The sequence below is a fragment of the Melospiza melodia genome, chromosome 3 (genome assembly GCF_035770615.1).
Source record: "Melospiza melodia melodia isolate bMelMel2 chromosome 3, bMelMel2.pri, whole genome shotgun sequence".
Classification (NCBI taxonomy): Eukaryota; Metazoa; Chordata; class Aves; order Passeriformes; family Passerellidae; genus Melospiza; species Melospiza melodia.
The window spans coordinates 49,159,749-49,225,890 of NC_086196.1; the positions used below are offsets into that span (position 1 = coordinate 49,159,749).

Sequence of the window (66,142 nt, forward strand, 5' to 3'; positions counted from 1 at the left end):
CCCTGAACACCAACAGCCAGAGCTGCCTCCGAGCTGCAGCTTTATTTTCAGAGCGTGGCCTTGAGCAGCCGAGACACGACGGGGCTTGGCCGTGGGCCCTGCAAGCACACAGGGTGAGCTGCCAGAGCCACCACAGCCAGCAAGGGGGTTTGAGCACTGCTGGCCCCACATCTGCACTGGGCAGGGTAGTTTAAGGCTGACAGGGTGTCCTGGAGGGGGAAATTAAAGATTTCCCCAACATCTGTTCATCCCCATCACACACACCCCGCAGCCCGAGTGGGAGCCAGCCACGCTCCAGCTTCCCCTGCCACAGAGCAATCAGCAACTGCTTAATTTTCACATCCTGGACGAATGAAAAACAGTCTTAGTGTGCTGCAAATACAGATACTTCCCCAAGCCTGCAGCCAGAACATTTTGGTCCCTCCAAAATATGTTCTACCCATGAGGATCTGAAGAGGATCCCCAAAGCCACCAGCAATTCCCAGGGAAGCACTCAAGGCTGGGGGACATTTCCAATGGTCCTGTTGCTAAAGCAGCCCACACTGAGTGGCATCTGCCCCACATGGGAGCCCTGCACACCAGCACTGCCTGCAGCTATCCACTGCCTCATCAATAGGTTACAGTCACCCTTGTGCACTCCATTTTCCAGCCCCAGGAGATCAGCCATGAAAATCCATACAATTGCATAGCTCTTTTTTTTTTTTTTTTTTTTTTTTTTTTTTTTTTTTTTTAAGAAAAAATGCCTATTTGGTTCAAAATAAATAAATAAACAAGTAAACCCTAACAAGAAATGTTCAATTCAATTATTTTTCCCTGTGGATTAGTGAAATAGAAACAGCACAAAATTTTCCTATAAAATAAAATTGTTTGAGTTTTTGAAGGTCTTCATTGAATGCCTCACTTCAGGAGTTTCCTGTGAAAAGTGATGCTAATTTTCAAGCGGCCTCTATTTTGTCCCTTTGGTAAAATTCTTTTAATAAATATTACTGGCCAAACCTCCATGGGAGGCACACAGCCAGCAGAGTACACAGTGGGGCTGCACTGATGCCAGGTCTGAGGGGGTGTTTGGGTCCCCCCAGCAAAGCCCAGCCCAGCAGATGCTGTGGGTCAGAGCGCTTTTTGTTTCTGCAGTTTTGGAAGCCAAGGGGAGAAGCGTGTTGGGGTGCCTGTTCCCTTTGCACAAAGCCATCACCTTGGTGGGAGGGTAGCCCATCCTGGGCCACATCTGCTCTCTGTGCAAATGCAGATTTCCACTTCAGCAAAATCTGTACCAAAACAAAATTAGGAAACCCCTCCAGTGTGCTCATCTTCTCCAGGATTTCCTGTGCTCTTTCGTTCAGAGGCTCCCTTGAGACTTTCCCTCAGAACCCAGGTTTTCCCTCAGCTCCTGATATAATTGAGGTAATGGCCCAGGCATCTGCAGATCTGGGGAAAGCTTGCATCAAAACCCAGTCAGGACTGTGCCTCCCAAGCTCATTTAAACAGCCCCACATCATTTTTGTCCTTTCAAGGACTCTTCCTCTCTCGAGATTTTCCATCTCTTGGTGATATTTGGACCGAGGGCAGCTTCTTACCTTGCCCACTGGATGTAGACTGAGGTTATGGACCAACACTGGTCCAGCCCTGGATGCAGATGGCTCTGGAGCCAGCAGTGAGCTGCAGAGGATGTTTTTGGTGCAGGGAAGAGCCATTCTCCTTTGTTACCCTCCCTCCCACAGTGTGTGAGTGTCCTGCATCCTTCCTTTATCCCCTTTTACTCCTCTGATGCCCCATTTATCCCTTTGCCTGTCTCAAAACAGAGGATGCTGGTCTAGGGGATCCTTTGGGTCCTGGGGATCCTTGCCTGCTGCCAACAGCGCTGTCAGAGGAACAGGGAGGGCAATGAAATTCCTGAGAACTGCACAATAAACACCAAACCCAGGCCACTGCACACAAGCAAAATCCTCCAAACCACCTTCCCAGCAATGGGGCTTGTGAGCCATATGAAAATCCAACTCACCTGTTTCCAAACAATCTGTGTCTTCAATTGCTAAAAATATTGATGAAAACCCCAAGGCCAAATAAAGACTGGTTTCAGGATAAAGAGAGTGTTTCAGTTTGAAATTAAAACCTGAACAGGGTGATTTCATAGGCTGAAGACTCATGGCATCCCTGTTCACTGATTAAGCAACAAAAACAACAAACCAGTCATTTCTTTTCAGCTGTAAGAATGTACTTTAGGTCATTTATCTTCAACAGGAGGAAACTGGCGCAGGGGCTGAGGAGAATACCTGATGCTGTGTGTTAGAGTGAGACCAAAACTCCTGTTAGAGGCAGCAGACAATGACATGGCAGTGGCAGCATCAGCCTCTCAGTGCAAGGCAGTTTCAGTGCAAAGCAGAAGGACTCACCCCTGTCCACAGCTGGGCTAAACCCAAGTTTGGCACTGCATAAAAAACATTCAGAAGGAGTAAGTACTTCCTGATGCCTTTGATTTTGATCAGGTTGGAGATGAGTGGCTGGCTCAGCAACACTTGCCCTTTCAAAAATCAGCCAATCAGCCTGTTCCATTGTGGGTTTAAGGCCATAAATTAATATTATAGGTGAAAAGTGGAGTCTGAGAATGCTGTCTAACTCACGAGGCTACTGTTCTAAGCTAACTTTTATCTGTGTTTTTAAACTAATCTTTTAGTTAAATAGCAGAAGCAGGTCCTAAAATCCATCTCACAACACCACCTAAGGCACAACTGAACCTGAGATCAGGGGCCAGGTACTGAGGACTTAATGCTGAGCACCTCCCAAAATCCCAACAGGGAGCTGACAGATGGAGTATGTGCTGCTACATAAATGGCAGCAAAAGTTCGTGTTTGCCTTTTTAGAAGCAACTGTTTTCTGAAAAGCAGCTGATTTCCAGTCCCTCCCCAGGCACTGAGAGCCCTTAGGGCTGCCCTGTGGCCGTCCCTGCTCTCAGGTGCCAGGGAAGGACCAGGACAGCTCCTCCCACAGGCTTTTGCTTTGGGATAGTGCTAAACAAAAAAGTGAGCTCGTGTATCGGTCTCATTTAATGCAACTAAAACCAGCCAAAATGCAAAACAAATGCACCCTTGGCATAGCCACAGCAGAGCAAAAAACCTTCCTGGGCTGGAAGTTCATCTGAAAATCATCTCTTCTTTCCTGAGTACTGCTGCGTCCCACAGCAAAAGAACACCCCAAAGCTCAGGCACTGCTTAATGACAGGGTCCTGTGCTCCAGGAGTCCTCCCCCTTCAAAGGCTGGTGGCTCCTGCACGTGTGTCCTGACCTGGGAACATGTGCCAAGCCTGGCAGGGCTTTAGGATGGCTCCCAGAGGGAGGGGAGCTCCCAGAGGGAACACCTGGTGTGTGTGTGTGTGCATGCTGGAAATAAAGAGGTCCCGGAGCCCCCTTGCCTGTAAGAGAGAAATGAGAGAAAGGCCAGGAGCATCTTTCCCTCCTCCCATTCGGCTCTGCCTCCTCACTGGCAAACAGGGCAGGCAAATGTCCGTGGTGAGGGGAAGCCCCAGGGATTTTCCTTCGGGCTCCTGGGGAGTTCCTGAGCACAGGACGCGATCCCGGGAAGGGCAGGGGTGGTTCGAGGGGGCAGAGGAGGGGGTGGTTCCTCAGCAGGCAGCTCCCCGTGCGTGACCACAGGCAAGGGCAAGCGTGTCAGGCAGGGTGAGGAAGTGGCCCTGGCTGCCCCCGGCCCCCCGGGACAGCCCCGCGGCAGGTGGGCTCCCATAAGTGGAGTGGAAAGCTCTTTATTTAACCTGCACCCGCCACCTGCCCTCAGCACCAGCCTTGCCTTCCTCGGGAGCATGCCAGGGCTACTTTTTTGGCAGGCTGAGCCAAAAGAAATGTTTTGCGAGCGAAGGCTCCAGGTAACCCTTTCCCGCCCGGGACCGGCACACTGCAGAGTGTCAGGGCACCCCCCTTGCAGCAGCGTGATGATGCTGCGCTGCCCTCAGTGCCACCGGGCAGCCTGCAGCCCAAGGAGTCACAGAGCTGGCTCCTCTGACTGGGGTCCTGCCCCCTCCCCAGCCCCCTCCTATCTGGGGACTTCAGCCCCGCCATCCCCACGCCAAACCCACAAGAGATGGAAGAACCCGAGCAAAAGACGACAAAGGACAGCATTAGGAGTGTGACAGAATGACTGATGATTTAATGCTTCTTGAAGTTTTTTGTTTCCTTCCACAGGGCATTGGTTTTAAAAACAAACAAAACGAGATAAAATAAATTAATTTATGTACACTTTACATACACTGTGTCACATGGAGCTTTGCAGCAACAGTAACCAGAAATTGTTACAAAATAGAAAGTTACATGGCTGTTGCAGGCCCTCAGCCGCCTGCAACCTTGAAAGTTGTCATCCTGAGCGTGGTTGGCAAAGTGATCATGTAAACATGTTTAGAAGCATTTACGGTGGACAATGGATGGGCCAGCTTCATCATATTCCTGCTTTGTGATCCACATCTGCTGGAAGGTGGACAGGGAGGCCAGGATGGAGCCGCCGATCCAGACGGAGTACTTACGCTCAGGCGGGGCAATGATCTGGAAAACACCGAGAGAGCTGGGATCAGTACACAGGACTCTGCCGTGGGGGCGGGCACGGGGCTGGGCACAGCCCCGTCCAGCTGCTCCCAGGAGCTGCGTGCTCCTGCCTTACCTTGATCTTCATCGTGCTGGGGGCCAGGGCTGTGATCTCCTTCTGCATGCGGTCAGCAATACCTGGGTACATGGTGGTACCCCCAGACATGACGTTGTTGGCGTACAGGTCCTTCCTGATGTCAATGTCACACTTCATGATGCTGTTGTAGGTGGTCTCATGGATACCTGCAGACTCCATACCTGGGAGAAACAGGCAGGCACAGGTTAAGCGCAAAGCGAGAGCTCTGCAGGGTGACTCTGGAGAGAGGAGAGGGAGAGCTGCCAAGGGAAGAGAGAGGGAGGGGGGCACGCACCAATGAAGGAAGGCTGGAAGAGGGTTTCTGGGCAGCGGAAACGCTCATTGCCGATGGTGATGACCTGCCCGTCGGGCAGTTCATAGCTCTTCTCCAGGGAGGAGGAAGAGGCAGCGGTGGCCATCTCATTCTCAAAGTCCAGAGCCACATAGCACAGCTTCTCCTTGATGTCACGGACAATCTCACGTTCAGCTGTCAGGGGGGAGCAAAGGCATCAGTGTTTGCAGAGGAGGAACAGGGAGCACTTGTACTGCCTCCATAGCTCTGCTGGCACTCAGACCCCCAAGCACACATAAGCTCCCCCGGGAACTGTTTTCGGGGCTTGCAACGGGGCGAGAGCATCTCTAGAAGTGCGAGGGCTGGAAGCAAGAGGGAACTTTTTGGAGGAGGAATGGTGCTTACCTGTGGTGACAAAGGAATAGCCACGCTCAGTCAGGATCTTCATCAGGTAATCCGTGAGGTCCCGGCCGGCCAGATCCAAGCGCATGATGGCGTGGGGCAGGGCGTACCCTTCATAGATGGGGACGTTGTGCGTCACACCATCACCAGAGTCCAGCACGATACCTGCGGAGACAAGAAACAGCCGTGTGAGAGATGTGGCCACAGAGGGTCCTGCCCTGGGGGCAGAGTGCTTGTCAGAGGTAGGGGACCAGTCCTGGGCGTCCCTGCTCGGGGAAGAGGAGCCAGCAGGACTTTGCACTCACCAGTGGTACGGCCAGAGGCATACAGGGACAGCACAGCCTGGATGGCCACATACATGGCAGGGACGTTGAAGGTCTCAAACATGATTTGGGTCATCTTTTCACGGTTGGCTTTGGGGTTAAGGGGGGCCTCAGTGAGCAGAGTGGGGTGCTCCTCTGGGGCGACACGCAGCTCATTGTAGAAGGTGTGGTGCCAGATCTTCTCCATGTCGTCCCAGTTTGTGATGATGCCGTGCTCAATGGGGTACTTCAGGGTCAGGATACCTCTCTTGCTCTGGGCTTCGTCTCCTACGTAGGAGTCCTTCTGACCCATACCCACCATGACGCCCTGCAGGGGAGGAAAGCGGGGGCTCAGCAACCTCTCCACGGGCAGCAGCTCGGGGCTCCCCAGCAGGACAGGAGGATGCCGAGGGCTGGAAGGCAGCAGGGATCCGCAGCCACGGCCGTGGCAGGGCGTGCGGGGAGGCTCGGAGGGGGAGCGCGCCGTACCTGGTGGCGGGGGCGGCCAACGATGGAGGGGAACACGGCCCTGGGGGCATCGTCCCCGGCGAAGCCAGCCTTCACCAGGCCGGAGCCGTTGTCGCACACGAGCGCGGTGGTCTCGTCCTCGTCACACATGGTCTCGGCTGTGTCTGCGGGGCACAGGCAGCGGGGCTGAGCCTCACGGCGCTCGGCAGCCGCGGGCGGTGGCGGTGGCGGCGGGGCCGGGGCTTACCTGGGCTGGCTGCGGGCTGCGCGCGTCGGGCAGAGAGAGAGGCTCCGCTCCTCGCCGGGTCACTCGTGGCCGCCGCGGCCGCCGCCGAGCCTTTTATCACGGCGGGCGGCGGCAGCGACCGGCCCCCAGGAATGCGGCCCCGGCCGTCCCCATATTTGGTGCCGGGCCCGGCGCGGCCCCGGCCCGGCGGTGCCCAAAGAAGGCGCTCCTGGCCCCGGCCCAGGTGAGCCGGGCCCGGCCGTATAAGGCGCGTCTGCCGAGCCCCCCCCGCCACCGCCCGCGGCCCGGGCCGAAATAATCCCCCGGCAGCACCGGCCCCGTTAAGGGCAAAGCAGGTGGGGGCGGCCGGGAGCGCCGCGGGGCTCGGCGGGGCACGGGGAGAGCGGGCATCGGCTCCGCGGCCACCACGTGCCCAGGCTCGGGGCTGCGAAGGGAAACGCGCCCCTCCCGGGCCTTCCCATGGCTGTAGGCGAGCCCAGGGGGAGAAAGGGAACTGGGAGAGAAGTGAAGTGACAAGGTGGATCCCTGGCTTGCAGGGCACACGGCGACAGCCCATGCAAAACCCACAACTTTACACATGAAGTTAAAGCCGTGCATGGTTTCCTTGCTGTGATTTAAAAATGGAAAATAAATGTGCAGGATAACATCTGTCAGACAAATGCCTGAAGAGAAGCCCGGTAAAGGATTAATCCTGGTCTGATCCCAGAAGCCTGACGTAGTGGTGAATGCTGGTGCCATTACAAGTTCCCATTGCTGGCCGCTGAGCTTGGCCAGGCAACACGGGAACCCTTCAGCCATCCCTGCGGCTCACCCTTTCCAAAAGGAGTGTGGTCTCACAGGCAAGTCATCTCTGACGAGCTGAAGGTACTATGCAAGTGAAAAGGAACAGTTCATCTCCTTCAGCTATGGGTATTTAGGCAGAGGTTCCACGTGGGACACTTGGAAGATTTTACAGATACTTGGTTTCCAACTGAGAGAAGAAACAGTAATGCAAGCAGATTTGCAACCCTGACACCATGTTGATGCAAATCAACCTTCATGATCCTCCCTGAGGACACAGTCAAGTGTAAATCCTTTGAAAATTTAGGGAGTCAGGCAAGAAGGAAGAGGAACAGTAGGCTAGAAGCACTGTGCTCTGAGGAGTCTCCTGCGAGTGAAGGTGCTTCTGCAGGTGATTTCCTCCACTGCAAGGCAGAGCAGACAGCTCAACAGAGAAGCAGACAACTTTTCTTCTCCTCTGTTTAACTTCTGCATCCTCCGGGTTGACAGCATTCTTCTTTACCTCTGGCAGCCATTTAATTCCTTCTGCTATAGATTTTGAATTCGCATCAAGTTGTTATTAAAATGTGCTCTTCTCTCGCCCTGTTCCTCAACTTGTATTATTCTTCAGTTCTGTCATCAACAACTGGCAGTACAAAAATCGGAAGCCCTGAGAGCACTTAAAGGCATCACAACCACCAAATCTATTTACAGAACTGTAGTGCTTCATCGTGGTTTCCAAAATATGGCTGGTTGTGTTGAATCAGAAATCAAGTAACCGAAACTTGAACACCACTGAAAGATAAACATCCTTAATCCTGCAATGAAACATGATGCAAGCATAAACCCACTCTATCCCTTCTGTTCCCTTTTATTTTCTCTCTACCCCAATCTAATTTACAGCACAGTACCCAAATGGCAATGTCAAATTCTCCCACTTCTAAGTAAAATATAATTTTCTGCAGGTAGATCTGATGTTTATCTGGATTCACTAAATGAATGTGGGTTTTGTCTCAGTTGGAGTTAGTTTCCAGTACAGGGCACAAAGAACTCACTATCCACCATGCATAGCTTCTGAAACTGAGCACAAATAAGAACTGAAAAACTTTCCTGCTGCTCTGGTGACAACAAAGGATGCAAATGTGTACCTCCCGTACCTTGTGTGCTCTCCATTACTGAGAAAATAACTATTTAAGAAGCAACCTATATCCTTATTCAAGAGGAGTTATCCATCCCCCTCAGGCAGTTTTAACCCTCATCTTTTTGTCACAAGTTTGTTGTTGTTACACTTAGAAACAAGCTAGAGCTGTGGCATTCGCCACCTTCCATATGCAGTGGTAAATGAAGGCATCCTCCTGGAGCAGTAATCTGAGACAAGAGTTCTGCACCAGCACAGTTTATTACATAATGAAGCAGAGGACAGAGAGGAGGAATAACCCTGAGTCCCAGACTCTTCAAACTTTCCAACAGAATAGAGAACCAGTTCAACATTACTAGTACAAGAACATTAAACATCTGTTTAGACATGGAAGTTATTTTAATGAGGCTTTGTTTAAGTAAACTCATTGTAAGTAGCCTTCTGTTTTGGCAATAGTCAGATGGAAAGCTGCTGTATAAACGCCAAGTGCCTCCCAACCCAGCAGGAGAGTAGAACAGTTGAAAACCCTACACAGCTCATCCTTTCCCAAAAACCCGGATAATACTTTTACACCAGCCATGATAAACATGATCCAGCAGGGAACCCAGGCACTTTGAAACAATGGATAAGGGTGATCAGAACTGCTTGCCCTGCCACTTCTGACAGAACACAGAGAAGTGGCCAACAGTCTAGGAAGATATGAGATATCCCCAGAGTGATATATGGTGGACAGTCAGAGATTGCACTTCAAGCAAAATTCAGGAGTCCAGGAAGAGTTAAGGCAGAACATATTTTGGCAGGGGCAAGCAATCACTTCTTCCATTAGTCCCTTTCTCCCAAAACCCTGCTAAGTTTATAGATGTGAAACCGCCCTCAAAGTGACATTCAGGCGAACACGTGGAATTCCTCCAAGGCTTTAAATGAGTGACTCCTTTGAAGCCAGAGCTGGGAGTTACACTCACACTTCCCAGCCATGCAAGACTACAGAAGAGCAAAGCTCGCTGCTCAGAACAATCTTAGAAGATGACTGCTAGTGCATTTCTTTCCCATATTAGTTTGAACCTCTCTACATAAATCTATTCTTCCAAACATGTTCAGACTCTCAGCCCAGCTTACTGTATTAGTACAGGGAGGAGGGGAAGCCACGGAAGGGGAGCTGTGCTTTTAAAACTAGAAACTGGATTCTCTTCAACCAATTTAACTTCTGACCTTCTCAGCTGTTAGATCAAGTTGTTGCAGCAGGCATGGAGCCAGACAAGTAAAACATAAGGGCGTGCAAGTTGCTCTGCGGTCAGTTTCTGGCTCTTGAGCTACATGTAAAAGAAAAGTGCAACACATCAGATAGCAGTAACTTTTATTGAAATTCTGCTGTTAATCAGAATAATTGAGAAATTGTTTTTCTAAAAAATTATTCCTATGTCAAAGATAACTAACTGGGGCAGTGGGGTTAAAAAGGAAAAAAAGGAAATTAGTAGTGCCTACCAGCAGAGACAAGGCAAGGGAGTAAGGAAGATCATGCTGTACTCCCACACCTTCATAAATGCTTTCGAGGTTTCTTCTGAGCCTAAGCACAAGCAGTTGCTGTGAATTACTGCATGGTGAGCTGCTAATCCCATTTTACATGTATGCTAGAAATAGCTTAAAGGGAAGTTAAATGGATACAATACTAAAATGTTTAATTTAAAAAGTTTAATTAAGGAGATATGAACTGAAAGAATGGAGTATTTACTGGACCAGAAGGCCTTGAAGGAGAGCTGCACTTTATTCCTTTCTGTCACAGACAAGCTGAGTGATCAGTGACAAGCCAGTTATCCTTTTTGTGCAAATAACAAAAATGCAAAGCTGAAATTACCTAGTTTCTACTAGGCAAGAAGTATTGTAAAAAGAAAGAGTGGAGTAATCTGATAGAATTACCTGTTGTTTCTCAAGTAATGTACACAGTCATCCAGCACCAATGTGTTCAGTATTTTCTCTGAACTGAAATCACAGCCCCAGCAGTGACAACACAGGTTTCCCACCCTCTGCAGTGGGTCCCTGATTTTCACCCTGTGTGTGATTTTCACCCTGTATGTATCCTTGAGTCTCAGACAGGTCACAGATACAGAACAAACTAGCAATTTTATGAAAGGCACAGAAAATTAAAACTTTATTTTTATTTCGCCTGAAAACACAACTCTGTGTCCCCTGACTAAAGCATCAATGTCTATACATTCAAGACCATGTATTATTACGCATACAGACTTTATCACAAAGCTTTAGCAAAAAACCAAACAGAATATAAAAAAGTAAACATGAATTTAAGAGTTCTTTAGAAAAAATATTTTAAAATCCCAGTGAGAATCATGCTTGTCCCTGAACATAGAGTTCATAGTTTGCTTTTAACACAAATTCAAAGTAAGAGTTGTATTTCAAGTTGCCAAGTTCATTTGCTTGAAGCAAGTCCTTCACCTCTGGTAAATACTCACTTAACCGAACTCCTACAAAACAAAAAAAACCCAATTATTATATCTCTGATTGAAGTACTTTGCATTAGCAGTTAATATAATTTTTAAATAAACACCCTGCCTGCCTCACAGCTAAATTACTCTTTTGGAATTGGGAAGCTCTGACTCTATTATACACGTCAAGAAATACAATATAGCTTAAGTAGCCTGTAAAACAGAGTTAATTTTTTTTTTATCTAGAGTTCAGTAATTCAATGATTAAACTATAAATCCAAGTCTTTACACAGCACTTCATCAAAGTAAAATAAATAAAAATAAAAGAAAGGCAAGAAAAAAGAAAGCTCAGTCATACAATAACTATATATCAGTTGCAATAGTTCCAGCATAGGGTGTGCAAGTCTTAAAAGAATGCAAGGGAATTGACAGGATTGAACACACAAAACTGGAACTTTTCTGAAGTACTTAAGTTTTGTGTTTTTCACATGAAGCCTTATGTGTTCTGCAAAAAGTTTCTATGCAGTAATATTTGAAACAGGCTTTGACTCCCAGTTGCTTCCCTTTTCTCCCTCCCTCCTCCAGCTGTAAATTCCATGGCCATAACTTCCTATAGTCAGCTTTAAGTGGAGAATGGGAGGTGTATTTTTTTTTTGGTTTGGCTTTTGGAGAGAAAAAAATAAAAGCAAAAAAAATTGGCTAAAATAGATTAAGTTCTACTGAGTGTCAGTCAATTAGTTACTAATGCTGTACCTTACAGAAGAGACATATTTACCCCTAGAAGACCAACTTTACTGAATAGTAAGCAACTGCTAAAAATGTGTTCAGGGCTCTACTGAGCAAATAACTTAAAGATACTAAGATTACAACCAAGAAATCTGCTCATCTCTTATCTCCCTGAACAGTTTACAGAGATAGAATTAGCTTCAAATGATTTTAACTGCCTAGTGGAATGAATTTCTTATTACTCTGAGAATCTAATAATGCTACTTTTTACATATTGATCTTAAGCAGCTTTGGAAACAACCATTTCATTCAATTATATTTAAGTACACTTTACCTTCTTTCAACAGTTTTTGTAGTATTTTTACAAATATACTATCTTTAGATGCTTCAATTGGATCATCTCTACCATCTGAATAGGACCATCTGCAAGTCAAAGAATAATTTTAGGAAAGAATTACACAAACAAAATAATAGAAACACTAACAAGAAAAAAACCCAAATCACAGGAAAAGTTGATAAATTATCAAAGGTGATTAATACATGTCCATATGGAAGCATTATGTGCTTGGTTATAGCTCAAAGCAAGAGGTTTTTTTTCTACCTTGTGTTAATTAGTCATTATTTCAGTAAAACTGGAACAAAACTGCTCTACTACAATGTAGTCTAGTTAGGAGGAAAACAGAAATGTTTCCCATTTTTAAACCATTAAAAATCACAACAAAACAACATTATTTCTTTGATAATACAGAAGTATTATCCATTGAGATAAGCACTACCTATTGTGCGCAATTATATTTTACAACTGAGGCGATAAAAGTAATTTTGGTAGAATAAAGCAAGAGAAGCAATTCTCCAGTGTGAAAAAAAATCAAAACGAAACAAATATCAAACACTGAGAAAAGAAATGGGGAAAAATTGCAAGATTTAAGCTGCAGGCCTGTAACAACACACACAATCACAAAACAAAGGTTATCTACCCTGTGATTAAATGACTCATGAATGCCAGTCTCATCTGTGATTACAAAAAAATCCCAAACAGATTTTTCTAAGAGGAAGATTGTTTTAAATGACAATGTTTCATCCTTGCAGAGCTTTATATGCTCCAGTTTAAACTCAACACCAACCTAACTTGTTTTGCTGTGATTCTAACCTTTCAGTTGTTAAAATTTCCTGTTCCATGTGCTAAGCTGTCAGACAAAACTGGTTCTCATATCACTCCCTAAACTACCACAGGCCTGTGGGACGTGCCTATAACAGATCTGAATCTAGATCCAGAAGCTATTATTGACAAATCCTCTGTACTTCACTGGTTTTACCCTGGATGTCTCTTCAGCTCCTAAATGTCTAGGATTACATCTTTAATTCCACTGGGAAGAATGTGAGGAAAGGAGGGAGGGAAGGGGGATTTTCTCCCCTTGGGCACAGAGGAGGACAGTAAGGACACAAGCAGAGCATCAGGAGCCGACTCAGTGAGGCTTTCCATCCTACCCAAGAACCTTCTCACCATCTGTAGCCCTCAAGTTAGAAACCACAGGCCATCCTCAAAAGTAGGAACTGTCACATTTCTAATGTTTACTTTTGCACACAGATGAAAGTTAACACCACCTCTCTGTAAGCCTTTGTGAGCCTTGCTGGACTGGAAACTCAGCTGGGACATCAAGTTTTCTACCCACTATCCAGTGTAGAGTCTGTATCTCAAATTGCCTGTGCTTATCTGCCAGAGTGGCCAAAATCTTGTCACCATTGTACGTGTTTGAACCATTAAAATATCACATTCAAAACCCTGTGCTTGTCCAGGGTAGATAAATCATAAACCAATAACTGGACTGGTGCCATGCATGAGCTCTGAATTCTTCTGCCTTTAAAATTACAGGAATGGAAAACACTTGAAATAGTGTGAACCTCTCTCTGCTTATGATTTGTGTTATATATGGACATAACTTAGCCATGCAATTAGGAATTATTTCCTAGACACCACTGCCATTTGGAATCTATCCTATGCATAAGTGTGAATTCAAATGCTGCTTATTTCCATTTTAATCACAAACGGCACAGTGCATTTGGAATGTATTCTGTCCTCATCTTTTCTTCCTTAGCTTCCTCTTGGAACATAGGTGGGAGTTAGGAAAGTCAGAACTGACTTTGAGAGTTGGAAAGGAAAGTGAGGAAATACCACTTGTGTTATTTAACCTGGGAAAGAGAACAGTACCACTGCTTGATGAGAAGATCCCTGTGACCAACTGGATTCTGCCTGTATTTGGTTTTAAACATCCACAAGAGTGGCTTTTCTAAGGCTTTGATCTCTTACAACCAAAAATGCAGTTTTAACTCAAAAAGGTCATGAAACTGCCAGTGTGGTTCAATGGCAAAATCCAAGTGAAATAAAAGCTTGCAGGAGTGACCTCTGCCTATGTAATCTTATTAAAAAGCTTCTACTTGAGATGCTTCATAGGAAAAAAAAGGTTAAAGTTCAGCATTGGTCACTTCTTTTACTTCAGGAAAGGGTTCAAGAACAAAAGCTAAAAGCTGCATGGGTTCATTTCTGCATCAGGTGCCAGGACTGCACAGTAGGTTGCCAGTGAGATACACCAACAAAGTACTGCAGATTTTTTTTTGCTGTAGTTTCACTTTTCAAATAAGAATACATGTTCTGATCAGACACATTATACTTTACTAACCTTATCCTCTGAAATTAAGTATTTTTTGTGAGTTAGAGAATAGTGCACTAAGATATAATTCTGGAAGAGCTGTGTCTCAGAAACTTAGATTTATACTTACCCATCTCTTTGGAGAGCCTTACAGAGAATTTTGAGTTTAAGATCATTTACATTCACTTCTTCTTCCTTCAATTCATATAAGGTGAAAAGACAGGCATATTAAAATTCTAGGGTTTTTTACAAAGAAATAATCACACTATCATGCAGATTGCACCAATGAATTAGATTCTTCAATCACCAAATGCAATTTTTAACAAATGCTGCTTTAACAGATGATCTGATTGGACTTCTGAAACACCAAACACTGTTTTCATTTGAAATCTTGGATTCCGACTTTCTACAGCATCACTTGACTGCTGACAACCAACTAACACAGCTTGTAAAAGGGCAAAAAAATACCAATTTGTAAAACATTGTATTCTAGGCAAATTTTACTTTACCATGTGCTATATGATGAGTAGAGTCAAAACTCTTTTTTTGGTATGGCAAAGCTAACTTGCCATAACATGCACTAGTGTCCACATTAGGACATATCTTATACAAATACATTAGTAAATGTTTTCAAAGATATACATTTGATTTGAAAAGGGAAGTTTCGGCATTGCACAGAAACCACGACCTCTGATTTGTGCTGAATGGTTCTACATAAGTTGTTAGGAATTTTAGTATCGCTGGGAAAAAAAATTTGAAGTTGCATGGGTTTAGAGTAACATTTATTTTATTGAGAAGGAAAAAGAATACAATTGGAAAAAAGCATATGGCAAATCTGTGGTTCAAAGCTATTTACATGTTAGAAAGTGGTGACTATCCCACATTACCTCATGACAATCAGTGAAACTGTCAAGAGGGAAGACACAAGAACTGAACTATGAAAACAAGTTAATCTTTGTCCTGTTTGGAGATAGCCTGTAGGGAAGTGAGGCTCTAAAAAGAAACTACAGACTATAAATGGGAAGTGAAGATGAAGAGTGTAATTTTTCTTAAATTATCTAAACTACATTTGGCATTATGCCTCCAGTGACTTAAAAACAAACTGAAAAAACACATTGGGGTTGCTTTAATTACCATACACTAAACTAATATGTTAATTAACTACAGATGCACCACCCTAGCTTAAATAATAATAAAAAAGTCTCTAGGTTAGAAATCCTTCAAAAAGTTTTCATACCTCATCAATATATTCCAGCAGATCAAGTGCTTTCTTGAAGTCATATTCATTAGCTCTTCTGTTCTCATCACATATGAACAACTATGAAATCAGAGATTAACATGGAGAATTATTTTTAGATAACAAACTAACGTAACTGGTATCAGGGACAACCCACTGTGGGAAGACCACCACATATTTTCGACTTACATGACCTTCTCATGAAAATATGTCTTGATTCAACCGCTAGTATTTTTATAGTAAGGAATATACTTAAGGTTTTAGAGCAGCATTCCACCTATGTGACAATGGCCTGTGGACAAATGATACTGGATACAAGGCTGCTGGGTTTCAAATTTAAGTGCCATTTAAGGCTGTAACATTCCTGGACTACTGTAGGCAGAGCTCAGCTCCACAAATAAGCTCTCCGAATAATTTCGGTAATTAAGCTCAAAGCAGAACTTCAGCACATGTGCTGCCTTTCACCCCTTAAAAACAACAAGTTCCCCTCAGTATTTCATATTACCCAACTATAAATTAGTGCTTCAAAGAAAAATTAACATTAGCACTATTTCAATTTACACTTTCTGAGTTTCATTTTTGCATTGCAAGTAGCAAGTATTAACACTAGTTTGACAATAAGAGAGAATTCAGAAGGAAAACTCTTGCGGTGCCAGCACTTGCCAAGTCCTGACTGACACTTCCTACCCTTCCCTAATCCCACAGATAGCCTTACTTAAAGACACAGGTAAGCACTTCACAATCTGCTATTAGCACAGTTCTAAGAAAATGACCAGAATGTAAACAAGCAGCTTGTTTACATGCTAGCTTTTGATTTTCCACAGGATTACAGAAAAATATAGAAATACTGACACCCAGATATAAGTGACTTCTTTTACAATGTATTGCTGTATTCGTGGAGTATTTTTTATGTGGATGGTAAAAAAATGTGGCAAACAAGGCAGAATCGGTAAGGTTACTGGCTCCTGGCTGATCCCAGAAAGGAGTGTGAAAATGGAATCAGCACTATTACTCATCCCAGTACTGGAACAGTGCTAATTTTTATTTCATGATGGGTTGGATTTTTGTAAAAGAAAATAAAAGTAGAAAGACTTCTGGTGCCTCTTTGCAACAGGTGATCAAAAGCCTCTTCCTGCTTCTAGTACTTCCTTTTTCTATCTTGCAGCATCCTTCTCCACTAGGGTAGAAGTGTTTGTTCATTCTGCCTTCCAACTTCTGCCCTACCAAGAATGCAAAGGAAGGTAAAAATATCCTTTGGTGTCTCACATCCAAAACCTTGTTTAGACTGGTAAATCAACTTCTGGCACTGATCTGATTTGCTTTTTCTTGCAGCAGCACTCCAAAGCACACATTCAACAGAAAAAAACTAGGACCAAACCCATCATTCTGATGTTTGCAGGAAGAAACTAAGTGAAGTCAAACTAATTCACAGATCAGATCTTTAGGTGCTTAGCAAGTTATATAAGGGATAAAGGCAGCTGTGACCTTCTGATTTATTTCACCACAAAGGGGCAGAAAACACACTGGAAATGTACCTGTGTAATGAAGACAACATGGGACACTTACATCAATGAGCTGAGATGCAGACAGCACTGGCATATCGTTGAGGTTCAACTGCTTCTCTGCCAGGAGTTGTTCGGGAAGTGTCTCCTGATGTAACAAAAAGCGCTCCTGCTCTGATATTTCTTGTAGTCATTTAAGGAAATGAATGTTTCATGTTACTAAAATGTAATAATAAATTTTGTGGCACAACAGCAACTGTCAAGCCACAATATTATTCAAGCCTACAAGCGTATGTTATGAAGCATTCTCTTTGGACTCTCATCCACGTTCCCAAAGTACAGAAATACTTTCACTTCAATACTGCCTTCCCAGGGAACCAGTTCTTACTTTCCACTCATGTTCCCTGTGTAATGAAAATGCCTAACTCTAATTTTGCCCCAAAACTTCAAAATTAATACAAAGAATTGGGTGGAAGCTGTTGCACTGCACAGGAAAATGAGTTGGTTGCAACTTGAGGTAGCTGTGCCATGGACATGTCCCATCTCATGAACTGTTCAATTTTTGACTGTTTTATACTTGCCAGTATGAGCTGCTTTAGGATGAGAAACTTGCTAGTCTGAGACATCCAAAATAGAATAATATCAACCATACTATATGAACCCTGCCCTTCCCACTAACTTTCACTGCATGTTAGAATAGGGAAAATAATTCTGTGGAGCATTTTATCTGTTTAGAGGAATAAGTAAAATGTAGCAGAAATAATTAGTCTTTCTTTATCAACAGGAAAGAGATACATGAAGAGTTTAAGTTTTAATAACTACATCATGTGCCACACAGAAATGTGTAATGAAGCAGAAACTGAAATAAAGCTTTGATTATCTCATTTGTCATTTTTAAGCTTTCCTATTTAAAGGTGAGATTCTTCACATCAGCATAGGCATTTTCACGGTGATAAAAAACAGATTTAAACTTCAAGATTTCATGCAATGCTATACAACTTAAAAGGCAGATAATACATTATTATTATGAGCTAAAAATAATTTTTAAAGCCTACTTACTTAACGTAAGTATTACCAGGCTTTTTCAACAGGATATAAGAATTATTCATTACATAGATGGTTAAATATGCAGATAAACAGAAGTAAGCTTGAGCAGCAACCCTGAGTCATATTCCAAAGCCTCCCCCTGGTGGCCAGAATCCTTTAACCAGTACTGCAAAACTGCTTTTTCTCAAACTCACAGCACATGTGCCGCACAAACAGTATTTCCCAAAGGGGTAGGAATGGCAGAGCAGTGGAACCATTGCACTTGGTAATGAAGCAGGATAGATATTTGTACTTCTCCTGTTCACATAATTTCAGATAGAGTACAGTGAAACACTGTCATGGTAACCCTCCTAGATAAAAAGCAAAACCCTGAGAAAGCACTTCTTGATCACAACTGTATATTTTTGCAACTGCATTACAGTTACAGGATTTCCTTGTATAGCCTAAGAGCTTCAAGACTTGAGAAAAATTCAAAAGTGAAAGCCATTCTACAAACCGGCTCTAAGAAATTAACTAATTTTTACCTTGCATCTCAAATATAAAATGTAGATTCATTAAAATACATTCAGTGTGAATGGCTGACAACTTTCAGCCACTTCTCAAAGTACTGGTGCAGCTTTTTATTTCTGCCAATAGTATACATGTTAGTAGAAAAAGTGGAAAGGTACAGATTTGCCATGCTCCTAGTCCTAACTCACATATGAAAGTGAACACTCAGTTTATTGCCTCACACTGTCTTCCTTGTGCTTCCTAAAATGAGCAAAATCATCAGCCTATTAATCCTTACCACACTAAGTCAGCACCCTCAACATAGAAAAGTCAATCTCCAAAATTAATGGGATTCTAATTCAGTAATTTAGTAAGTCTTTTCTTCACTTTGTCCTGTTTTTACTTCTTACCTTCTATTTTCTCTTGTAGTATGTCTTCCGAGAAGTCTGATGCCAGTGCAGCTAATTTGCTCAAGCCAAGAAGTGTTTTCTTCTTTGCAAAATATCGTGTCTCCATATTTGCTAAAGTCTGCAACGTTCTGTGAGCCTAAAATAAATACAGACTAGAAATCAGTTTTGTAAATTAGGACTAGATGTTTAACAGATAAGAATTTTATCTGAACAGAAGTCTCACAGCTATTTATTGTTTGCAATACTATAACCCTTAATTTTAAAAGTTGTACAATTTGTACAGTGAAACTCTGCATTACAGCCTCCAAGAAGATGTTCTCTCTTTCAGCAAAACATTTAAAAAAATCTTTTCATTGCAAATAAAAAAAAATCTACTGCATTCTCAAAGGATAAACTGCAACTTCACATATTGTATTTTTAGGATATAATTAAATTCTTTGCAGTAAAAGCCAGGCAAATATGTTTTGACAGAGCACTTCTTCATGGAGATTGTTTTTACCTGTTAATTTGAGAATTTGAAAAACAAGAATTGCAGTAACCAAATACAGAGGCAAGAATTTGTTTATCAGACAAAGGAACAGTTTCTGAGCACTTACTCAGAAATAAACTGTCTACACAGAATTAAATGTATATTTTAGAATCCTTACCCCCTCTTCAAAGTGTTTTGACCTGACATAGAAAACCTCAACTGACACAAATGGAATATTACAATATTCTCAGAGTGGTTTTTATCAGTTTTGGTTGGAGTTAATGAGTGGGACTTTTTTTGTTTGTATAAGAGGGATACAGCTATCCTATAAACATAGAATTTGCAGTTGGATAAATGTTTCCACGGTTTTCATGCTTAACAAACGTGTATGTGGATTGAAAGAAGCCATTTATGATTTGAAATAGTTTTAACTGTTAAATGAAATGCATTTTTAAGTCTAGCAGAATGATGGAAAGACTGACCAGGAAGAAGAGGTGATATAATTTCAGAGCCCAGAAGACAACAAATGATCACGTTTAAAAACAATGTCACATTAATCTATCCACATGCACATTTGCTATTTAAAAGTACTTTAAACCATGAATGTAAGTGATTAAAGTTACCAACAGCTTTTGTACTTTCATGATACCTCCAAACTCCTTAGCTTTAAGATATTAGTCTTGAAAGAGAAGCTTCAGTTTTTCCCTGGCTGGACAATATTATAATGCTATTGATATTCCCTATAAATCCCCAATTCCATCAAAGTCGTGATTGTGTAGCCAAACCAAAATTCCTTAGTAAAAAGTACTAGCCACCAGCCAGGGATGAAAAGCAGCCCTAATTTCCATTACATAGTGCAGTGACTTACCAGAGATACCAGATGGTGCCTGAAGGGAGGCTTTTGGTACTACAAAAGTACCAAATTAATTATCTGCAATCTTTCTCCTAACTCACCTGGACAAGCTGCCTTTTGATGGAGAAGAGTCATAACTCAGTAAATTACCTACTTGAATATGTACCTGACCTGTTCAACATGCGGTATTTCCATTTGGCTGTATTTAAGAAACCCCACCTTTTGCAAATCCTGGCTATTGATGTCATGTAACCAGCTCAGATGTTCATGTGCTTGCAAGAAACTGGCCAGCTGTCCATGCTGAGCAATAGGCTGGGATAACAGCTTTCCTCGCTTTCCTTTTTCCAGATACCAGCGGAACAGGAAATCTGAGAAGTTCTGAACACAACAGAAATATGAACAAATCTAAAAGTTACATTTCATATCTGGCTTGCCTTCTAAGTGCTTTATAAAATACAATTAGTAAGAAAATAGTAAGAACCTTCTTGATATAGCCACACACACACATGACAGAAATTACAGTGTTGATAAAATCCCCTTAAGAGTCCTAACAGGTGCTTAAAGCATTCATGAGCTCTCTGCAACAGATGCTGATAAACACAGAATCCTTCAATTAAAGTGATGGAAGTGCCAAAAGCAAATTCTTCACGTTAATACACATGAACAGGAATTACATAAAACCTAATTCTTCTTGTCTCATTTTCAGACCTGTTTCTTTGCCTCCTTCGAAACTCCATGCTTACTATTTCCTTTCATAAACAAGTCTACTTCAGCTGTCACTGGTTTTGAAACATTCCCTCCTACCTACAAATTAACCTGTAACCTTCCTTCTCTCAGACATTGTTTAAAAAACCCTCTCTTTTTTAAAAAGAAACAAACACCCTATTTTATCCTCAAAAACTTGAATGTGAAATAACTAACCAGGATTTCTGTTCCAAATTCAATTTAGTCTTTTCAGGACAATATTAGAGTAATGCTAAATTTTAATTGCATTAACTATTTAAAAATGAAGTCTGAAGAGGCTATCAGTCTGATAGCCTATCCATTAGATTTATCTATTTAGCTCTATATTTGCCACAGTAACTTCTTTTCAGGAAGTTTTTAATTTCTGCTTTAAAATAAAGCATTTGAAGAGGAAAAAAATGGTAATTTATCCACTTTGACAGACAGGATGAGTATTTTAAGATGCACTATTTAAAATGTTTGCTGTAATTTCTGTCTATTACTGATACTTCTGGTTTTTGTCATTTAAACAATCTTTATGTACTCTACTAGGAAACATGTAGACTGCAGGATTTCTCTTTCCCCAATAGTTGTGGAAAGCTAAACAAACTCATTTCACCAATTCTCAAATTAACACCTTTTTGTTTTAGTCCCACACATTTTGAGTAATCTCTACCACCTTTTCCTTAAGCTTTCTAATATTTCAGCACACTTACTTTTTACACTAGTTTTTAACAGACAGTGGGAAAACCATCCAACAAATATGTAGCAGGACAATGCAAAAACCCCAAAGCAACAGCCCTACCCTACCATCCTACTGTTCCTAACTACTTTTATATTAACACATTAATTACTTTTCTATGTATACATTTAGCAATTTCATCTCTTTTGGAAATTATCCTCCATTTTATATTATGTTAGTTTAACAAAACAACAGTGTAATGACAACAGCACCTGAGTGAAGAAATCACAAAATGCTAAGAGTGAGAAAACATGTCTGGGGCACAAAAAGGTCCCATAAAAAGGCACTGCCCATACAGGCAGTACCTTTATTTCTGCTGGCTAGCTTTGCCTTCCCAATGTAAAATACTCCACTGAATATTTTACAGTGAATATCGACTTCAATTTTCCACATCACTCCTGTACGTATACATAATGACATAAGCATTAAAAAAAAAAAACAGGAAAAGAAACCCCAGAAAGAAATAATAAATTTTGCAACATTTCAGGTACAAACTTATTATGAAACACTAGCTAAAGGAAATAGAAGAGACTTGCCTGATCTGCAAACTGAGTCATGTAGCGCTGTAATCTGGCCTGGTTGTCTGTCTGCTCACACATTTGCACCAGGATATCAAAGTCACAGTACTTCTCTGCTAAAGCAGATGCCAACTGGTACTGTCCCAGGGAAACTAAGTAACCAAGAAAAAGAAGTTTTATCAAAGGAGCTCACCTTTGTCTGAGACCAGAAAAATGAAAACAAGTTTCAAGTGTGGCCATTGAGGAGATACTCACACATTCCCCTCCTGCATAAATCTCCCGTGCACATGCACAGTCGCAGACCCACCACCTCCATCCCACAGCCCAAGAGGGAAAAAGGGGATACTAAATGGCATCATGTCTTCTATTTCTTCTGGAAGTTAACATCATCTGCTGTTTGCACTGGGGGATGCAATTCCATGACTTAACATCTACAATAACAGCCACTTAAATGCACAGAGCAAAAAAGCAGCAGCCATAGGCTTTTGAAAAGGCACAGAATAAATAAGGATAATTGGACTGGCATTGAAGAGAAACTATTTAGAATCTTCCTTTTTGTTCAGTTAAAAATGTAAGAGTCAGCAGAAGACTTAGTTCTGTTTGTAAGGAAATATGAACCTTAGATTGAACATAATGATACAAAATGTATTTATAAGCTAACAGAACCCATGAACATGAGCAATGATAGTTTGATGAAGCTTTTTCTAGGAATGTTCAAATATTATCATTAGTTATAAATTATCATTAAATTATATAAATAGTGATATCACATCACTATTTATACAATTTACCTCAGCCAAAAAATTTAAACTTTTTGAAGTTATTAAAATGCATTTACACTACCTTATTTCCATTTTAAAAGGGAGCTTTTCTACGGCTTACTGGTTCAGGACTTGACCACATCCAACATGTTAAACAATGGGTATGATTATTAAATAATTTGGCTTCAAAAAGTAACTATTCACTGATAACAAGCTTTCAGGCATATAAGTTTATCTCAGCTTGCAACAATATAAACATTTAGAATCCATTTACAGGCTACTTTCAGCCCTGTGCACGATAAAAAACTGCCAGAAAAATGCAACAAGTTATCAGAAGACGAAAGTTCAGTCACCCAGATGTCTAACAAGAGGTACAGGCATGGAATGTGGTCCTGGATGCTAACTTGTAATCTGCTTTTATTTTGTAATGATCTCATTAAATCATAGACCAGCCATTTGTACTCTGGAAGCAACCGTGTAAAGCAAACAGAATTCATACACAGATGCCATTTACTCCAAATTGGTGTCATTTCCTCATCGAACAGACCATTTAATCTTTGCGCTAAAGACCACGGAGAGCACTCACGGAGAGGGGACAAGAGCTCGGATCTCTTCTGCACATATTCCATCTCCACGCTGCTGTAGCGCTCCTGGTCGGCCAGGCGATCCACGGACTTCAGCTGAGCCACGTAGCCATCCAGGAGGCAATCCAGCAGGGCCACCAGCTGCTCAGCCAGCACGCTGCGCAGGTTGCTGTCCACCTGGGGATATACCACCTTCAGGATGGTGCCGTGCTGCCGCGCTATCGCCGCGCGCAGGCTGCTGGAGGCTGGGGAAAACAACACAGGGAACATTAAAGCAAGAATCCAATCACCGCAGCAATCTGTGGCAAAGCGAAAGAAAAACATTACTATGTACAATAAAAAAAATATACAAGGGAAAAAAAGCCAATAAATGGTTTTGTTCTGAAAATCAAAGTAATGCCGTCATCACTCCACCCCCAGCAATAAACAACTGTTCCGATCTAGTTTTACATATTAAACTGAGCCCAACTAAAAGCCTGAACTATGCAGATCTATGCTGCCAGCTACCAACATCAGCTCTTTTTTCAGAAGAAAAGAATTACTTGCACTATTTCTAAGCAAAGTAAGAGAATACACACAAGGAAAAGGTGACTTCTGTTAACCTGATTTAAATACTTTGATATAGTCATCAAAACACAAGATGAAAAGAGTTTGCATGGGTCCTACTTTTGTGAGGAGGAATATGGATTTCAAGATTTCTGTCTTAGAAGCACTAAACGAAAGTATTTTACATGTAGAGGCTACAAGGAAGCTTAAGCATCAAGTGCCTGCTTCTGAGAACATTTGTTCTGATAGTTTTTCACACTATTAAACCATCAAAACAAAACAACATTTCTGCAAGTAGAGAATCATCAGTCCTTTTAAAACAGCTATGGATCACATTTTATGATTTATTTTAATGTTATGTACCCCACAGATCTGCCAACCAGAACCAATGCATTAAAAAAATCTATAAAAATTCTAAAACTAGTTTTCTTTCCTAAATTTGTGGTTTTACAGCCAAATTTGCAATTCAATTTTTTTAAAAAAGCATCACCAGTACTGGACAAACTAAGAGTTCATGGATTCATCCCATTTCATTCCCCAAATGAAAACTTAATTTTCACTTACTCTCATTGACAACCCTGTAGCAGCTTTTAACAGAAAGCTTAAAATTCAGACTGAAATTCATGTGTTCTGAAACTTATGAACTTGTAATAGTATTTTCTCACCTGTCCATGGAATATATTCAGGTTCTCTTTCTGGAAGTTCTCCTGTTTTGTATAAAGAGGCTCTAGACTGACGATACTGACAGGCAGCTTGTAGCATATCCTAGTGAAAGGTAAGGATGTCAGTATTTTAAAGTCTACCTCAGAACACACAGACCACAAAAAGATGCTGTCTTTTGTAATTCTGAAATGTTCCTTCAATATCCACATTCTTTCTACACCGCTTTCTCAGTTGGACAGATGGGGACATATTAACTGAGCAAGAAACCTCAGGGCTCAAACACAAATTCTTCAATCTTTGCTATATATTCATGACTTCACAACTTCCAACAAAACTGCAACTTCTCAAATTATCTTTAACAGTGGCTCAGGAGGAAAAGGAACATCCCTAATTCCACCCAAGGTTGTCTTTTCTTTCCTGCTGTATATGGACATGTGAAAAGCACATTCATTTTTTTTCACGTGTCAGTAACTCGGATGTGCTACACTCAACTTCTTCTGTTCCCTTCAATGCTTATCTTCCCCTCCCACAAACATCTTGGTTAAGGCAGTTCTGTACCTTAATGATGTTGTTCACATTGACAACTATCTGGGCCCACTCAATTGACTCAATAGGCATGTCTTTCAGGATTTGCTCCTCCTCTTCTAATAAGCATTCAAAGATGGAATCTATCTGGGATACCTTGAAGACAGAAACAAAAGTTACACTGAACACTAACATGTCCACTATCAGCTGATACCTGAAAGACAAGAGCTATATAGAAAATAAGTACATTAGTATAAACCACATAAACATCCAGAAATATTAAAAGGTATCAACTAACCTAATGCATAATGATAACCAGCTTATGGTTCATCGAATACTTAAAACTACAAAAAAATACCTTCTTTCTGGACTTAAATCTGAAAGGAAAAGGAAAAAATATCCTCATTTCTGAAGACAACTCCATACACTTCCATTAAGCATATTCCTCCATCATCTTCTGGAATATCTGGCAGCAGAATCTTTGTTACATAAAGTATACTGGATAACATATCTGCTTTAAAATAGCAGACTACTATTTCTGTTTTCTTTTATATTTATTTTTCTCCCTTAGCAACTATTGTTCTCTGCAGTAAAAAACTTCCTAAAAATAAATGTTTTGTGCATAGTTCTTCTTAAGAAGGAAGAAAGAAAGACAGACAGAGCACTTGACCGGAACGCAGCATAAACGGAGAACTAACTTAGCTTGACTAATGTTAGAGAGGACAAAAATTGTAAGTGACTGAACTAGTATAATTTCATCCAGGACAGCTCATCAAAGCAGCTCTCCTGCCTGGAAAGCTTCAAAATCTTCAGTTCATCACTTAAAAATTATAATTTAGCGTGCATCTTATGTGTCAGAGAATTTCAGTTGTCCTTTTCATTGCTTATCCATGTTGGGTAGTTGGAAATTGTAACTTCTGCTACATAAAATTTGTCAGAAATTGCGTTTCAGCTGCAGACACAAAAAAGTACATACACCAAAGTGAGGAAAATACTACCACATTATCCCTATTTAAAGGGTAGTTGTGTAAATTTTAATTGACTTTTACAGTTTTACAGGGAAAAGTTTCAAAGTGCATTTCAAAGCACTGTAACATTTACTACGTGCAAGGCCGTACAGTAATTCAGGAAAGGCAGGTTTCTTACCTCCCTGAAGAACACATCAGCAGGGGTAAGGCTTGGTGGAACATCACATTCCCTTTTGTTCAATGCAATCAGTATAGCAGCATTCACCAGCTCAGGCAGCCTGGAGTGGTGATTCTTGAGAACAATAGCTGCTGCCAGTTTCTCTGCGTGCTCACAGAGCAGCAGTCGGGTGGCCATCGGCATCCCTCGCACTGGAAAACTGCCCAGACGCTCAAACACACCGACCTTTTATTAAAAGACACCAAAACAAAACACCCCATACACTTTAAACAGTGTTCTAGAGGGAATCAAGACAAAGTAATAAACTGTGTGTGCTAATACCACAAGAACAGTAGGACTTACCTGATGAAGAAACTCAATGAAGAATGAGTGTGCTTTTGTCTTATCCTCTAGCTGATGAAGAAGAATGAGAGATGTGTTGCTGAAACCAACTGCTTCTAAAAAAAGTAAAATCGTAGGTCAGAGCACTTTATATCTTAATTTCTGGATGTTTTGTGCCTCTGAGTTAAACTAATCTGTCAATTTTTATAGTAGTACCACACTGGTACTTTTTACAGTATATGCACACACATTTATATACTGCTTACCATGTTATTTTTACTCTACTTTTTTCAACTCTATAATGGCTGAAGAAAAGCTTTTAGAAGAAATAAAGTATCTTTAGATCAGCAGTATTCTGAAATATTCAATTCATTATGCTGCTAAAATAGCAACTCACGAGCATATTCTAGTTTTAGTAGGATCCAGACTTATATTTTTATCCTTGTGATGGACTAGCTATTGCTAAATTTATTATGCATTAGACCACAGCTACTAGAAGCTACAGTGTTAGCAGGCTCTAATCTATTTGATAGATCTAATTGACTCTGCATCCAGATTTTTTGTATAAACTAAGTCTGCTTATAATATCAAGACAAAAACTTGGAAAAGCTATCACTGAGCAAACTTAGCAAGATGATTTCCAAGAAGCTATCAATTTTCATTTCTGGCTTTAGTCAGGAATAAGAACAGACAGGCTGCCAAATTAAAAATAAAGTTGATTCAGAAAATAGTGAGGATGTGATGCCTAACAATTTCCAACTGGCTGCCCCACACAAACAACAAAACATCATCCGACTGTAACTATTTACATGAACTTTCAAACTAAGCCTCTACTCTGTAACTGGCAGCTACTGCCTAGAGGTTTGAGGCCACTTTCAAATTAAAACTTGTAAGAGACACCAATACACGAACAAAGAAGTTTCTTGCTAAAAACATGTCTGCTTTAATGCTTTATGTACAACAAATACCCATAAACCAATTTCTCTAGTCCTCTTTCAGGCAGATATAAATACAAAAGTCCCAGAGGAATACCAGTTCACTCTACCCAGGATCCAAGGTGAACAGCTGTGCAGTCACACTGACAAAGGGGCTAACAATGAACAAACAAGCTCTTGCTCTTAACACAACCATTTTTTGGAAAATTATTCAAAACTACACAAGGAATCATAGAAATGCTATAGAGTAACACAACCTGATCCTTGCACAAAGTACCCTTCTCAGAAATATTTTTTCCTTGCTGTTTGTGTTTACTGCATGAAGTCAAGAACTAATCGCAGCAGACTGCAAGCTTATCTGGTAATATCAAAAGATGCATCTTTAAGTCTTTGTGGAAATGTGTCTAGTGGTGATAGAGGGCAAGGGACACTTATGCCTTCTTTGCAAAGCTTAAAGTATAATGTTATCTAGAATGTTATAGAGACTACTTCAGAGAAAACAACAACAAAAAAACCCCAAAACAAACAACAATTAAAAAGAATCCCCAAACCAACCAAACAAAACCACAAACCAAAAAGCTCAAAAGCCAACATGTTATATTTACCTTCAGGTACAGATTCAGCCCATCTTGGATCAGAGGCAGGGTAATCATCCATTAAGTCCCCACTGATTTGAGTTACTGCTCTATCCAGCTCAGCATCAGACTCCAGGTCTGCATTACTTGGAAAGAGCTCCATTACCATGCTCTGTGCATTGACTGTATCTTTCCTGAAATAAACGAAATAAAGTATGCTAAATAAAATCAACCAACAGGATCCTAAAAAAAAAACCCCTCAGTTAACAGGATTTTCTGATTCACTTTTTATGAAGTCCTTTAGATTATATACATCAAGTATTTTTTGAACTCTCTCTAAACTAACTGTGGATAAAAGGTACTCCAATTCTTTAAAAGCAAGAAGGCTGCACAACTTATAAATCAAAAAAGCACACGCCAAGAGTCAAGGCACCTTTTTTTTTTATTACCTCTATTATTATCATTTAAGAGAAAAGACTCATCACACAGAGCTAAGCCTGGATGTATCTAGTACTTAAGTCACTAAATTTCTATTACTTGCTTTAAATTTTTGTCATTTTCTCAAGCACTCCCTAATGGCAATAGAGGGGAAGCTCATAAAGGCTCTCAGGAAAATGCTTCAGCAAATATAATGCATTATTTTTATTGCCTATCATTTCAAAGAATCCCCTCTTATTCATATCAGTAAGTAAAAGAGCAAGAAGCAACTGAACACAGACCTTCAAAGTATGAAGTTGTACCTCTGTGTAGGAATTATGCAATATACACAAAACCTAGGGATTTGATTTTGTGTATATTTGATTTTGTGTATATTTGATTTTGTGTATATACTAAAAAATTATAGTCTTCTGACTGAGAGGGGATATTGTCAGTCCAACACTGGAGGTATTTATATTTTTCATGAAACTGTCAGTTTGAACATTTAAATGACCAAGATGTCTACGAATTAAAAAAACCCAGAAAAACAAACAACCTAGCAGTGCATCCAGAAATTGCACAAAGGGAAACTAAAACAAAGGATACTTTTGAAAAACTGGAATAAACTGAATCTTCTATTAAAAACTATGTCCCATCTTTACTACCCAGCAGGATGTGTTTCTAAGGAAATTACATGGGACTTTATTAGCTCCTTCCAATCATGAAGTGCCCTCAAAAAGGGTCAACTTGGACTTTCCACAGAACTTCCTATCTCCTCTAAAGATCACCAGGTCTACAAAGCTGCCAGAGCTCACTGTACAGCTGGTACGCTTTGCACTCCCAGTGGCTGCACAACCTTCCATTATTTGGTCTGCATCAACTCATTGGCCATCTGGACAAGCCAATTGCTATATATGTTCTGTGGAATACTGCTCCATTAATTTTACCAGAACAACTTTTTCTGGAAAAAATTCCAGAATAACTACTATATACATAAAATTATTATTTTCTACTAGTTTCATACATATAGCCCAGATTTTTATTGAAATAAAAATACATTACGAGATATTAATACTTTTTTTTCTTACTACCTTACTACCTCCCACTTCCTTCTGTTTCCAAGCCCCTTGTACACATCCTCAATAACACTATTTGTTAACTATGCTCTCAGACCACAGCTATACCAGCCATGTTCAGCAGGTTCTGTTTAATGACACTTCTGAACACATGCAGAATTTGTCTAAATTCTGTGCCTGTTTACAGATCTTGTATTGGTATCTTTATTCTCTCTGTCTAATCCCCTTCCTTATCTTTTACCTCACATGAAGTTCCATGGCAAAAGCACTCCTACCCTCTTCTTATCTTGAACCTGTTCTTTCCAAGTTTTAAAACTCTTTAAGGAAATTAGTCTTAAGAGGGTGTGTGGGTTGTTCACTTTGCTTTTTAAATACATAAATATTGACAACAATCCCCTCTAAATATAATTAATCTAAGCCTACAGATGTGTTTATCTTCTTTCTGCTTTTCCTTCTTTGCTTCCATCACTCATCTCAACATCAAACCTTTCAGGAGCATCACATGCCTCCCCACACTTCAATTGTTTTAATCAGGATAGTTTGACAAACACGGTATTTTGTTCCACTAATTCTTCCATATCAGCCAATCTAAAAGAAAAAATCATCCTGCCCAAAGTCTGCCATACCAGTCAATATTCATGGCCATAAGTACACTTAAAAGTATTACTGAAAACAGCTAGGCAAATAAAAATGAGGACAAAAAAGTTTTTTTCAACAACAAAACACCACTTATTAAAGAATAAGTAAGTCAAAATGCAAAGCTGAAAGTTGTTTCACTGGCACAAACATACCCATAGAATTTACACAGAGTAAGTGACAAATGATTGAAATTACAGAAGTCTGCTCCTTTCTAGCACACATCCCTTCTACACTAGCCCAAGCTGCATTTAATGCTCTCCTAATTAGGATGTGTGTCATTAAAAAACTACAACTAAAACAGCACAGGAATATCCTAACCAAGACAATCTCTTACTCAAATACCAGAGTGCATTCAAAAACAGCAAACAGTCTCAAAAATGAAGTGTGATTTCTACCTGCAGTACTGTAGAAAAGCAGCTTTCAATAATTTGGTTTTATCTTCTTGAGCTATAACTTCTAGCCTGCCAGTTGCATCAAATGCAGGACTCTGAAAAAGCAAAAAAAAAACTTAAGCTGCAAGACAAATAATAATCTTCATTATGAAATGAAAACAATTTTTTAAAGTAGCAATGCCAGAGATTTAAAATAAAATTACCACCTGGAAGTAGTTGTGTTTAGTATGTCAAACATAAACCTTTAAGATAGGTTATAATGAAAGTCACACAGAGATTTGACCAAAATTCACACCATCTGCAAAGGAACTTACACCAGCTTACTCTGCCCATCTGATTTTTAACGATAATTACTTGAAGATTCAAACCCACCATTTCTGACAGGATTCAAAAGGTATTCCTGAGAACTATCACCCACAAGAACAGTTTAACTGCAGACAAACTAAACTAGAAACTAGTTTGTTAAGAAAAACACAGTTTCATCAGCCCAGTCACACAAAGGACTTCCACTAAAATATCAGTTAATAATAACAACTGATTATAGTGTTATATTAGGCCTAGTGATTGACAGCAACACACCTATAAGGAAAAAATGCAAATTTCATGGAAACCTTAACTGTGAAACAAACGAAAAAAAAAAAGTTACTCAAACTGGCAGATGTAAAAAACTTTGTTTTGAAAACTGCCTTCATTACAAGTGTTTGAATTTCTATTTTAAAAAAAAGTTTTAAACACAAACAAGCAAGGAATTCCACAGTGAAAATTCAAAAATAAAAAACCACTTTATTTGTACCCTGTTTTCAACAGGCAAGCAAACAACCATTACCTCACTTCTTGGTCCAGCAATAGAAGAGGACAGGGCATCTTCCAGGTCTTCAGGAAGCACAGAAATATTTTCCCTGGACAAGATAGTGACAAGTCCACTTTTTTTGGCAAAGAAGATGGGAAGGCTATTACAGGATCCTGCTCCTAAAATACTATCTCCTGAAATAAGGAGAGGGGAAAAAAAGCAAGCACATAATTACCACTTTATTTAAAGGCCAACACCTAAGAGTTTCATAAACAATTATTGACTTCTGTCATTAATAAACCAACAGTAATTGATAACTGAACTTGACTTAGAAAAATTGTGGAACTATTTGCTACTCTAGATGTAGATTCCAGATACTGCAAGTGTTAAAAAAAAAGGAAAGAAAAGAGAAGAAACAAAGAAAAATTTCAAGATTCAGTTAATTCAAATTCTACCTAAGGACTGATGTTCCTGCTGTACTTGAAAACACCTCTGAAGGTCATGGATGACATACCTAGAAACATCTGGCATTGAGTTAACTTCAAGGAAAAATATCAACCCACAGCGAACGTTAGGAAAGGGAAAAACCAAGGAAAAAGCCCCACAAGCAAAATCTCCCATCCTTTCATATACCAAGAACAGGGATCTGCTTCATTTTCATTTGAAACACTGTAGAGTAACAACGTGACTGGCTGTCACATCAGCACTTCTCCATACACTCAAGAGACATTGTCACCTTGAAACATTTAATAAAGGAGCACAAGTATGACACTGCTCTCTGAGATATCTAAATACTGTGAAAATATTGAATCAAGACGTACCAAAAAAATGTGATTTCCCTCCACAGTAAGTTACCTTGTATGCCAAATATGATTTTTTCCTGTGGTAAGGAAATTCTGCCAGTTCCAGTGGAACAAGCAAACACTTCATCTTCCTTGTAAAGGTAAGCAGCATGGCTGAAGTAATCTGGGACTACCAGGCAGCACAACACTTCATCTTCTGACTGAAAGTGATGAATACAGACAATATCACATATGTAATCAATCCCTTAAATGTTTAAAATTTTAAATGCTAATCCATGCTCCTGAACTTGTTTTAGTTTTTAACAATGAGGTATGGATGTAACTTACAACCTAAAAAAACAAACAAAATCACTTTCAATGTGCCCTAAAATTTTAGATCGTGGGGTTTTTTCCCCTTTCATATGCATTACACTCTTGATAATTTCACATGGAGAGATAAGTAAACAGATCAATTATTCAATAGTTTTCACACTCTTCTTCCACCTTTGAGCTTTAAGATGCCATTACAGGCAGTGGGGAGAGAGGGAAGAGTGGGAGAAGTTTCCCAAAGCAATCTAATCCCCAGATTTATGCTTCCAGAACACACAGTCAAACAATGTACTCCACACACAACCAATCTCCTCCCCTCTCACCAAGCCAGCTGCCCAGCAAGGACCAAAAAAGAGATCTCATAATTCTGTGTCCAACAACAAGAGTCTCAGAGTCTGAGATCTGTTCTAAATGGATTACAAGAGTATAGGATAAAATCACTCTGTAGAAATTTTCAAAGATAGCACAAAAATTAAAAAAAATCAGATTACACTTATTTTTGAGGGTTTTATCTTATAACTTAAAATGCAAAGCACAAACTTTTCATACAGTTAGTATTAAACATTAAGAGATGCTGGTACACATTTTCCTCAGAGTATTATAAATACATACTTCCAATGGAAGCCAATTTTCCTTTAGACAAAAACCTGACTCTGAACTTAATCTTAAATTGGTATCAGAACCTCCATCAGCATACCTGAAAAGTTGGATTATACTGTGTGACCTCCACAACAACATCATCAGACATCTGACAGCCTTTATCTTCTACGGTTATCAGAGTGTAGTAGACAAGACACGGACGATCTCCAGGATGCCATGCTGCAGCAAGTATGACCAGCCCATCACTGTTCAACAACAGACACCACACCATTGAGAGATGATAATTACATGTTTTACTTGCTCAAAAATTATCACTTAAAAAAAAATAAATTCTAACTACAATCTCAACTAGATATTGTTCAATCTTTTACTCTTTTAGAAAGAAAAACCACGCTTTTTGGTCTTCCAGGTTACTTTATTAACAGTATTTATATTGCAGTACAAAACTGAACCAAGACAATTTTAATTTCATGTAATTAATTCAAATGCAAGAGATACGAAATTGTCTGCATCTGCTGGAACAAGTTACAGTTGCTTATTTTTTGTCTTTGTAAAATCAAGACAAAACAAATACACAATCCTGATAAAATGACACAAAAAAGGTAAAGGGAATTATTATCAGGTAAAGGATTTGTAAAGCTAAAAAGATGATAGCATGAAATATAGGATAACCTAATTACCTGATATAAGGTACTTATTTTATCAACAGTTCCACTCCAGTAAAATTAAATTGCAATTCCTTACATGAAGTTTCTGCAGGAAAACAGATTTATCTCATTAATGAAGGTCTTACCAGATGCAAGTGTACTTCCTTACCGATTCTCTTGCAAATCCATGTATTGTATATTTACTCCTCCTTTAATATCTTCATAGTTACTTTCAGATCCCTAAAAAAAGAAATACAGCTGTTGTGTAACTCAATATAAACAGGCTGTCAATTGAAACAAACACACTAACTCTTTCCAGTTGGGCTGACTTACCCAAATTGCATCTGTAATATGTTCTTTCAGGATCCTGTTGATATCCCAGCTGAGAATGTAACGTTCTGATGAATCATCAATCTCCCATTTGTTTAGATTTGAAGTTGTCAGCATGTAAAAGCTTGATCTCTCTCTATCCCAAAGAACACTAGAAATCTGCATTTAAAAAATGAAAAAGCTAAAAAATTTAAAGGAAAACCTGAATATTTGGACAGAAAAATCAAAACCACCCTCAGTCCACAAAGAGTCACTTCCTTGGGCAATCTACAAAAGTTGCACTCAAGATGAGCATTATGATCACTTCCAAGAGAGTCTAATTTTATAGATAAAAGAACACCTACACTAAAAACATTTATTGTACTTCCCCACCCAGCTTCTGTGGGGTTCATTGACAAAACTCAAGCCAATCATCAACCCTTGGTAGTGCTAAATCAGAAAAGAATTATAAGCTGGTTTCTTCAGTTAGTAATGAGGCTATCACTAGAAAGGGGCAGGACATGCAATCATTGTATACTACTTCCTAGTCCCCAGGAAGGACTACTGTTCCAAAGTTGCCTTTTATTAAGAGCTAAAGAGTAAGCCAGCATTTGCCTTCACAAAACATACAGATTTATTTGGTTTCTGTTTTTGTTTCAAATTTCAAAGAAATACAAGTAACATAAATGAGCTGAGTGAGTCATGTTTTTTGTCATGTCATCTTTATACAATCTTTTCTTTTTCCTTTTTAAAACACAGGCTAGAAATTACAAAGAGAAATTAAAGAAGATGAATGCTTCTCAAGCTTACCACTGCATCACTTCCAGGAGACAATATACCCAGGAAAGAAGAAACCTTTCTACCAATTCCAGAAAACATGCCCTGCCCCTGTGGCAGGGCATGTTGATGAATCTTGCCAGAACTATCAGGTATCAACCGGACCAGCTGACCTCTGGAAGATGATAAAATAAAGCTTCCCCCCTAAAAAAAGAGAAAGCACTTACATTAAAAAAAAGCAACCACAATAAAAAGAATAAAAATCACGTTCTAGCAAACTCTACTGTCAGCTAAAATTCCTTATGACAGCTCATATGGGTAAATGCTGAACAAGACACAAGGCATCCTTAGAAAAAGACAAACATCTCATCAGTACATGACACTGGCAGAGACTCATTTTCTTAGCTTTATGTAACATTTTTATCTATGAAATTCAATTTCAGTTAATAAACAGAACTAAACTCTCACATAACCATTGGAACCTAATGACAAAAAATAGTGTTACCTGCACCACATTTATTGCAGATTTAAGAATAATAAAGTAGAGCATACTTTTCCACCTTTAGATTAGGAATAAAACCGGTATTTTAATATAAATCATACTGTTTTACCTTTACTGCTGTGAGGAAACTGCACAGAGAGCCTCCAAAGTCTGTGAAAGTGTCTGTATAGGATCCTTCATGTGCAAGATTGGGCCAGTAGCGCACAGAACCTTCACTGGTAGCCACCATTATTGCCAGAGACTTGAAGTGAAAAAGCAATTAAGAGAACAGGCAAGATGATGATGATGATGATAATAATAATAATAATAATATTAAATCAGACTAAAGCTCTAACTTATTTTACACATCAAGGCTGTGGTTGACAAAGACATGACAAAGTAGCAAATACACATGGATACACACAGATAGACCCGGAACTGAATCACAAAAACATTCTGTAGCACAACTTAATTAGTGCAGGGAATGTTATACACATTTATTTTCCTACTGAACACTTTTTCTACTGGTTCTTGTTCCTGATAATTCAGGGTCTGCTGCTGAAATGCAAACAAAACTAACAGTTGTAAACCCGAAAGGGGCCTGTGGAGAATTTCAGATGCCAATAGTTAAAAGCTACTATGGAAGGCTTCAAATACAGATCATAATTTAGCAAAGAAACTGCTCTAGTGTCTTTAAGAGAAATATCAAATCACATGGCAGCTCTTCTTTTCAAAGGCATAGGCCTACAACGTAACTCAGGAAATCACAGATACCAAATTAAAAGTGTGAAGCAAGAGACTGTTCAGGTAGAGATTTAGAGAAAAGCATTGTACTTAATCAACTGGTTGTTAAAAAAAAGCAAAAATCACAGAACAGTAGAAGAACTGTAGGGGAATCGTTATAGAGCTCCTTGGAGTTTTCTAACCAATTTTTTACTAGACATTGACTTTTAGTTCACAAGTTAAAGAATGATGAAATCAAAAAATATAATAAAGCTTTAGGGTTAGGTGTGTTACTTCCTCTTTAAGTCAGAACATTTCAGGTTTTATAAAATAATCCCAAAATACTAAGATTGCATTTTATCATCTGGAAGAGTAACACAACAACAAATCAAAAGAAAAGATCGTATTACATATTCTGTGCTGCACAGCTTCTTAGCCAGTTTTATCAGAGCATCACATATATTAACTGAAATCTAAGCTGAAAATGAGAGGTTCTTTTCATGAATGATAGTAGCAGGCAGGTTAACACACTTTCAGAACACAACTGATCTTTGAACCTCACACTCCAATACAGTAACTCAGGGAAAAAACCACTTAGGAAACTCATCAGTCAAGACAGATTAAGTCTGTCCTTCCAGTGTCAAATTCCTTACAGAGAGCAGCCAAGGGAGGGTGCTGGGGTTTGCCTCTCAGCTATGGATACTGGGAATTAATCCACTGAACAGTGTTTTCAGCCAGCACTTAAACTGCACTTGGTCTGACCCCAGTTTTGATTGCCCCGGTGTTTGTTAACACAACACCTCTGAGTTTATTGCATTTTTAGGTAATCCTTAGAAAAACTATTATTTAATCTGATCCTATAGGATGCACAAGGTACAATTTAAAAGGACTAGCAGAAGTTTGTTTACTTCAAAGATATTTACTGCCAACTATCAATCCTGACCTTCTGAATAGTGTACCATCAAATGTTTTCAAATACTTTGAATATATCCTTTTCACAAAAAAGGATATATTCAAAGTTATTCTTATGCCACTTTTAAACACACTAAAATGTAAAATTTGGTCACCTGAAGAGAAGGTGCTTCACCTGAAGAATTGAGACAAGATATAGCTGCTAAACTAGAACTCCATTGGAAGTCACTGGGTGGCAGCTGCAATTCCTTGCACAGAGATAACTGGAAGAAAGAAAGAGATGTCATAATAAATATGAGACTGGAAGAACTTATTCCTCAAAGTCTTTGGACTTTTTGACCCTGCTAAAAACTACATTTCCACTAACCAAGACACTGTATGAGAAGCAAAAAAAAAGGTCATGAAACAATTTCAAGAAGGTTGTCACAACCAGCAAACAGCTAAAAAACATCTTGAAATTTTAAAATATCACTCGTTTTCTTTAGTTATTTCTGAGTGTTTCTCACAACATAGCAATAATGGATTATTTGACTATTCCTTAACATGACATTAAAAAAAATATTAAACTAGAAATGCTTGAGAGAATTTATTAGGTACTAACAGGGTAGAGAGAGCAAACATTCACTCCTCTATGCCCTGGAAGTTAAACAACCAGAAAAATTTTAATCCCTTGAAAAATCTCTTCGGGTGCCAGAATGTGTACACCTGACACTCCCCTGTAAGTGCAGGACCTGCATAATGAACATACATTGCCCTGATTGAAAGAAACTGATTTTGTAACTTTGATTTTGTTTTTCTCTGACCATCACTGAAATGATGCTGAAAGAAATACTGTCTAGAGGGATACAAAAATTCGTGACCTAAGAAATCTAGGCGAAACATACGTTCAGTACCTCTGAAATGAACTGTGTTTTTGGGGCTTGCTGCAAATTGAAAATTGGTCCCAGAATAACCTAAACCAATCCATAACATATCAACTAGGTTTTAATTATCAAAATATCTTTATCAAGACTATGCAACCAAAGAGCCATACCTACTAAAATATGAAAAATTAATCTTAGTGCCAAGGTGAAATTAAAACTGAAGAGAAGGATATAAAAATTATAAGCTCTCTCAAAAGCTTCAGTTTCAGTTACTGTTGTGAGCATGACTTCATATCAATCCTGCTTCTTTTTGGGGGAAACCAGACAAACTCCAGCTGAAAAAAAACCCAACCCCATAACTGCATAACTATAGTTGAAATAGTTATAAAGTACAGAGTTTCCATCTTGACCCTTTAGTTACCTTAGCTACTGCAGACTGACCAATCTTCCAAATAATCAGCCTCTCCTTATGAACAAGCCAGGCCCATCCACTTTCATCCACTTGAACACTCAGCTGGTCATCAGCTACATAAAAAAGTAACTTCTTTAACACATTCAGATTTTTAAAACACTGTAGAGTAACATTTAAACCAATAAACTTTTATTCTTACATGAAAATAAGAAACATTTTCTATTAAACTAGTTTTCATGTTAGAATTTCCATCTATGTGATTAACATATCAAATTACTACATCTAGTTTAAAAATCCATTTCATAAACCCTCAACCTTTGAGAATGAAGACAACCCCAAAACCCATTTCTATGTATTTAGAGTAGATTATAATAGCTTTGTAAATCGCTCAACAATTTATACATAATTTTTACAATACATATTTGGTTCCTCTTGTATCTACTATGAAGGAAAAACTTATCCACAGAGAAAAAATTGTTCAGGAGACCAATTTCTTGACCTCAGGGAAAGGTTTGCATGACTAGGGCTCTTGGAAGAGATAACAAATGGGAATTGAAATAAAGTATTAAGCATCCACTCTAGGACACAGCAAAATCAAAAAGGTAAGGAAGAATCAATAAGTAAAAGCTACTAAAAATCTACTATTAGCTTTCCTTATACCTTTGTTTTTTCACAATTAATTGCATAAGCAGCACCTGAAGGGTATTATCATGGATTCACACCTACATGGGTATTATTATAATTATTGTTACATAGAAAACCAGGCTGGATTCAAAGCAAGGCACAGACATTTTAGCTTCCCCTGTAAAGTCAGCATTTCAATGGCATCAACAACACATTAAGAATTCTCTCATCTGTCAATTTTCATGGAGAAAAATAACATCAGTTCTTACCATCAGCCTTCTTCAGGGCTTCCATAACCTTAACAGGCAGAGAGGATCCAAAAGCCTTAACATCATAGTTAATAGTCTCAGTTGCTGTAGGAAGCTGGATAACTCTGGTAGGAGTTGCTCTTAAACAAAACAAAGTTACAGTTAACTTTTTATTGTTTATTCATCAGTTTCAGCAGACATTTACTTCATGAGTCTCTCTTTAGAAACAGATTTATGTAAAATAAATATGCTTTCTCTGGGAACACCACCTACAGCAATAACTTGCTGGCTTCCTTACAAGTCACTAGCTGTCATCAAATTCTTTAAAGAACTGACTTTGAATATGCATTACTCCACCAGCAACAAACTCACTGTTCAACTTCTCAACACTCTGGTTATCTACAGAATAAAGACATTCACCATGTCTGTATTGTCTTCTGAACACAATGAAGTGGGCAAATTTCTCTGCTTTTACAAGTTAATGCCCTCTTTTTATTTCTCCTCACAATGATGTCTCAGACCTCCCTGCGTGAAATAGCAAAAGCTGATTCATAGCTAGTGGACAATCCTTGCACCCAGTTAGCAAAAAATTATTAAGCAGGCTTGAAGTAAAAGTTCTCCAAAACTGAACATGGGTTATCCTCTTTATCTCAACTACACAACAAATAGCTGCTCCCAAGAAAAGAGATTATGAAGCCTGAAACTGCTCATGCCGTATCTCAGTTTTGTTCTCTATGGAAGGGAGAAGACAGGGGAAGAAGGTAGGGAGAGGGGTGGGTGTGAAATGCCTGAACTTTGACTATTTTATCTTCCTTATAAATACGGAAGTTCTTATAATTTTCATATATCATACTTGTATCACACAGGGACACATTTGCGGAACCCGCGAATTCAAAAGCTAATAAGGGGTACCCATAACGCCGAACACGTGGTGCAGTGTTTGTACGGCTTTAATGTACAGAACTGTAATGTACCCCACACTGGCCCGGGCACCCAACAGCGGGCCGGGCCGGGACTCACCGCGCCGAGAGGGAGCCGCTCCTCCGCGCCGCCGGCGAGAACAGCACCGGGGAGGCGGCTGCCGCCACGACCGGCAGGCCCTTCTTGCCGCCCGGCCGGGAGAGAGGGCTGGGTGCGGCGCTGCCCAGGGGCCTGCGGGCCGACCCGCCTGGGGTCCGCGGCGAGGCGGGAGTCGACGGGAACATGGCTGTGGATGCGGGAGCGGCACCGGCACCGCGCTCCCGCCGGGCGCCCGCTGAGCGCGTCACCGCGGGGCGGGGCCGAGCGGAGCCGAGGGCGACCGGGAGGAGCTGGGAGGAGCCGAACGGAGCCGAGTGGAGCCGAGTGAGACCGGGAGGAGCTGGGAGGAGCCGGGAGAAGCCGAGTGGGACAGGGAGGAGCCGGGAGGAGCCGAACGGAGCCGAGTGAGACCGGGAGGAGCTGGGCGGAGCCGGGAGAAGCCGAGTGAAACCGGGAGGAGCCGGGAGGAGCCGAACGGAGCCGAGTGAGACCGGGAGGAGCTGGGCGGAGCCGGGAGAAGCCGAGTGAAACCGGGAGGAGCCGGGAGGAGCCGAACGGAGCCGAGTGAGACCGGGAGGAGCTGGGCGGAGCCGGGAGAAGCCGAGTGAAACCGGGAGGAGCCGGGAGGAGCCGAACGGAGCCGAGTGAGACCGGGAGGAGCTGGGCGGAGCCGGGAGAAGCCGAGTGAGACAGGGAGGAGCCGGGAGGAGCCGAACGGAGCCGAGTGAGACCGGGAGGAGCTGGGCGGAGCCGGGAGAAGCCGAGTGAGACAGGGAGGAGCCGGGAGGAGCCGAACGGAGCCGAGTGAGACCGGGAGGAGCTGGGCGGAGCCGGGAGAAGCCGAGTGAAACCGGGAGGAGCCGGGAGGAGCCGAACGGAGCCGAGTGAGACCGGGAGGAGCTGGGCGGAGCCGGGAGAAGCCGAGTGAAACCGGGAGGAGCCGGGAGGAGCCGAACGGAGCCGAGTGAGACCGGGAGGAGCTGGGCGGAGCCGGGAGAAGCCGAGTGAAACCGGGAGGAGCCGGGAGGAGCCGAACGGAGCCGAGTGAGACCGGGAGGAGCTGGGCGGAGCCGGGAGAAGCCGAGTGAGACCGGGAGGAGCTGGGAGGAGCCGAACGGCTCCGGGTGGCGCCGAACAGAATCCGAGCGCGGCGCGGCCCCTGCTGGGGAGCGGTGGCAACCCCGCAGCGGCCGCTGGTGCAGGGTGCCCGGCCCGGCACTGTGGGGGTGAATGGCGGCCCGGGCTGCTCCTCAGCGCCGCCGGTCTTCAGCGCCAAACTGAGACACGGTCCTCTCGCTCAGATCTTCCTGAAGCTGTGCTCCGTCCTTCGGTGTCTTCCTTTCCCTTTGGGTACCATTCCTTGCTGAGTTCCTGCGATTAGCTGGCACTAACCAGCTGGATGTGATCAAAAAGCAGCTGTTCAAAGACCATTTGGAAGGACGCATTTTTCAGTAGCAGCTGTTCAAAGATCATTTTTTCAGGACGCATTTATCTTTAAAATAGCCTGTGTATACCTGTGTTTGTCCCCAAATTTCTAATTAATTAAATAAATACATATACAAAACCATATTCCGTGCAGACTTTGGTACATTTCACATCCATGGCAAATAACAACCAGGCACTACAGCTGTTCTATAGTATAAAAATAGATTTTGGCCTTCAAGGGGATCTAAATGCTCAATGGCATAAGTTGGCACAAAATAGCTCAGAAATTATGTACCACCCTCTTGGGGAAGAAGTTGAGTGTATATTAACAACAAAGCAAATCAGTTAAGATAAAATTAACTAAAAATAGAATATTAAAAAAATCACACAACTTTTCAAACTGTGTTCTTTGATAATAGGTTCAGGGCTGTTAGGCTTTTTATGTGAATTGTGGTCCCCTATGAATCCCAAATGCAGATGAGATAAATTTGAGATGGTTCATCTGGCAGGACTGAAGTATGAGGCACCTGTCAGTGTCAGGGCTTTGTCTTTTTCATTCAAATAAGCTCCTTTGGCTTTGATTTTATGCAAAAAGCAAAATACTAAAATTTAGTGGAGTATCGCTATATTGCTGCATTAATATAGTATCTTTCTATATAGCCTTCATTATACATATGATGCTAAATCATCAGGTTACTGTCACTTCATCAAGAAAAACAAACTAGGAAATACACACACAAATAAGCAAATACAGAAAAATCTGGAAGAAAATTCAAGATGACATCCACATTTCCCAACATTGATGATTGGTGACATTCAAATTATTTGAAAAACTGAAAGCTCCTCTTCACAGCTCATTCCTAAAATATTTTAAGCGATGCAGCATGAGCAGTTGTGTTTTGCTGATTGAACCCTATCTATATGCAGCTACACTTCCTCAGGGAATTAGTTGGCTTCCTTTGGCTGTCCCAGCCCTGTAAGAGCTCCATCTTCAGGAGAGGGACACAATTCAACATTCAAATCTCATTTGCTACACAGAAATAATTTGTACTCATACCAGTTAGAGACTTAACCAGTTCTTGACTGTCCCATAAATATCCCAAGAAGTTTTTTGATGGTTCTAACTCAAATAAAGTCTGCTAACCAATGTACCTGCTACGACAAACATTTGCCTTTTGGTGAACTAGAGCTTTTGTGTAGCTTTTCCACTTCTTTGTCAGCTGCAATACCTGCCAGGACAACTAATGAGCACAAGACATGAAACACTCATTCAGTTCAGCTGCAAGTAATTCCTGTAACCTGTGTAAATACAGGGATAAAGGGGCTCGTTGGATCTCACGTAAGGAGAAATTACATGAGTGAGGATTACAGATGCAAACCCCTCTAAATACATTAACTAATAGTCAACATTGAAATTAAACATTGGGTCACAAACAGTTTTTGCATATCTTTAGTACAACATATGCTTCTAGGAAAATTTTATCTGAAGATACAATCACATCTGGATGTCATTTTATTTTTATTCTCTAATACTTTCACTATATTCCACAAGGTGCCATTAATGGCACTAACATTTTAAGCTTGCCCAGCACTAGGTATTTCAGGTATTGCCATTAAGGTCTTCCAGCCACAAGTTTTCCAAGCATGGATGAGTTTTAATGTGACCTGAAGTTTCTAGCTTTGTAAAATCTCCTTGTGGGGTTTTACATCTCCAGAGATTCTATTGAAAGAGACTCTTCAATCAGAAACATGAGGCAAACTTTTCAATGCCAAACATATCCCCCTGCAGTTATTCAAATTAATGTAATGCTGCTATTTTACTAGTTGTCCTTGAGAAGCTTGTTTACTGGTTGTTTCTAATAGAGTAGTTAGGCAAAACTCATGATTTCTATCACTGAAATTTTAATTAACAATACAAAACTTACATATGCCTTTAAAAAGGACAAAAAACATATGTGGGAGGTCATGTTGTTTTGGATGTCATCTTAGAAAGGAAGTGAAACTAAAGAAATGGGAAGATAGAAAAGAGAAGAAAACACATGCAAATTTTCGATTTTCCTATGTGACTTCATATAGTAATACACTTCCTTTGTGCTTTTGTAAAGTCAGTTTTTTTGTTTGGTTGCCTTTTTTTCCATTTTGTTTTATTAAAGAACTTTCCTCCAACTTGTGCTTTCATACTCTCTAAAATGTGTCTTATATGTAATTCTCTACAGGAACTGTAGATGGAGATCATAGTCAAGTTCAGAACACATAATCACATTTCAGAACAAACAGTAACTGGAAGGACTGTGTAGTGGAAGTCAGACAGAACTTTCAGAGTGGGTTAGTGTCATGCATTTTTGAATTCCAGCATTTTAAGACTAAAGACAAGCACAAAACATGAAAGTTCCTGGGAATGAGAGAGACAATGATATGAAAATGATAAGATTGTCATTTAATTACCTTTAAAATACTGAAATTACTTGAGAATGGAACACTTCTTCATATAGAGCATTACAGGAAACAAGATTCTAAACAGCCTCAAAATAACACAAGCAGAAAAATCTATACCCTGAAATTATCTCAGTGTGACAGATATTTTTAAAAGTTACAATAGTTATTAAAAAGCTTTCAATAAAAAGTTTAAACACATTTAAGTTTCAAAAGAATATTTTGTATATTTTGGAAAAATATAACATTTACTTTACATAACTGAAACATAAGTTATAGTCTTTGAAGTTTGTAATTATTCATACATTGTCTCATACATTTTCTTTTAATATATCCTTTCCTCTGGATTGTAAATCCAATGCAAAAGTATCATTATTCTGAAGAAAAGCTTGTTTCTGCATTAGTTTCCTGAAAAGTCCATTTGGATTTGCAAGTAGTTCCTCATGTTTCCCACATTCCAGAATTTTACCCTGGCCAAGGACTGCAACGAAATCAGCATTTTGAATAGTAGACAGACGGTGAGCAATGATTAGGACTGTCCTCCCTTCCATCAGCCGGTCCAGAGCTTCTTGCACCAGATACTCATTTTCAGCATCCAAAGCACTAGCAACAAATGGGGTGGGCATGGGAGAGAGGAGGAGATTTGTTATTGTAAGGCAGGTTGGTTTTGTATGCATGAGGCTTATTTTGCCAAAACTGCAAACCCTCTCTATTTGTGGTAAAGATGAACCGCTGTAACTGCAGGAAAGTTTAATGAACATGCTCAGCGCTCACTTCCAAGTTATAGGCATGACATATTCTCATATGCAAAAATAAGCATTGAGAAATAACACCAAAGTAAGTAGGTGGAAAAAAAATCAGTTACACTGCACAATAATCCTATTTCTTTTACACGAGGATCTAAGTTTAAACTAAAGATCCCAAAAAGCCTTAAGCAGATGTTTCAAAGTCATGTTACATATTATGAATGTAGCTCTATGAAAAATCACAATGTACCAGCTATCCTTTCTGCTTTGCATAAACACTTTTTATTATAGGTTTCCTAAACAAGTCACACATTCTAGAAGGCACATTCTTTTTTGTGACTAGAGAGCAATAAGGGGCTAGATAATGTATAATGAGAAAAGAAAATTAAAGAAAAGAAACGAAAAGGGAAAGAAAAGAAAAGGGAAAGAAAAGAAGAGGGAAAGAAAAGAAGAGGGAAAGAAAAGAAGAGGGAAAGAAAACAGGGAACAATTCCCAAATCTGAGTTTTACAGGTACATAATTTTTAAGTTTCTTTTTCTTCTTACCTTGTTGCTTCATCTAACAAAAGAATTTTAGGATTCTGAAAAAGAAAGTAAAATTGGTTACAATAACAATTAAACAAGATCTGAATATTTATGTCAATAGAGAAGAGGATTCATATAGCTTAAAAGTCCAAGTAAGAGTACCTACTTCATCAAAAGTGTCGTTCAAAGCATTACTTCTAAGAAATCTAAATGCTAAGAGGACAAAACGGAACCAATACTCCTCTATTTTCAAATTTTCCAAACTCAAACAGCAGAATACTATTCCTGGACAACCATTTGAAAGATACAAACTAAAGGGGGGAGATGATTTTTAAGGCATTCTTGGCAGCACTGTGGTCAAAAGTTCTACATTGTTATGTGGCTCTTTCACAGAGGCTCAGCTACCCTCTGCTTGCAATCAGTCTGCTATATAAAACTGTCTTAATAACTGAAAGTAACCAAGCCCTACCAACAAGCAGTATTTCACTCACAGGTAAAACACATAGTACTTAAGAACTAGCATTTAAGAACTTCTCCCAGTTAGATTATAAAAAAAAAAAAATAAAATTGCCAGCACTCAAATCCCTTAGAAGAATTCACTACTGAATTACAGAAAATAACCAAACTTCCTTGATAAAGTTGAGAGTAAAAGCTTTACTCTTTATCTGGGACAGACAGGACTTCACTACACCCTCAAATATCCCAGTATATCAACTACTCATTTATTTTTTATAACCTTTTTACTTCCACAACATTAAGTCTTTAATCCCATGAACCGTATAAAATACATGGCTTGAAACAGAATCAGCTTCTCAGCATCAGTGGTAAAAGAGAACATGTGTAATGAAATTCCTATTAATTTAGTAGAACTGGGCATGCCAGGATGCTACAGACACCTGTGTGGCTTAACATGAATGTAAACTGTGTTCAGCAAGGATCAAAACTTCCAGCTGAGCATCAGCACCAAACTGCCTCCTTGCAAGCCCCTGTGGCTGTCCCTGAACCAAACTGTCTGTTGTTCTGATCCTCAGATGCCCCCTTAAATTTGTGCAGCACAGAGCCTGCCCTGAAGCTAGGCCCACACCAATCTTCAAAGAAAAACATGACACTACATTCTGCCTGAAATATCACCTTGGTCCAAATCCAGGCCATCTCCCCTCAAAGCTAAGACAAGGCATCTGAAGTCCTAGTAAACTGCAACCCAGAAAAATTAACCCATGAATGACAGAGATCTGAACAGAGTCACGTCATATATGTGTTTAATAGCATCACATTCTTAAAGTCTTCCTTCATCCTTGACCTCATCTCATGGAAATGGGCCATTTTACGATGATTTAACATCAGTCTTTCAAAAAACATGGCTAAAATATAGGGAGAAGCACTGACATTAAGTAAGTTGTCATTACTTAAGTCACTCAGCCCTTCATTAACATAAAAGATACAGTTTTCCCTTTTTCAAAATATTTTCCTGCCTCTCCCATTGAAATACCTCATCCTTGTTAATCCCTCCTACTTCCCCCCAAGAAGTAATTAAATAGTTATTTGGGTGCTGGCTTACCTTGAGCAGAGCTCGAGCAATTGCAATTCGCTGCTTCTGTCCACCTGGGGAAAAATAATCAGTAAATTGAAACAGGAAAACAGATGTCAGGTAATTTTAACTGAATGCCTGGGCTGAGCAGAATTAGGTCCATGTACTTTAGTGGGGAATGAAGGGTGGGTTCTCTTAATACTTATGGCAGGCCACAGCTTGGAGAAAAAAATAGTAACAAAAAAATGACAGAATTTTTACATCACTCAGTAGCATCAAGATTTTTAAAATAAGCAAAATAAAGACGTACCTGAAAGCAAAACTCCTTTTTCTCCAACTACAGTGTCAAACCCTTTTGGAAAATCTCTGATAAAATGAGCAGCATTTGCTATTTCAGCAACTTTCTGAATCTCCTCTGCAGTCACAGTAGAAGGATCCTCTGCACCATAGGCAATATTTTCAGCAATAGAACAGGAGAAGAGAATTGGTTCCTGACAAATGCAAACACATAACTGGTATGGTAGATCTGTAATTGTGTGCATGTGTTATCTAGCATGTCAGACAACATAAATCCCACTTACAAGACTCCACCTACAATATCCATAAAAATAATACATAAGCTAGAGTTAATTGAATAAAAGACTAATAAAAAACCTCCTCCCCTAACACCAACGTGGACAGTGAAAACCAATTAAAAATTAAGTTGCTTTTTTAACTGACAAAACATAACTATCAATTCCTAATATTTTAGGAAGAGCTTAGGAAGAGCTATACATTCAAACATCAAAAGCCCTTCCTTTGTATTTTGCCTCATATCATCACAATGGAAGGGATAGAGCACCTATCCTGTGAGGGGAGGCTGAGAGAGATGGGGCTGTTCAGCCTGGAGAAGAAAAGGCTCCAGAGGGACCTGATGGTTGTGTTACAGGACTTAAAGTGGGGGCTCTAAGAAAAATGGAAACACTTTTTAGCAGGGCCTGTTGTCATGGGACAAGGGGTGATGGTTTTAAACTAAAGGTGAGTTGGTTTAGATTAGATATAAGGAAGACTTTTTTACAATGCAGTTGGTGAAACACTGGAAGAGGTTTCCCAGAGAGGTAGTGGATGCTCCATCCTTGGAAACATTCCAAGTCAGGCTCACTCAAGCATGGGGCTCTGACCAACCACATCTAGTTGTGCCTCCTCAATGCAGGGGGATTGGAATAGATGACATTTAAAGGTCCCTTCCAACCCAAACTATTCTGTGATTTGCAACAATGATGATTCTTTTCTTAATCTCTACACAGATTCTATGGCATTATGTGCATTTAATTTGTATTCAAGCTTGCAACAGAGAACTGTGATAGGACAAGTGATGTACAATGGGAAAATGTCTAAAATAAGGTAAGTGAGCTCTGTTTAAAAAGTAAAGTCATGTTCTTTGAATACCAGTATTGACCTCCTACTGGTTATTTAAATGGAATAGATTATTTCAAGAAAATAATTTTTGCAGAAAAGCTTTTGGTGGCATTATTACATAAGGAAATTGTTTTGAAATGCAACAAATACTCAGTTACTCTTATGCTTTTAACCAGAACATCAACCTAACAGTTAATTGCACTGTGAAGTATCTGGGGAGACGAGGGAATGAACATTTTAATTGATGAAATAGTTTATTTTTAAGACACCATTGACTTCCAGAGTCTGGAGGTTGCTAGGAAGGTGATACTTACTATAAAAGTAAGTAAGTGCTACCTGTGCTGTATTTTCATGCTTTCCTAACGGAGATTATGGTTTCCTGGAAACTATTCAGAGCACAGAAGGTCAATTTTTTAAACGGTTGTGTAAAATATGATTGTGTGACTTTTATCAATAGAAAAGGTAATTAAGTGTTAAGATTTTTGTTACTTTCTTCAACAAATTATAGCAAGCATTAGGTTGGTCGTACCTACACAATTTACAGCAATTTACTTTCCAGTCTCCACCTGCACACTTTTCTTCTATACTAACATTTTGGATCTCTGTGGTTATGTAAAAACAGACTATTGAATACTGGAACTGTCTCTAAATACTTATTTTTAGAACAAAACATGTGCAACAGCAGTTATGGTGAGATGGAGGGATTTCACGGAGAAGCAAGATTATGTCTTTTTAAAAAGAAGGAAAGTGAGGAAAAAGTAGTTGATCACAAAATTTCATCCACTTGGATTTCTTTTTCTTCCTTACCTGACTTACTGTTCCAATCTTTGTCCTGAACCACAGTGGGTTTAACTGACGGATATCAAAGCCATCAACGGTGATAGTACCTTAAGTTAGGAAACAGTGAAGTCAAGTGTGTTTGACACATGCTGAAAGAGTCTGAAGGAACAGCTGAGAATGACAACCCCTGGGGAATCACACACTCTGCTGGTGGGTCAGAAATGCAAAGCTATGCAGGCACCACCACAAGGTAACCATACACCCCAGAAGGAAACATGGAGCTCAAGCACAGGAACCCCAGCTGTTTATAAAGTTTATCTGAGATGCAAAGCATGAACTGTTCCAAATGAGAGTTATACACAAACCATACCTGAGATAGGATCATACAGCCGCAGCAGAAGGGATACAATCGTTGATTTCCCTGTACCACTTGGGCCAACGAGAGCCATAACAGAGCCAGCTGGAATGGAAAGGCTGAAATCTTTGAAAATGGATACTTCTGGACGTGTTGGATATGCAAATTCAACATCTTTGAATTCCAAAGCACCTCTGAATACATCTTTGTCTAACGTGATTCCCTCTATATAACAAAGAATAAAATACAGAAATGTGAACAGAAACAAAAATTAGCTCAGCCCTCCTAGAACTTGCTTTACAGACACTCAATAGAAGTATCTATCTCCACATTCAATCTATGGATAACTGCAAGCCACAATTCAGGACCACAGTCGTTATATTTCAGCTATGAGTGAATCAGTGTGGTATACCAATCATTCCTGAATGCAATTTCAGGTTGCTCACCAGCATGGAACCTGTAGGCTACCTCCAGCAAGAGGGAGAATTTGCATCTTCCTAATACCTAACCACTAACACCAATCACTTTTCATAGAATTATCTGAATTAGTGAACATACTGTAAACAATTAAAGCTTTGTCAATTAGGAGCAATGAAATAAAAAGGCATTGGTGAAGGCCAAAGTCCCGTTGCCACAGAACACAAAAAGATAAACATTGCAAATCATTTATTGCCCTTTCACCGAGCCACAAAAGTCACCTGAAGCAGCCCCCTCTGAACAAGAGCAGTTCCTGTCACTGGAATTAAGCTGCTGCTACGTTTGTTGCACTAACAGACAATTTTTAGTTTTATTTTCTCCTTTCAGTGGAAAGAATACTTAATAAATTCAAATACCAATCAGAGGTCTAACTCTTGGGCAACAGCTCACTGAAATGAAAATTTCAGTTTGTGAAATTTTCCATCAATGAAACCACCATGAATTAACAACTACCAAAGTTAAATAAAACCAGCTTCTTTCTGGAACACAGCATTTGACTTAAACAAGTTTCTTAATATCATTATTAGAAAAAGCTGATAAATAGTTAAGACAAAGAAACAAAATTTCTTCAAGCCCTGTTAAAACCCAGTGACACACATCCATACAAAGCAAATTAATTGGACAAGTGGGGCTGCATTCCCAAAAGATGAAGTTCCCACCAACTTTGTAAAAACTGGCAGTACTAGAGCAATACCCGTGTCATGTTTGTTTGCGCTGGAGAAGCACAGCTCAAACCCTTAATTCTTTTCAGATGCAGCACACAAGTAACTCCCAACCAGCCATAGCATGGGGTAGCATATGCCAATGTTTGGTTAAACAGTAACTGTGGATAGGAAACAAAGACACCCATCAGTAGCAATCAAGATTTCACTAGTTCTGCTCTTTCTTTCCAGGTTTCCATTTCTTCTCCAGGCTTTCAGTTTAATAATAGTATCATTGGAATGGAAAAGGCAAAAGCATGCAATTCCAGATTCCTTCCTTGACTTTAACCAATGGACATACACACTATAATGTTTCCACAATAGCCTGTAAACCTCCTTTTCAGAAAATAAATGTGTTTGCTAAATCCTGTTTTAGCAGCATAATCCTTATTACCACAGCATCAAGTAATCACTTCTCTTAAGTCTCTTGCAGTTATTGCACACTCTATCCATGGCCTGAAACACTGAATGTACTGCAATACAGGAAGTCTGCTACCACAAGTCCTTCCTCTATACATCACTGTAATAATATCTAAAAGCTATGTACTTGTCTCTTGTTTGGATTCTAGACACAAGAAAAAAGACATTATTCTTTGTTCCCAAGATATCTGCTGTCATCAACAACAACCAGAGTTCTACAAAAATAAAATCTTGCCCCCTCAAATGAAGAAGAAATTTGGGTAGTATTACTGCAAGGAGAAATGTGCAAATCACTCCAAAAGCAACACCTGCTGTAGCTACACATCCATACTATTCCAAGAAGCAGAAGTCCCCCTATCAGCCCTACCCTTTACTTTTATTCCCCAGTCATGCCTCAGTCCCTGATTCCTATGGCAGATCAAAAACTCAGTTTAGTATGTGCTGCTGAAAGGCCTCAAATTGTGTGTTTGCAAGTTAGGACTCACATCAACATGTCTTACTATGGGCTGATTTTCACTGGATCAGTATGAAATGTTTAAGCTTGCAATACTCTTAATGAAAACCACCTGGTTTTGAAAGCTCTGATCATTTCTGAGCCATTAGAGACGAGCATGGTAAACTGTTCAGTGGAAATATGAGATACAGCCATCTCAAAGAGCTCCTCCCTCCTCTCCTTTTTCTTCTTTCCACTCTTTTCGCTCTAAAGCTGAATCAAGAGGAAGTAGTGATGACATCAACAAATTCCAAAAAGCTAGAAATGACCGTGTCCTCAGTCACATAAATTAGAAAGTAATATGATTCAAAATCATATTCTGAATTAAATAAATAAAAAATAATTAAACCAAAAGTAATTAATTAAGCTAACCTTTTGGCCTCAAAAATTTTTTATTAAAGAAATTTTTCAGCATCTGTTTCGTACTTAGGTAAAATCAGAAGGATGATTATGACTATATTTAGTTTCTTTGAAAATTATCTAAGTCAGTACTACCTTTAAGTGTTACACACACCTTTCTAAAGTATTGCTGACCTATGAGACAAAATCAACCTTTAAACAGTAACAAACCAAGAACCTACCATTAAATGGAAGTTGGGGCTTCCTTTCAATAAGTTCCCAAAGACGTCCACCAGCACCTAGTCCTTTCATAAGCTCAGAATAAAAGGAACTTAGACCTAAACAGAAAGCAGAACAGTGTTATGCATCCATATGCAATGGAAGACATAGAAGAGATAAAAATAGCATTATACTTTTCAGCAGCAGCATTGAAGGATCAGATGTGTAGAGAATTTTTATTTCAACAAACTGTTAAAAGTGTTAAATCCTATCTAGTCTCATTTGAGAGCTGCCAATAACCCTTATTCACAATTCTTCTTTATATCTGTAAAACAAATCACTCAGAAGAAAAGAAAATGTTAATACACTCCAGCTTATGTGTATACACTACAGCCTTTCCCATTCACCTGTCAGGAAAAACAGCATCCAACTTTAGGAAAATGGCTTTGCATTCTACCAGCTATATTCCCAGATCATTCAGCAGAACAGAGCATTCTGAATGCTCTTCTTTGTCAGATAAGTTTACATTAATACAGGGTAGCCTGGCTGAGTCAGCTGCAGCAGAGAGGGGGCACAAAACCCAGGGCTGAAGTGATGCTTGAGAAGGTGTGTGGAGAGTGGACAATGGAAAGAAATGTATCTCCCATGCCAGAATACTTCAAACAGTACTGGAGAAAGCAAAAGCTAAGAACGAAGCCTGCACATAGTTCTGGGTCCCAGTTCTTAGCAGATATGTGAATTATCTTGAAAGTGGCTTGGTTGAAGGGCTTTCCAGCTGACATAAACAGAGAAACAAAAACAGAACTAAAAATGGAGTAGTACATAGATATAAGATGTCCAATTTCTTAAATTTTTGTGTGCCTTTCAAAAGAAAGACACCGATTTCATGACCTTTGAAGTCCTGGAAAGTGCTTAAGAGTTATTTCAGGAGGGCAGAAAAATGAAGGTGCAAATAAAAATATGTAAATCTAAATATATATATAATGGATTTACTGGTTTACTTTTGCAGAGCAAGAAGCTCAGCTTAAGGTCACAAGTCTGTAAGTGTAGGCAGGATGTTTCATCATGCTGCTGCTGAGGACTATCTGAAAGTTTGCAACACTAGAGCCATGGTGAGAAGCTGTCTGCTTGGAAAAAAGAGCCACAGAATCACATCCTAGAGCAGGGCATGGCAGGGGAAGGCATAAGCTTCACAGAGCAACTTTGAACTCAAACACTGAGGTTTGCAAATCCACAACCACTCATAAACAAAACATTATATAATATGGACAGCAAACACAAATTAGAAAACATTTTTATTTTTCATAACCCATGTTCTGTGTTTGGAAGAAAACACAGCAAACTTACAACAAAGAGGAGCAAAGTCACAGATTAAGCAGTGAACTTGACAGTTGTTGCATTGACTCCTATATGCATTGATGACATATACAGAGCAGACTTAGCCCTTGGAAGATTTATATGCCTTGTAGGCATCTAGGAAGGCAGGCCTCTTGTGGCAAGGCACCTCTGCTTCAGAGTCCCCATGAGAATGAGCTCTGTGCAGAACTACCTTCTACAATAATCTGACCTAGAATTTAAAAATATGTTTCGATAGCAAATGAAAGTTAATTCAACGATACTTTTAGCAGTGCTTCTAGTCTTCATTTATTTAATATTAGCTTGCCCCATGTTTTCAAAGTGTCAGGTATCTCTCCAGTGACCAAACTTCAATGATTTAAGCAGAGAAGAAAGGGGGCTGGTAGTTGGAATGGGTGCCACTGGAATTTGATATACAAGGAAGCAGGTTTGTTAAATTTTGCCCTCAAACACATCTTTGTGCTCCCTGTGATATCAGGCCTGGTCTTAAAAAAGAAAAAGCTGCATTGCCCTCCTAGTCTATCAGAATGAACAGGCTCATTTTAAAGAAGAATGCTTCCAGTAAATTGTAGAGCTTCTGAGCAACTTATCATCATTTTTGCCTGTATGCAGCCATGAAGACAGCTCTGACAAAAAGATGAACAGCTTGTTGCTGGGCCAGTAGATTACAGAGTGTGGGCTTCCAGAAGGAGTCAGTGAGTAAGGAAAACCAGAAGGTTAGCACTGAGTGCAGTATTCTGCTGGCACTTTTTTTACTCTTCCAGTTGAGGACACTCTATACTGAATTACAGCTAAATGTTACATGCCTTTCTAAACAGAGTATGCTTAACATAGACCCAAATATTTTATTGCTTTACACAATACAGCAAGTATCTTAATTTAGACTTTAAGAAAATTAAAGTAATATATACTGTCACATGCACATATTGAAAAAAAAAACAACCTTTCTTCTGGGGGAAAAGAAGGCTTATATTAAGTTACAGATTATTACTTTCATTAACTCTTCAGAAAAAAAAAATCATTTCTTGAGAAGTTCCTTTGGAAGAATTTTTAAGAGCTACTTCCCTCCCACCGCTATAATGACTATAATGCCTTTACATGAAGAAAATCTAATTTCCCATTCCATACCTCCAATGCTTATGCCAACCCAGAAAGCATACATTAGGAAAGAGGAGAGTTCACCAACTGTCATGTAGGCACTGCCCATTAGTAATCCTCCTTTGTATAACACTGAGAGGACAATCAAGTTTCCAGAAAGGCCAGTCTAAGGAAAAAGGAAAAGGCAGATTTTGTCACATACATTACATTTCATCCTCTAAAATGCTGTTTCAGAACTTTCCTTGTAATGAAAAGAACTCTCACACTATAAGTATCTAGACTTTTGGAAGACTGAGGTAAATTCAACAATTCTAATGTAAAGCAGCCAACAGCCAGACAGACATCCATGGCACTGTGCTATCCAACAAGTGTTCAAAAAGCAAGCAGCTCTTTTTTGGCTTTTTTTTCCCCCATGGTGGAAAGGAACACTAAACATTATTCTCAACCATCATTACCAAGGAAGAATTGATAGTCTGCAATTATGTTCCAGTTTTAGAATTCAATTACACAAACAGTTATGGAAAAATCCAAGCCTTCCTCCCCTACCTGTGCACTCCCCACCTTCCTATGATTGATGCTCCTCTCACTGGGAAACCAAACCTCTAAATGCTAAGGGTAGGGGAAGGTCTCCACTTGTTTCATTCCTTGAATAGAAGGTGTGGCCTCAGATAAGTAGTCCCCTGCTATGGGGTGTGGTGCAGAAATTGAGGCTTAGAGTGACTTTATCATACTGTTTTATCTTGAGATGCAGTTTCGCAGCAATTTAGGCTTATTTAAGTCCAGTCTTCCCACAGTTTTATATGTCCAATTTATTCTCAATCATTTACTTGCAGATTTTTAAATATCATAGGGAGTTCTAAAATAATTGACACTTTGCATAACATGGTTGGCGTACTTTCATTAAATATACTTACAGCTCCAAAGAAGCCTGCCCGAGCTAGAGCCTCTTTTCTAGCCAGCTGTAGCACATAATCAACTTTATTTGTATACTTCTCCATTTCAGCCATTTCTTGCCCAAAAGCTCGAACTGTTCTGATGTTTCCAATACGCTCTTCAGCTAACTGCATTGAAGCAAAGCACAAAACAGATCCACAGAGACACACAATTTGAAATGCTCACATTACAGATCATCTGAAAGTTAAACCAATATCACTTCACTAATCTACATATCTTTGGATAGCACTGGAAAATTTCTCATGCCTTCCTCTCCCCACCCCAAACCCCATTTTTTAAATTCTATTAAGTTAAAAACAAACTGCATGCCTAGGCAGTTTTAAAAACAATCCTCAAGATTGTCTTAAGTGCTAGCAGAGACAGAAAAATATAAAAGTAGGGTTAAAAAATTTGGTGTGAACAACACCCATAGGGAAGTTACTATTCACAATATGTAATAACAATGTGGGAAGGGAAAAAATAAAGAGTATCTGTTCCATACTAAGTCATGCAAAAAAGCCTGCAGTTATTTCCTAAAACAATTCCACTCACTTGATCAAAGCAATGCTGGGAATTAATTTAGCCCAGCTAGGAATGTCTCATTTCAACTTAGTATTTTAACTTCTAAACAGCAAAGTATTAATTCTAAAATACCTCAATTGTATCCACTTACACTAAGTTGTTAATGGACATTGTGATGGTCTTAGAAAAAACAAGTTCCCCTTTTGTAAGTAAAAGTATAATACAAAAAATAATTTTCCTTCTTTCATCTCCCATTCAACCTGAAAATTTGAATGGAACAACAATTGCTTGCTCATTTGAAATCCCACACCTGGTTTACAAAGGCACAAGCTTCCCACCAACACAGTCTGAAGAAGACAGACGGAAGAGGGCTAATGTTCCTTTTAGGCAATTCTACAAAGGACATCCCAAGTTTATAACAGCTGGCAACTGTGACTATTTTAACTACAGCTTTCCTAATTATATTTCCATGCTTTATAATAATGTTTCCCCATGCTAAGCCTTTGAGGAAAATGTTTAAGAAACAGGCCCCATAAACATTTAAGAGCTGACAGTAAGATCAAGCACCAGGGATGCACTTCAGAGATGGAACTGCTAGCAAAGGAAGCATTCATCTAGTATGCTCCAGATAGCTTCAAGCTCAAAATCATAATCCAAGTGGTTTCCAAATCCAGGTACCAACTTCCACAGGACTTCATAGGCTGATTTGTTTTTATTCTTCTCTCACAAAGCTAAAGCCTAAGCTCCTTGTAATTTCTTACATTTCCAAATTCTCAAGGCCTAGTATCTCTGTGTTATAGTGTTATGGACAAAGGAAGCATGATTGTTTTTGAGATCTGTGAATAAGTGTTACTGACATTTACCTGTCATATTACTCAGGTGCTGAACCACGGTGTCAGAACTAACAGTACAACTGTCTTCAGAAGATCTGTAACTTTTGAGATACTAACTTCAATACATTAGAGCAACTTTAAGTTAACTGGAAAGGTTACCTGTGTTGCTTCTGCAAGAGAATCTTGAGTAACTTTAGTAAGCTTTCGCAAGTATCTGCCATAAATCACAGCCAGGACAGCCAAGGGTGGCACAACGCTCAGAACAAATGCAGCAAGGCTAGGGGAAACAAAAAACTAGAAGAAAAAGGTATTGTCAGAGCTTAGCATTCAGATTAAAAATAATACCTGTAGTACTGAAATGCAATTTCGCTTGCTACATTTCTAAAACTAGTAGGGATTTAGTGCTGCCATGCTTTCATTTATCATGTTTTAATTTTTTTCCAGGCAAAATATCCATTCTTTCACAGCATTTGGGAAGTTAGAACAAAGGACTATAGACAAAGCCATCTGGATTTAATTTCTAGCTTTCTCACTGGTTCTCTGTGTGGTCTTAGTCAAGCACCTTAACCTGCCACTAAACAGGCCTACCAGGAAATCTCTTGGGGCTGCTGAAAGACATAAGCTATTACACAGTTACTAAAGTGCTTTCACAACTATTACATAGATGGTGTAATACAGAAGCTCTGAGAAGAGAAATACCATACAGTACTTCTGGGTAACTGAGGAACAAACAGATGGAGTCACCATTACTCCTAGCACCCACGAATGGGTGGAACAGGGTATTTAATTTATTGCTGCAAAACTTATCCCTTGTAATGATCATTGCTTCTAATGAACCTAAAGAGGTTCTCTTCATAAGATTTACTGACTTTAGATGTAATGTGTTTTAATTTCAGCTTGCTTTCTCTATTGAAAACAAAAATCTCCAGAAAGATTCAAAATCAACACAATTGATAGGCTTTATAATTATTTAATAATAATATCTTCTTCCTTTCCTTGGCAAACTTATATAGTACTCCTCTTACAACTGTGTCATGGCAGTATTTTGGAGCAGGATGCATTATATAAAGTTATCTCATTTTATCTATGGTAAGATAAAGCCTTGGAGTCCCTTTGTAAGACAGCACAGAAAGCCATTCTTATCAGCAATTCTTATCAGTGACTAAATATTAAAGCTTTAAAGTTTCATAGTGGAAACTCTCAACAGTTTCTAATGACAATATGGATGCTTATTTTTGTGAGGAGACTATTTGCTGTCTATTTTTAACTCCACGCACACAGCAGAAATTACCACACCAATGCATAAGCATAAAAAAATTAAGGCCACCAAAAAGAAACCCCTCAAGAGAAGTCAGATGTTCATGTAATCCAACTGACCACCAAGGAACATTGACTGATGCCCTGCCCTTGTTAATGGAAGCCTCCATTAACAAGGCTCCTACATAAACATATTCTTTACTGACAGATAAAGCAGAAAGACTGATACTTGTAAAAATCCTTGGCATTATTTAGATATGCAGTGCTGCCTTTGCTTAACCAGAATCAACCAACTTAAATGATTTCCTATCAGGCCCATTACACCATATTTTACCTTCAACCAATGTTATCACTGATTTTAGTATCTTCAGTAAGAATGGAATTCAGCAATTTGCCTACTACATTTTGCTTGATAACTTTAGGTAGGAACAGTAGCTAATATCAATCCATCATCCTCCAAATTTTGCTTGTGAGTAAACATCAAGTGGCTGGCTACAGGCACATCACCTACTGCAATAATCTCTGCATCTGTTGTAAATAACCAGTGAAATACACTCAAACCCAAGAGCACACACTTGTTACAGGTCTGACTCACACTCACCTAATAGAACTGAAACAAATGCGAAACTACAAGTAGTGTCAAGCAAGTAAGAGACCATCATACCATCATTCCAACCCCCACAGATGCTTGTGCTCCTGCCCTGAGCCCATCGGAAAGGTTTTCAGTCACTGAGCGGCCCAAAAGGGCTGTATCTGAAGATAAGCGGTTTATCAGCTCTCCTGTTCTGGTCTTGTCAAAGAAAGCTGTTTCTTGCTTCAAAATAGAGGAGAACATGGTTGCTCTCAAACGTTTCACAATTCTTTGTCCTGTCAAAAGCATAAGTCAGTCAAGCATGACATAAGAGACTTTACATAGACACCAACAATATAAAAATCACAGGACCGCACAGCACTGAACAAGGCCTATTACAGGGAATAGAGTCTGGTAAGATGTGTTAGATGAGATCTTTAAGATCTCACCTAACAGCAAATAAAAATGAGCATTCCAGCATACTTATCTTTGCACTATTAGTTTACCTTTGCTCTGGTTAAAAAAAGGCACTAATTCCAAAATCATCTCTTGGCCATGGCCAAAAATTTGTTTAAGATCATTAGATACCCTGACTGCAAGAAACAAGATGACTCTCAGTACCACTTTTGCTTCTGTTTTTACCTGCAGTCTGCATGAGGTAGACACGTGTAGCATTAGCAGCAGCACCACATAAAAAGATTCCACTCAGCAAGGCACACAGGCTGGTCAGGCTGTCCGTGAAATCCTCACTGGGATTTGTATAAATAATGTCAATAACTTTCCCCATAAAGAAAGGAGCTGACATGGTAATGACACTGGAAACTGCCAGAAAGCCAACAGCAGCTGCAAACCAACAAGAAAAAGGAAAGTTATTCTGAACTTACAAGATTGTTAATAGTACAAATGAAATGATTTTTCACTTGAAATTTCTATTAAGCTTGCAAGTGCCAACTGAAATAATCAGCAGTCTTTGACACCCAGTGAAAGGGGTATTTTAAACCACTGTATAAATTAACTTAGGCAAGGCGTATTTTAAGACTCTGAAAAGCCTCTGCATACAATCACAGTCCTGGAATCGCTTCTCTTGTCTAATCTTCAACAGAACCATCCAAAAAGGTTAACTTTTCACAGGTGTAACCCTTAGAGAACATTGACAGTTACCTAATTCTTACAATCCTTCAACTCCTGTTTGGTTTGGGTTTTATTATTCATGCTTGTCACTGTATGGAAGCTTCCAGTTGTCTGTTTTTGAGGTAACAATGGTCTGAAGTAAAGATCTGATCTGAGAACTATGCAATTTTATTGGGGAAAAAAACCCAAACAAAGCAGAAACCAACATATCCCCCAAATTTGATTTCCTCTTAACTGATAAACTTGAGGATTTATTTTAATTTTAAATTTTATAAACATTCATTTAGTTTTACTCTTTACTATTGGTCTAAAAGGAAAATAGCATAAGTCTTGATTAGAAGTACATTTGCTGATGAGCAGAGCTCTTGAATCCCAGGTTCAGGATCAGCCATGGAACAGACTATATAGCTTTTTGAAGGTGTATCACAAAGTATGAAAATTACACTGGACCACAACTTAGCCTGTTGAACTTAAATCTGCAAAGAAATTTCTTGAGCCAAGAACAAAGTTTAATTTTAAAAAGTCAAGCCAAGCTTGGAAGACTAGGAGCTAGAAAAAACCACATCTTAATTGAAAACTGAACAAACTTGATATGAAAACCACAACAAACAATGACATTTATATAGCATCATTTTCCAAGAACTGCACACTTACAGCAACCATTCACAGGATTGCTGCAAAACTACTAGCAAATAACGTCTCTGAAGACAAAAAATATACTGTGCTGAAAAAGTCCTGAAGTTTAGATCCATTCTACCGAGCTTCTTGTATCACTTCTGTGATGAAGACAGCAGCCAGCCTCCCTGTTGCACACTGCTGTAAGCAGTATTTCTAACACCTGACACAAATGGTTTGATGCCTCTTACCACCTTCACACACATGGAAAGCTTTGTTTCAGTTTGTTCTTGAGCTGTAAATAGAGCTGTGTATTTATAAGGAAGAATTCAGTGTACAAAAAATGCATAGCTGCAGCCTGTCCCTCTTAGCTAAGATTTATTTGCAATCTTTCCCTTGTGTTACAGTCCAGCCAGCAAGTGTGTGAAAGATACAGGATTTGGATCTTTAATTTGAAGCTATAGAAACTATAAGAAACCAGAGGAGAAAGTGAAAAACTTTCTGGTGCAAAATTATTGATCTATGCCATAGGCACATCTCATAAGGGTATTACTTATTAGCTAAAAATGAATGACCTTATTAACAGCCTGGCAGCACTGGTGATTCAAGCTGTGAAGCAGCAGGGAAAAATCCAATAAAACCCAGGTTATTTCCTGTCAGGAAAAGCTGGTTGGTCTCCAAGGCAGCTGGAGATGGACAAAAGCATTGATTATAAGCACAGTACTGCACGCCAGCTCAGTCTCCATGAGTCCAGACAATTTCTCAGTTATGGATGGAACAGTACATATGAACTGCAGATATAAATATTCACAGAAGGAAGAGGACTGTATAGCTAAACCCCTCATATGTTTCTGTCTAGTGGCTTGAATTTATCTTCAGTTCTTCATTCAAACTAGCACAGGTTTCACTGTAATTACTTCCAACAGCCTTAACTGTTGAATGAAAAGCAAATACTACTATCTAAACCAAACTGAAAACTATTGAACTAAGCAACATACATGTCTTTATTAATTTAATCACAAATCACATGTACAATAGGGTTCCCTAACTGAAACTCTCACATTGAATATGCCAGCAGACCAAGTAGAAAATAGCACAGTTGCCAAGTGGCTGCTCTTTTTTGTTTCTTTTGAAATGTTGACTAGTTGAAAAAATAGGAACCAGCGCACATTCATTGCATGGGCTCCTTCAAAGGAGCTGTCATGGTGATAACTGGCTGAAGGGAGGAGTTCAATGTGTTCAACAACCAGATATGAAGACACGCCAGTGACACTGAAGGTTGTTGCTGATAGAAAAAAAGGCCAGAGTAAACTCTATAGTGTTAGTTTCACATGGCTTATTACCCAGAAAATGACATCAAAGAAAGACCCCACAACACACCCTTTTATTTTTTAAAGTAATTTTTGGTAGGCTCTGACACGACAGTAAACAAAATGTGAGGCAGATCAGTGGAACTTATAAAACCAGGACTTCAAAGTGGCAACAGGAGCAATGACAAAGAAAGCTGGCTGCAGCAGCAGCTGAGCAACCCTCTTGGAAACATTAAGCAAACATTTTGCTTGTCTACTTGCACAGAAATCCAGATTGCTACACAAAGTGATGCCTTTATCACTATTAAGATGAACATACTCTCTGTTAAGGCCAACATGACTTGCTTCTTGAAAGCAAACCTGCAACTTCCTAAGAGGATGAGGTTGTCAACTGATAACCCATGATATTTATAAGCAATAACTAGGCAAAGCTATCAGAAACCTCTCTTCAGAACATAGACTGACTCCAAAGAATCATAAATTAATTTTCTACACACAAAAACAACACCAAGACAGTGAATGTTTCTAATTTTGCTGGTTTTTACCAGAGCACCCTTCTCACCCACTAGAGTATCTGGAAGTGTATGAAGAGAAAATACTTGCAAGCCTGTTTGGTGAGGGGCTGTTTTGAAGACAAATACATAAGGATTTTACCAAAGATGAATTAAGATCATCCAAGCCATTCAGGAATGAAAGACAGAACAATGAGGTATTGATGAGATCTGGCAGGGCATAGTAACCCAGCAACAGATCACAGGAGTTAGATTTTACTATTCCATAAGCTATGAGTATTACTTCCTGAAATCTTTTAGCTACTGTCCTGGTTTCATTTAAATATGGAGGGCAGGTGGGTCAGAAACAAGCTTTGGATTTGTGAGGAATATCTTTCTACCAGCAACAATGAATGTCTATCCTTTATCAGTTATCTGTGCAGTTTTACTTAATATGTGGGGAATTTTTAAGCTGAACACTGACTGGCCTTCCACAAGGGCATTTGGAGTGCTGAATAAAACCTACCACATTATAATGTGCATTCAGGATGATTTGGCTCTTCAATTGCTGTTTTACAGGAGAAAGATGCACTAGTAAATTTTATATTTGTTGGTCAAATACAGTTCATTTCCTTTTGGTGGATCCTGAACCACAATATTTTTGGGTATCAACCCTGCAAAGGTATCAACCCTGCAAAGAGTCAGCTCTGCAAATACTTACTACAAGATTAAAATCTTCTTCCAGAGTACATTATGAGCACTTAATGATGTTCTGTATAGTTCTAGGTTAGGTGTGAGTGGTGTGGTTTTCTTTCTGTTAAAGTAAATTCACACATGACATCTGCACTGCATCTATTATTATGCAAGAACTTTTTAGAACCATGCTCCTTACATTGTTAAGAACAACGGTGTTACTGTGCTCAGAAAAAAAAATACAGTTCGCAAAATGCTAGAAAGTAACAGAATAACTCTAGGTTTAGAGGAGAGAGTATGGCTTCTTTTTTTTTATCGTGCATTTAACTTGTTCACATTTAGCCTGTATAGAAGACAGTCTTTATGTCAGACAAACCTAGCTATTAGTCCTTCTATATCCACAGTTCACACAAATAATGCAGCAACAACATTCCCAAGGAAATTAAGGTCTAAGCACCAAACTGATCACAGTGATAAGCAGCTACTGTTTCTGCAATATCTTACTTAGGTAGCTTCGCTAACAGTTCACCCCCAGTTTAAAATAAACAACCAATTACACAGAAAAACAAACTTTCTGTGATAAAGCTGCAAGGCTGCTTGGACCTTTTGTGAATTTCATACCAAACATTGACAAAATCAGAAGAAAAACAAGGGAGAGAAGCAACAAAAAGCACCTAGCCTATATTTTATTGGTGGACTGCACATGAGAAAACACTCAATAAATTACCTCTACACATATATACATATAGGAATCACGATTTTAAAACCACAAGAATTGCCTTCCAAAAAAATCAAAGTGCACCACCTGGTGTAATTTTAAAGTAAAATAAAATCCGATTATGAATAAAACTGTGCTCTCCTAACTTAATTGAAATTTTAATCTGTAGGAAAGCAGTTATTACAAACTTGCCAAAAATTACCAAATAAAATATCTGAGATAATAATGCCTTCCTTAGAGGCATTTCTTGGATACCTCTAAAGAAGGCCTGTGTACAAAACAAGATTTCTTACTCCGTGCACATAGAGTTTTATAGAGAGAAGGCGCACACTTTGCTATGGGATTAAAAATCTCAGAGTTCCTTGTGCTTACTTTACAATTCAATACAACTATTGTTTCCTTCGAGTGCGGTTTGGATAAAGTGCAACAGACAGATTCTCACGGGGAGAAACAAGGAGGCAGGAAGATATAAAAGGGATCATTTTGAAAAAGCATTTTTGTGGTCTCACACACACAGAGCAGGATTTAATAATTCCAACAATGGCCCTGTCCTCTTCCCCAGGAACTGAATTTAACTGAAGATGCAGGTTTACCTTACCTGACTACACCAGATCGGCCAAGGAATTCCTACAACTACTTCTCTCCTTTATTAAACCTGGGAGGTATTACAGGATTTACAAACTCCTAATCACTACACAAAACTGTGGTCACTAACAGAGTGAATTCCCACCATAGTATTTGGGCTTTTTTTTTTTACCACTTTAATTGCAAACAACAAAATTTAACACACATGTCCCATTTAAAATACACTCATAGCTCTACCCCACTGTAGAAGTAACTGGACACGGAACATATTACGCTGATACTTTTTTTTTGGACATGATGACATTTGATACATTCATTTTCATTCCTAGGAGCTTCCAGAGGGTCAGAAGCTCCTGCTGCAAGAGGTGCTGAGTGCCAGTGCATGGGAAGTCTGGGCCAGAGCACACCGCTTCTTCCTGAGCCATTGGACAGTGAAGAGGTCCTGCACAGAGCAAGATGGCACCTTCTCCTCTGCTGCCAATCACAAGGGGAACAGGTCACCTTCACCTCTGGACCCGCACCTCGTCAGCTGACACCACTTCCCCAGCGCACCAAGACGGGTGAAGATAGGCTTGCTCAACTTCCTCATAAATCCTCCTCGGCTCCCAGTCTCTTCCACCGTCCTCACGGCATCACCTCACCTTCTGAGACTGTGAATTTCAACTCACAGGTGCAAGGAGCAGGCAGAGCGTCCTGACTCCTGCCATGCAGGGTGCCAGCAAAGGCACACAGCCCTCCACACTGGTACTGCTACAGCCCTAGGTTACCAGCTGCCTCTTCTATACAATACAGAAAACCTGGAAGAACTCGGCCTTCCTGCAGCACTGAACAGCACCTGAAGAGATCTCAACACCTCTGAAGAGATCTCACATCATTTGCTTAACAGCTATATGGACTCGAAGAGGAAATTAAAGGTTTACCCTTGGTTCATTGCTTCATATAGTGAAACCGTTAACCTTCCTTTTTTTGAATGGAGCAAACCTAGACATACTAGGTTTTTAAGGACTAGCTTCTCTGTACAAAGCTGCAACAGGAACAAAATGCAACTATTTTAACGTATTTTAGATACAATGGGTACCTGCAATTGCCCTACAACCACCTATAATGCACTTTACTCATATTTGTTATCCCTGCACTCTATAATGACCAAAAGCATTTTCCCTGTTAGCTTTTCCATCTCCCCACCTAATTACAACTTAACTAAAAATTTTCCCTTAAGCAGGGTGTCAGTAAAGAAGAATGCTACATAAATTCACTCCTCTCCCAGAATGAAGACCAACCAAACACTGAAAAGCAGTCATTACATTTCCATATTTTTTCCATCATCATGACTTGATATGATCAACTTGTTGTGTTAGGGTTTTTTCAAACTTTAATTCAAGCCATTTTGTTTTTAGCATGTTTTTAGCAACTGTGATAGCTGATTACTTATATAAAACCATCAGCAGAGGGCACAGACTAAGGATACTTTTCTCTATTTCAAAACATAATTACAAACAAGCATACCGTAACCCTGCCTCTGATAAACAAGCTGGCAGCGAGTGCCCAGGAAAGTGAACTAAATTAAATTTTCAGTTCTACAGAAGCCTAGGGTCCTAAAAGCCAGCCTTAAAATAACTGATTTATTTACTTGATTAAATTTAAATGGGAAAACCACAGGCTTTTAAAACTTCATTGTAAAACCAGCAGGTAGCCCAAAATCTATAAACATTCATTTGGATCCAAATTATGTTGGCTACATAGTACCAACATGTAATGAAACACTGTAAATATCCAGTGTGAATAAAATTTTGTGCAAAGTATTTTTCATTCCACAAACCACCTCTTTATATGTCTAACTACCTCACCTCTCAAACACCATTTACTCAGTCCATAGGAACTACCTATATTTTTACAGAGGACTACAGGCCTCTCACTCACGAGACAGTGCACATACTGTCTGCCAACAGAGATACCTTAAAAAACCCAAAACATATAATAATTTGACATTGTTTTCTTACCAACAGCTATTATCATTTTAACCC

The 66,142-nt window shown here is 39.6% G+C and overlaps 3 protein-coding genes across 4 annotated transcripts in view; all 3 read right to left on the reverse strand.

The window, feature by feature from the left end:
- Positions 1 to 4,126: 4,126 nt before the first annotated feature.
- Positions 4,127 to 6,476, reverse strand: ACTA1 (actin alpha 1, skeletal muscle). Its single transcript, XM_063151650.1, has 7 exons — positions 6,371 to 6,476; positions 6,145 to 6,287; positions 5,659 to 5,983; positions 5,357 to 5,518; positions 4,955 to 5,146; positions 4,660 to 4,841; positions 4,127 to 4,544 (listed from the first exon to the last, which is right to left on the reverse strand). The coding sequence occupies exons 2-7, from the start codon at positions 6,271 to 6,273 to the stop codon at positions 4,401 to 4,403; spliced, it is 1,134 nt and encodes a 377-aa protein (XP_063007720.1). The 5' UTR covers positions 6,274 to 6,287; positions 6,371 to 6,476; the 3' UTR covers positions 4,127 to 4,400.
- Positions 6,477 to 10,384: 3,908 nt separating this feature from the next.
- Positions 10,385 to 40,386, reverse strand: NUP133 (nucleoporin 133). 2 transcript variants are annotated; one of them, XM_063151652.1, is made up of 26 exons: positions 40,168 to 40,386; positions 39,169 to 39,287; positions 38,285 to 38,388; positions 37,156 to 37,263; positions 35,496 to 35,627; positions 34,918 to 35,088; positions 34,132 to 34,287; positions 33,968 to 34,038; positions 33,249 to 33,396; positions 32,295 to 32,442; positions 31,476 to 31,633; positions 30,653 to 30,744; positions 28,156 to 28,319; positions 26,637 to 26,728; positions 26,295 to 26,519; positions 25,182 to 25,304; positions 24,626 to 24,725; positions 23,417 to 23,659; positions 22,088 to 22,221; positions 20,306 to 20,464; positions 18,765 to 18,900; positions 16,883 to 17,001; positions 15,317 to 15,397; positions 14,210 to 14,274; positions 11,766 to 11,854; positions 10,385 to 10,744 (listed from the first exon to the last, which is right to left on the reverse strand). In XM_063151652.1, the coding sequence occupies exons 1-26, from the start codon at positions 40,350 to 40,352 to the stop codon at positions 10,608 to 10,610; spliced, it is 3,459 nt and encodes a 1,152-aa protein (XP_063007722.1). In that variant the 5' UTR covers positions 40,353 to 40,386; the 3' UTR covers positions 10,385 to 10,607. The 2 variants fall into 2 exon arrangements, with proteins under 2 accessions (XP_063007722.1, XP_063007721.1); XM_063151651.1 differs by having other exon boundaries at positions 26,637 to 26,731.
- A 3,622-nt stretch (positions 40,387 to 44,008) lies between these two features.
- Positions 44,009 to 66,142, reverse strand: part of ABCB10 (ATP binding cassette subfamily B member 10) — a 23,106-nt gene continuing 972 nt past the window's right edge. Inside the window, exons 2-13 of the mRNA XM_063151653.1 lie at positions 59,218 to 59,418; positions 58,669 to 58,871; positions 56,907 to 57,041; positions 55,374 to 55,520; positions 54,490 to 54,625; positions 52,029 to 52,124; positions 49,372 to 49,581; positions 49,029 to 49,108; positions 47,134 to 47,314; positions 46,854 to 46,897; positions 45,317 to 45,351; positions 44,009 to 44,628 (exon numbers count right to left, since the gene is read on the reverse strand). Coding sequence (XP_063007723.1) covers positions 44,337 to 44,628; positions 45,317 to 45,351; positions 46,854 to 46,897; positions 47,134 to 47,314; positions 49,029 to 49,108; positions 49,372 to 49,581; positions 52,029 to 52,124; positions 54,490 to 54,625; positions 55,374 to 55,520; positions 56,907 to 57,041; positions 58,669 to 58,871; positions 59,218 to 59,418 — 1,760 coding nt within the window. The 3' untranslated portion in view covers positions 44,009 to 44,336. The remainder of the gene's footprint in view (positions 44,629 to 45,316; positions 45,352 to 46,853; positions 46,898 to 47,133; positions 47,315 to 49,028; positions 49,109 to 49,371; positions 49,582 to 52,028; positions 52,125 to 54,489; positions 54,626 to 55,373; positions 55,521 to 56,906; positions 57,042 to 58,668; positions 58,872 to 59,217; positions 59,419 to 66,142) is intronic.

Coding starts and splice junctions, on each gene's coding strand:
- NUP133 (XM_063151651.1), bottom strand. CDS start 40,352: ATGTTCCCGTCGACTCCCGCCTCGCCGCGGACCCCAGGCGGGTCGGCC. Junction 33,397..33,967: donor ATGGATTTGCAAGAGAATCG/GTAAGGAAGTAC, acceptor GTTGTTGAACAG/TGATGGGCTGGTCATACTTG. Junction 24,726..25,181: donor ATGTGAACAACATCATTAAG/GTACAGAACTGC, acceptor ACCTTTCACTAG/GATATGCTACAAGCTGCCTG.
- ACTA1 (XM_063151650.1), bottom strand. CDS start 6,273: ATGTGTGACGAGGACGAGACCACCGCGCTCGTGTGCGACAACGGCTCC. Junction 5,984..6,144: donor TTGGCCGCCCCCGCCACCAG/GTACGGCGCGCT, acceptor CCTCCCCTGCAG/GGCGTCATGGTGGGTATGGG. Junction 5,519..5,658: donor TGCCTCTGGCCGTACCACTG/GTGAGTGCAAAG, acceptor TTGTCTCCGCAG/GTATCGTGCTGGACTCTGGT.